Source organism: Helianthus annuus, chromosome 9 (genome assembly GCF_002127325.2).
Source record: "Helianthus annuus cultivar XRQ/B chromosome 9, HanXRQr2.0-SUNRISE, whole genome shotgun sequence".
NCBI lineage: Eukaryota > Viridiplantae > Streptophyta > Magnoliopsida > Asterales > Asteraceae > Helianthus > Helianthus annuus.
Window position 1 is genome coordinate 176,172,094 of NC_035441.2, and position 72,089 is coordinate 176,244,182.

Below are 72,089 nucleotides of genomic sequence, written 5' to 3' on the forward strand. Positions count from 1 at the left end.
AGGGGTAACAAATATAAAATGGAAAATAAAATAAAAAAGTGCACTACTTCATAAAAATTAAAGGGTTACCGGTGAAACCCGTGCTAATATAATATGTCCGCCACTACGCATACACAATCTTGTAAATCACCGTTATGGCATTATATTAGAAAATTTTATCAACCTTACACTAGTTGTGAAAAGCCATTCACAATTGGGAAATACTTTTGCAAAGGAGTTTGTAAGCAGAAAACAAGTCCTGGTTTGTTTACTTTTGTGTGATTGTGGTTTGTGTCATAATTAGTATGTTGTTTCAACAGTTTGTTTGTTTCTGTTAAAAAATTAGTACATTTATATTAATTGTTAGTGCGGCCTGCGCGCATCGCCTAGATATATATGTGCTAACTAAGTAAATAAACTACAATATAATGAAATAGATTATAACACTGATTTTTAATAAGTGTATAACAAAATTTACAATCAATGATGAAAACATCTAATACATCTAACACTATTAGTTTTTATCCTCATTGGCTTTATGTAACGCGCATAAAGCGCGTTTATTTCAAGTTGAAGCTCAACTTGTTTTTCATGTATTTGAGTCACTCTTTTAGTTTAGCAGTTTTCGGTGGTCGGACTCAGACACATCTTTAGGTATACAACAAAGTTGTTTGAAAACGTTGATTTCTTCATTTGAGTTTGACATTTTAAGCCTGTAAATTTATGTCTGAACTAGAATCGATTTAAAATTCAAGCAGAAATATAAAAATAATACAAATTGATTTCATATATAGAACAAAAAGGCTCTTGCACATCGCTTTAGCCATACGCTTTTACAATGTTATTTGCCATTGCGCACAAAGTTGAAGAGCTATTACATAGTCGTAATTTCGATATTGTAGGCTTGAAATTTTGGGTCTTACCGTTGCTTCTCGTAAGCTATCATAATGAAAAAAACCCAAAACTTAAACATCATTGCTCGTTTACAAGTTTAGAAATATACATATTTTATATATTAGCAACTAATTAGATAGGCACCAAAACCGTTAATGCTTAGTGGCACGACACATTTGCAATAAATATTGTCATGCCAAATGACGAGCACCATCATACCTATCATAGATTATAACCAAATATAAACAATGTACAACAACTATATACACAACAAATGAATAATCATAAGGTACATACAACAAATGCCTTATAATGTTGTTAATTGATCATATATGAATGGCAAAGGACATGCATAATAGTCTAAGGCAACCAACGGTTGCAAACTAATCATATACAAATCAACCTGCATATCGTCACTGCCATAATCAAGCATATAACAACAATAAAACAAAGCTCAAAAGCCCCCTATGGTTGCATTCAACAATGCCATGCCAAACCCAAATTATCGTCATCGCATTACCCTCATATTTAATGGAAAACATCATCATCAAGTTAAAAAGTGAAGATTTACCAACAAAATAAAGATAACTTTAACAAAAAAAAAAAAACACAAGTAAGATTTGTTCGAGCAAAGGATTCTCTAATGAACACTAAGTGTCATCTTCATCGATCATTAATTACAAAACAAGCTCATAATAAGCCAAAGGTTCTAAAACAGAACCTGTACGTGACCTCAAGAAAAGTACAAAATCTCAAAACCCAAACAACAACAAACAAACAAACAAAGACATCAAGAGTCTCACAACATAACACCAATCCTTCAACAAAACCCACATGCAACCACAACGGTTTCAAAGCCACACGATAACAACCCAAAAAAAAAAACAGGTACAATACCATCAAAGTGCAGCAACAAACAAACCCATCAAAGGGTCGAAAAACACATATTCAAACCAACCACCAAAACCCTAGAATCTAGGGATAAACGAGCCCTAAATATAACAACCCTCCTAAAATATTTAGAACACCCCTATACGTCCTAAAATACACCCCGTATACGAAAAGTGGGCCCGAAATACTTTAAAATTAACAAAAATCAAATAAAAACAACATTTTAAGTCTGTCGCGGGGCGCGACAGACTGCCCTTAGTTCGTCGCGCGGCGCGACAGCCTGGACACCAGGGCACCCCTGAGCCGCCACGTGGCATGTGCGTGTCAAGCCTAGCCGTCGATTCAGCCAAGCTAGGGCCTACCCTAGCCTAGCTCGCGGGCCGCGAAAGCCGCCCTTGACTCCGTCGCGGGGCGCGAGAAAGTGCTGGATCAACACCATAAATAGGATCGATCAGATTTAGTTGGAATTTGTTCATTTTCGATCTTTCTCTCTCACTTTCTGATAAGCAATAATAATATCGGGTATTATACCCACTAAAATAGCGAAACTCTGCCTCGTTGTAAATATTTTAACCCCCGGTTACGTATTAGATACTTTGCCCGATTGATCTAGTGCTCCATAACGCATGTCGAGGCTCTGCCTGACTCAGTCGTTGGAGTTCTGTCTCGGAGAGGGTATAACTAATGTAAATTTGGATTATTATACTAACGCGTGTGCATTGTTTAATTTATTAGATTATAACCAGGAAGTCATAAGAGAAATACCTAAAATAGCAATGTGAGTTAATCCTTCTTTTTATAAATTGTTTTTACAAAACCTCAATTATTTTAATTTATATTTAACAGTGATTGAGTATTTGTATTCTACAATTATCGTCGGTATGTTGGGGTTTTGTATAAAAAAATTTTTAATACACTATGAGTAGTAACATTACCACAAATCAAGATTGACAGTACCGTGTGTGGTAATTAAAGTAGAGATAAACAAATGTAATTGTTGGATTGCCCTCAATATTGTAAAATGATAAAACCTGTTTTGATTATACTGGGATTCACTCGCCAGTATTTCTTGCTGATGAAATGTTTTTAAACGCGTTTCAGGTAACAAAATGTGAAAGCCAAATAGAAGCCGACTGGACAGCACTGAATGCTTGGAAAAGTGGCTATAAAAGTTACCTAAAATAAAGAAGAAGTTTTATTTCAATAAATTAGGGGTTTATCCCTATAAGCCCTTGTGTAATGGGGCGCTTTGGCCAAGCATGGCGCCCAAAAAACGCCCGGAACACCACCCCCCTAGGCGCCATGTTTCAGAAATTTGGGGGAGGCGCTAATATTATCGCGGCGTGAGGGAGGAAGGTTATTAAGCTTGGACCAATCAAAAAAAGGTTAATGTTTTTATAATTATTTAATAAAAACGAAAATTAATAATTAGGTATTGATGGGTAGGGGCTTTATGACTACGGGCTTAAATGCATAACGCCCCATAACGCCCACCCGTACACGTGGCGCGCCACATGTCGCATAACGCCCCCAAAAGGGCTTTATGACTACACATGGCCTAAATATGTTTGTAATGGAAACTTGGGTTATCCCAATATATTTATTATTACAAAAATGTGGTGTTTTACTCTGATAAAATATTTTCTAACTACGGTCCTGATGAAATTTCCCCTGCCAGATTAATGATAAAACACCAATACCATCATCTCTGAGACGGCCGCCCGCCTCCCGGGGCAGGGGTCAGGGGTTGCGACACTAAATTAACCCAAACAACAAAGTTCCGTGCTTGCGATGTAGATGTGGTGGTGTTAAAGAGGGGGGAGAGCGGCGATGCAAGCAGAGGAGTGGCGATGGAGCGGGTGGTGGGGGAAGGGGAAGAACGGGTGTGTTAGTTGTAGAGAGAGAAAGTAGTGTCTTCACAATGAGGCCACGCAACAAAGAAACAACCATTATATACACAAATAGGTTTCAAATAAATAAGCCTGATGTACAAGAACTATAGACCCGACAAACCAATTAAGCACAAGCTTCAATGAATATAAGATTTGTAATGTTGCTAATTGATAATATATAAATATAAGTATAAGAATTTTAAGCATTGAAAACTTGTGGTGTATCTTTTACTTATTTAATTATTTATACGTATATTTTTGTTTTCTCAACCCTTTCATTTTTCAAATTTTCTAGTTCCTTTTATGAAAATTTGTAAAGAAAATAAATTAGAACAAACAAGTTTTCTAATCCACTCGCCTCTATCTAGTTAATCAAAATCTATATCTAGTTAATCAAAATATGAGTATGTCAACTCGTGAATCAACTATTATCAAAATGCAAGGGAACGAAGTAGAGGAGGTTCTTGCACATGTTTTCTAAATAACATATACAAAACCCAACATTAAACAATGGGGTGTTTTGTAACCACACCTAATTTAACCTATGGCTTTTACTAACACAAAAGTATATGTTTTAGATAAGAGAATGTGATACACCCCACGTAAAAAAGCATCAACCTACCTGCCCATAATATTGTCCTCCATGATACTATACAATTGTGACCGTCAAGCTCTCATTCTTGGAATCACGTGAGAATTTTTTTAAGAGGCTCGTGACACCCATCTTAATAGTACTCCCACCCAAAACACAATTTACTAAGAAGTTTTAATGAGGTTTGAGTTTATGGCCCTAAGATGTGTTGTGTCCGGTAAAGCCAAGACTCATAAACCCACAAGACATCCCTAATGCGTCAACGATGCATGGATAGGTCTTATCTATGGCAAACACATATTTCTCACCCTCTCAAATAATGTCAACATCAAGTGGTTCCACATACCCGAACAATCCTCAAGCTTTGCTCGGATACCATTTGTATACCTCTCCCACACCAACCATGCTATTTTTCGATTACACTCAAAACATTTCGAGTTGTAAGTCATCCGGTGTACTTGTGACCCTAAAATACATCGTTTCATGTATAGTAGGATACAACATAAGCACGGATATGATCATATACCTACACTATCGCATTGTACATCTTGTGTGTTCATAGGTTGAATCCATCATATTTCTAATTAAACCCTAACACGTCAAAAGAAATCATTATAGTTGTTTCATTAGTTTTCTCATATTTGGGTTCATCTAAATGTTATTGTGGTGGATGGTGATGGTTTTAAGTGGTTAAAAAGGATTGGTGTTAATTGTTTAAGGTTACACGCCAGAAACAAATTAACACCAAAAACTAATTGAACAAGAACAAAAACAAAGCATATGATGATATTTAACGGCATTGTTAGTGAAACACGCAAGCCATGATAATAATTTAATTTAATATCGTAGTGAAGCAACAAAAATGAAAAGTGCAAGCAATTACTACCAATAAGGACTTGTAGTGTAATTAATAATAAAGTTAAAGCACTAAATTAGTGATTTCTTGAGGTTCTGGACCAAGAATGTAATTATTTATTTAAAATAATATATACCTCAGTAGTCACCAAAAAAATATGCTGCAAAGACGTCCGCTTACTTAACCACAAGGAATCCCTCTATTTGGGCTTATATATTAACTTCTTCAAACCCTTTGTTTATCTTTCAATACTTCTTTACACAAAAGATATACACAACAATCTCTCTCTCTCTCTCTCTATCTCTCTCTCTCTCTCTCTATACACACACACACGAATCTGCTGCTGTTCACCTTTCTGAGATCGGAGGCTGACTTCCGACGGGGAGTTTTGTTATGATGGGTGTGTCCAACAGGTGTTCGCATACTTCCCACATCACCGAGATCATCATCACCAGCTTCTTCCGCCACAAGATCATTTAAACAAACTCATCTCTTAAACAATAACAAGATTCAGTTTTTCTTGTTCACAGCATCACGTTTATACATAAAATAATGACAGCTCGTTGAGTAATAATAATATACCCAAGCAGTTCTGGTGGGTACTATATATTATAGTGGTAGCCATGGCAGCTCGGAGCTATCTCTACGGTGGTGATTCTGGTAGTGATGCCGTCGGTGGTGGTGGTGGCTCAGGTTTTAGTTCTGTTATGCTAACAAACAAAAGGGTGTCTTCTTCTTCTTCTAAGCCTCTTGATTCCTTCTTTGTCTCTGGATCCTCTCATTCTTTCGTAGGTAATCACTTACGTTTTTTGACATTTTTAGATCATATACTGTTTAATTGATTATATTCAAACCTTTGACTTTAGACCCTGTATTGTCTACTTATAAATTTATTTGGGATGTTGAAAAAACAATCAAAGTGGTGTGTTTTTTGGTCTTTGAAACAATCTTTTTGATGAAAACAAGAAGCTTTATGTTCCCTCATAATCATCAAGAAAACACATGGGCTAAAATCTTTATGGTTGACTTTTGTAATCATCATCAGGGTCCAGATCAATGGTTAGTTTTGAGGACAAAAGAAACGGGTCAAGTGGCTCGTTTTTTCGAACATTTGATCAAGAAGACAATGGGGATGATGAATATGATGATTACTTTCACCATCCGGAGAAAAAAAGACGACTCAAAGCCGATCAAGTTCAGTTTTTGGAGAAAAGTTTTGAGACCGAAAACAAACTCGAGCCCGAACGAAAGATTCAGCTAGCGAAAGAGCTTGGATTGCAGCCGAGACAGATTGCGATCTGGTTTCAGAACCGCCGTGCACGGTGGAAAACCAAACAGCTAGAGAAAGACTATGATGTTCTCCAAGAAAGTTACAACCAACTCAAGGCTAATTATGAGAATCTACTTCAAGAAAAGGAGAAACTAAAATCTGAGGTAGTTATTATATCCTTAAAACTTATGAAATCTATGGTTAAAAAAATGTTTAAATACTTTTGTAAGCGAAACTTCTATATAAATATAGAAACCGGCCAACAAAAAGCTACAGAAACTTATAAGATTACATCACGAAATATAATATCACACGAAAGATGAAATTTGTACCTACTTCTCACCCACAAGAACGAATCTCGTCTTTAGTTACAAACGTAATTTCTTGTTTTAGGTTCTTGATTTAAGTGACAAGTTACTTCTGCAAGAAACTGAAAAGGGAACCTCGGATTCATCAAGTACTAAAAGCCCATTTGAGCCACTACAACAAGAGCATGTTGCAGATTGTGTGAATGATGAAGATGTAACAAAGACCTCAAATGATGGGATCCAATCTTTATTGGAGCGGGGTGATTCGTCTTATTTGTTTGAACAAGATCAAAGTGATGAATCTTTAGATGAAGAAGATAACTTTGGGAAGATGTTTGTAACTCCTGTTAGTGGCTACATGCTGCCAAAGATTGAAAATGGTGAGTACCCAGAACTGGATGCTGTGAATTCTTGTTACCTTGGGTTCAATGGTCATGATCAAGATGGCAGTGAAGACCAGTCCTTTGGTTTTTGGCCTTACTGAGTTAACTCAGAGACCTATGTTAAGTTATTATGTAAGTTTTATTGTTGTTATATATTCTTCGTGAAATTTCTCAAGAATGATGTAGAAAGGAATAAAGTCCCAACTTGTTACACCCTCAATCCATGAGTGGTGATGTTGGTTTCTTGTATTTTTTTCTTTTTTTGTATTTTCATTTTGATAGCAAGTAATAAAGTCATGTAAACAACTATAACGTCAATCTTGTCTTTATCTATTAAGTTTTTCAAATATTACTTACACCATGTGTAGTGGTAACAATTTATAATGCCCCTACCATGGGGCATTATCCGACATGTGGCATCCTAGTCACATTTGTGCATTATAGAAAAAGTGGTGTAGTGGGCATAAGACCATGTGTAGTGGTAGAACACTATAATGCCCCCACCATGGGGCGTTTTGCGCCATGTGGCGTCCTAGTCAGCAAGGGGGCATTATAGCAAAAGTGGTGTAGTGGGTATAATGCCCCATAATGCCCTTCCAATCATTTAAAAGGATTTAAAAAAAAAAAAAAAGAAGCCTACACATGTAAAGCCCCCATTGGCCAGTCAAAGTCCACATTCTCAACCTAATATGCATGTGGGCGTTTTTAAAATAACGCTGGGGACAAAATTTTTCAAAAAATTTTAAATATAACGCCCCATGTAATGGGGGTGGCGGCGTTATGGGGCGTTATTTTGCAATTTTTTTTAAAAATCACGCCCCACTACGGATGGTCTAATGCCCTATAATGCCCCTACCAATCATTAAACAAAAAAAAAACATAGTATTTTCTCATTGGCTAGTCAAACCCATTCAAACCTTCCATAATTGATTTTAGGTGTTTTCATTAAAACGCCAAACCATTTTTTTTGCCGTATAATGCCCTATAATGCCCTATGTAATGGTGAAGGGGGCGTTTTTTTTGCCCTATAATGCCTCATAATACCCCACTACACATGGTTAGTGATCTTCTTCAATGGTTAGTTTAGTAAACAATTCATTTACACCAATACATGTGCTTCACATGCGTCATGACCCACATCTAATTGGGATAGGGTCGTCTCTCAACAACTCATTTTGCACCCATGTATGCAATTTCGAATGCATAATTGTTTTACATGACCTGGCAAATGCATAATTGCTTTACATAACCCGGGTCTATTTAGATGGTTGTGTTACTTTATTATTTGATACTTGCACTCATACGCAATATTGTAAAACAAGGTTTACTAGGGCGAGTAATCACTACAATGTAGGTTGTCGAGACAATTTTTTTCAACTCCGCCTAATAACTTGGAATTGATCAAAAGCGATCAACCTCGATCAGAATCGAATCTAGTTGGTCAACTCGAGCCAAGTTTGACTTAGAAAAAAGGGAATATTGCACTTTTCGTCCTTTATGTTTTAACTATAAGGTTTCATCAGGCGGTGTTATAACAACCCTCGGTAAAACCGACACCTATCATAATAATTCCGACACCCTAATATATTTTTAAATATATCAATATGTCATTATATGTACCCCGTATGTGAAAACCGGGCCCCGAAAATAGATTATACTATATAAAATAAATAAAAACAAAAAAATTGTTAAGCTGAGGCGGGCCGCGTAGGGCCTCACCTCAAGCTCATGCGGGCCGCGCGAATGTGAAACCAGACTTCGCCAAAACCATAAGTTTAGGCGGGCCGCGTACAAGTTTGGTTAAGTCCATGCGGGCCGCGAGCCTCCTGAATTGTGGCATGACCCGGAGCCGACACGTGCCATCATCGTGTCGAAGCTAGTAGGTGATCCGGACAAGCTACGCTTTGACCGCCTGTTGACGCGGGCCGCGTAAGGCCTAGCCTTACTTCACGCGGGCCGCGAGGATGTCCGATTTCACAACTATAAATAGGAGGCAACGGGAGTTCAGTCTGCTCGTTCAATTTTCGATTCTCAAATCACACTTTCTGTAGGGAGTTATTATAGCCGGGTATTATACCCCCTAAAATAGCGAGGTTCTGCTACGATGTAAGTATTATAACCCCTGGTGACGTATTAGGTACTCTGCCCGATTGATCTAGGGTTCCGTAACGGCTGTCGTGGTTCTGCCCGACGTAGTCGTTGGAATGCCGTCTCGGGGAGGGTATTACTAATGTTAAAATGGGTTATTATACTAACACACGTGCATTTGTGTAAATTATAGATATTCACCAGGAAATCATAAAGGAAAACCCTAGAATAGCAATGTGAGTAATCTCCTTTTTATTAACAGTTTTTACAAAACCTTAACCTTTTTACAATGCAATTTAGCAGTGATTGAGTCTTTGTAATTCTACAATTACTGCCGGTATGTTGGGGTTTTGTATACAAAATTGGAGTAACATTACCATTGGACGACGAGTTAGCCAATGTGTAATATGACCCTCAGTCAGACGTGACACTACTGAATGAGTAATTGGGTAGATGGAAACATTGTAATCGCCCTCAATACTGTTTAAATTAAATTATCAATACTTGATTAAACTGAGATTCATTCACCAGTATTTTCCACTGACAAAACCTTTTTAAAAACGCGTTTCAGGTAACAAAATGTGAAAGCCAAATAGAAGCCAGCTGGAGAGCACTGAAGGCTTGGAAAAGTGGCTATAAAAGTTACCTAAATAAAAGAAAGCGTTTATTTCAATAAAGTGGGATTTATCCCTGTAATTCAGTTTGTAATAAAAACTTGGGTTTTACCCATTTGTTTAATATTATAAAACGAGGTGGTTTACTCTGATTTAAATATTTCCTAACTACGGTCCTGATGAAAATTCCGCTGCCAAATAAATTAATAACGTGATACCACCGCAACTGGCTCACGGACGCCCGTTCCCGGGCAATAGGGATCGGGGGTTGTGACAGGAGGTGGTATCAGAGCTATGCCACTGATTCAGCCACAGAAGTGTTCTGCTGACATCAAAATTCAAAGTGTTAGGAAATAAACTATGGAAATACGTGCATAATTGTATTTACTTGTTATGTGTTATCTGACTATTTGTTAGTTTACAGTATGAGTGACCAAGGACCTTCTGACGCCTATCGTCAACTGTCTGGTTCGCCTAGGAGAGAAGGCACCTCCTCTTCTCAGCCTGCCCTCTCAGGGTATTCTGCTGACACAGAAGAAGGGATCTTTGTGTTTAAGGCTCAGTCTGAAGAGCCATTTCCTCAGAAAAAGAGGGGATGGTTCAGTAGGGGAGCGCACGAGCGTAGGAAAAGAATGAAAAAGTTGCAGGAACAGCGAGTGTTAGCCGCAGCAAAAAGAGAAACTGATGCTTATAATCAGGATATGCTCAATAGGGGTATTGCTAATATCCATATTTTAGCAACCACTGCTGCCGACCCAAACCTGGAACAAATGCTAGCACCACAACCACAAAATCCTGACCAACCCATGGAAGTAGAAGACCAGATAGAAATGCCTGATTTCAACCCGGAGGAGATACCTAGGATACCTGCACCTGATCCTCTAGACCCAAACAATTACGACCCCTGGTGGGACGATGTTAGGGACTACGTGCAACAAAACCCAATACAGGAAAATGTGCCAATGCCCAACTTAGAAGCTTACCCAGGGTTAGATCCTCAAGATCCCTACAACATTAGTGATGCATATGTTAGGGAAATTTTAGAGAATCCATACCCGTATCAGGCCCCTATGCCTCCATATCAGGAACCCGTACCTCAGTTTCCAAACCCAGTCCTAGAACCTGCACCCCCAATGAGTGCAGAAAATGTCCAGGAACTTAGGACTTTTGGGGAGGAAATTTTAGAAAGCAGTGATCGAATGCGACAAGTGGGAGAGCGTCTCGTCTGGAAGTACGACGAACGCAATATGGATTTCTGGATGAATCCATATAAGTGAACGTGATGAAAGGACGGTAGTAGTAATAATAATATAATAATATATGTGTGTATGTGTTAGGAAAAAAAAACTACGGATGCATACTATTAGTATTGTAGCTTTATATTTCAGTCGGTACTGTAAATTTTTATTTCTGTACTGGTGTGTATTGATGCATACTATATAAAAAAGAGTAAAAGTCGCAATGCTCGACGCTTTTGGTTAAAAAGTGCGTGTCATGTGATTAGCTATATTCAAATATTATTTGTGATATTAATATTTGGTAAATGTCAAAAATTCAGATGGCCGACGAGGGAAATCAAGATAATCTGAATAACGATAACCAGAGTAACAATAACGTGGTTAATGAGAATCCGGACAACAATAACAATGGAAACCAAATGGATAATAGTGCCGTTCAGCATATTGTGGCACAGGGAATTATAGATGCAATGCCATTTATTATTCAAACAGTTCAAGAAGCGAATAATAAAAGTAAGCATAGCAGTAAGCGACCAACTGAACCAGAAAACAGCGTGAACAATGGACTTATACTTCAAGCGCCCGTTCCCAAAAGAAGAAGAACCATGCCACCTGGTTGTTCTTACAAAGAATTCTGGTCCTGCAAACCAATAGAATTCTCGGGCAATGAAGGACCCATTGCAGCTTTACGCTGGATAGAGAAAACTGAAGCAGTTCTGAAAATAAGCAAGTGTACTGAAGAAGATAAAATAATGTTTGCTTCAAATCTGTTTAAAAATGCAGCCTTGGAATGGTGGAACACTATCCTCCAATCCAGAGGAAGTGATAGGGTTTATAATATGGAATGGGAAGAATTCAAGAACATGGTAGAAAGGAAATTCTGCCCTCCCAATGAAAAAGAACAGATAGCAAATAAGTTCCTAAATCTTAGAATGACCGGGGTAGACAGTAAAGGTTACACTACCACATTCTTTGAATATGCTAGGATGGTACCAACCCTTGCATCACCCGAACCAGTGTTAATCTCCCGTTACATCTGGGGATTAATTGGAGAAATTAGGCATGTAGTCAAGGCAGCTAGACCTCAAACCATAGAAGAAGCCGTAGAACTAGCCAATACCTTGACAGACGAACTAATCCGTACTAGGGAAGAAGATCAGAGGAAAAACTTATCCCAAAGGCTTACCCAAGAACTCCGTTCTAAGAATTTCAACCGTAGGAATGTAGGTTCTACATCTGCACCTTATTGCAAGTATTGCAAAAGGAAGCATTCTGGAAAATGCTCCATATATTGCAATTTTTGCAAAATCTCAGGTCACAAGGAAGAAGATTGCAGGAAGAAAGCTAATAGCAGGGTATGCTTCAACTGTGGGGAACCAGGTCATATCAAGACAAACTGCCCAAAATTGACCCCAGCTGCAAATAACAAGAACCCTAGAAATGCTAGAGCATTTGTTTTGACTACAGACGAAGCTAAGATGATCCCAGACGTCATTGCTGGTACGTTTTTAGTTAATGATATTTTTGCTAAAATATTATTTGACTCTGGTGCAAACCAAAGTTTTATTAATACTTCATTTTGCAAACTCCTAAATAAATCATTAACTAAACTACCACAAGAATGTCTAGTAGAAACCGCAAATGGAGAAACTGTTAGGATTTCTGAAATCTTGCAGGGAGCAGGAATAGAAATTTTTAATCAAAAGTTTATTGCAAACCTTTACCCAATGAATCTGGATGGATTTGATGTCGTGTTAGGAATGGATTGGTTAATAGCCAATAAAGCCAGTATTTTATGTGATCAAAAGACAATTCAATTAAAATCACCAAGAGGTGAAAAGATCTCAATTAAAGGAGATAAACCTTTTAGATCCACTAAATTCATCTCTGTAATGAAAACTGCAAGTTGTATAAGAAAAGGATCTATAGTGTATTTGATTTCAATAATCACTAACACTAAAGGAAAAGAATTAAAAGATATCCCAGTAGTATCCCAATTTTCAGATATTTTCCCAGAAGAATTGCCAGGATTACCACCAGACAGGGAAGTCAAATTCAGAATCCATCTGCTACCAGGAACAGCACCAATTGCCAAAGCACCTTACCGTTTGGCACCCGCTGAAATGCAAGAACTGAAGAAACAATTAGATGAATTGTTGGAAAAAGGATTCATACAGCCAAGTTCATCGCCATGGGGAGCACCGATATTGTTTGTCAAAAAGAAGGACGGATCAATGCGTATGTGCATTGACTACCGGGAATTGAACAAAGTCACGATTAAGAATCGGTACCCATTACCGAGGATCGATGATTTGTTTGATCAACTTCAAGGAGCTCGATTTTTCTCTAAAATCGATTTAAGATCAGGATATCATCAATTAAAGGTACAGGAAGAGGATATTCCTAAAACCGCATTCAGAACGAGGTATGGTCATTATGAATTTACTGTCATGCCATTTGGTTTAACCAATGCCCCAGCCGCATTTATGGACATGATGAACCGAATATGTAAGCCATATTTGGATAAATTCATAATTGTATTCATAGATGATATTCTAATTTACTCTAAAAGTAAAGAAGAGCATGCAAAGCACTTGCACTTACTTTTAAGTTTATTAAGAAAAGAAAAGCTTTATGCTAAGTTTTCAAAGTGTGAGTTTTGGTTAGAACATGTACAATTTCTCGGACGTTTAGTGAATCATGAAGGAATTCATGTAGATCCAACAAAGATCGAGGCAATTACTAAATGGAAAACCCCTGAGTCACCAACCGAGGTTAGAAGTTTCTTAGGATTGGCTGGTTATTATAGAAGATTTATTCGAGATTTTTCTAGGATAGCCATTCCTTTGACTAAGTTAACCTGTAAATCTGTTAAGTTTGAATGGGGACCAAAACAAGAAGAAGCTTTTAGGATCCTTAAGCAAAGATTAACCCATGCACCTATATTAGCATTACCAGAAGGAAATGAAGATTTTGTAATTTACTGTGATGCTTCTAAGTTAGGTTATGGATGCGTATTGATGCAACGTCAAAAGGTTATAGCTTACGCCTCTAGACAGCTTAAGAGTCACGAAGAAAATTATTCAACCCATGATTTGGAATTAGGAGCTATAATTTTTTCCCTTAAGATTTGGAGACATTATCTTTATGGTAGTAAGTTTACCATATTCACAGATCATAAAAGTTTAAGATATGTCTTCGGGCAAAAAGAGTTGAATATGCGACAAAGACGCTGGATGGAATTGCTTAGTGATTTTGACTGTGATATCCAGTATCATGCAGGAAAAGCCAATGTGGTGGCTGACGCCTTAAGTCGAAAATATTATGAAAAGCCAAAAAGGGTACGTTCTCTTAAATTGAATCTGCAAGTAGATTTAAATGAACAGATTAGAGAAACACAAGAATCAGTAATCAAGGAAGATACTGAAAAATTAAAAGGAATGATTAAGGAATTAGAACAAGGAACGGATGGAATTTGGAGATTCCATAAAAAGAGAACCTGGATACCTAAATTAGGAAATTTACGTCACCGTATATTAGAAGAAGCTCATAAATCTAAATATACGATGCATCCAGGAAGTGATAAAATGTACTAGGATTTAAGGAAGAATTTCTGGTGGATAGGAATGAAAAAGGACATAGCAGCTTATGTTTCTAAATGTTTAACTTGCTCACAAGTTAAAGCTGAACACCAGAAACCCTCAGGTTTGTTACAGCAATTAGAAATGCCGGTATGGAAATGGGAATTGATAACAATGGATTTTGTTACCAAACTACCTAAGACAAGAAAAGGTAATGATACAATCTGGGTGATTGTAGATAGGCTAACCAAATCAGCTCATTTCTTACCAATGAAGGAAACCTTTAGCATGGAACAATTAGCCAAATTGTATGTAAACGAAATCGTTTCTTTACATGGCATTCCTTTATCAATTGTTTCGGATAGAGATAGCCGTTTTACTTCTCATTTTTGGTCAAGTTTTCAAAGAGCAATGGGAACTAAGCTAAACCTAAGCACCGCTTACCATCCTCAAACAGACGGACAAAGCGAAAGAACAATTCAGACGATGGAGGACATGCTTAGAGCTTGTGTAATTGATTTTGGAGGTAATTGGGACGAACACTTACCTTTGATAGAATTTTCTTATAATAACAGTTATCACACAAGTATCAATGCTGCACCATTCGAAGCACTTTATGGACGAAAGTGCAGAACCCCAGTCTGTTGGGCAGAAATTGGGGAAAAACAATTATCTGGACCCAAGATAGTACAAGAAACAACCGATAAAATTTTTCAAGTCAAGGAAGACTGAAAGCAGCACGTGATCGACAGAAGAGTTATGCTAATAACAGACGTAAACCCTTAGAATTTCAAGAAGGAGATAAAGTATTATTGAAAGTTTCACCCTGGAAAGGAGTGGTAAGATTCATCAAAAGAGGAAAGCTAAGTCCCAGGTATATTGGACCTTTTGAAATTATCAGAAGAATAGGACCTGTAGCTTATCAGCTACGACTGCCAGAGGAAATGGCAGGAATACATAATGTGTTTCATATATCCAATCTTAAAAAGTGTTTAGCTGACGAATCACTCATAGTACCTCTCAAAGATATAGAGATAAATGAACAACTCAAGTTTGTGGAGAAGCCTCTGCAAATTGAAGATAGGAAAATTAAGAATCTCAAACATAAAAGACTAGTTTTGGTCAAAGTGAAATGGGACTCCAAAAGAGGACCCGAGTACACATGGGAGCTTGAATCAGAAATGAAAAAGAAATATCCACACTTGTTCCAGTAGATCTCGAGGACGAGCTCTAAAACAAGGTGGGGAGGATATAACAACCCTCGGTAAAACCGACACCTATCATAATAATTCCGATACCCTAATATATTTTTAAATATATCAATATGTCATTATATGTACCCCGTATGTGAAAACCGGGCCCCGAAAATAGATTATACTATATAAAATAAATAAAAACAAAAAAATTGTTAAGCTGAGGCGGGCCGCGTAGGGCCTCACCTCAAGCTCATGCGGGCCGCGCGAATGTGAAACCAGACTTCGCCAAAACCATAAGTTTAGGCGGGCCGCGTACAAGTTTGGTTAAGTCCATGCGGGCCGCGAGCCTCCTGAATTGTGGCATGACCCGGAGCCGACACGTGTCATCATCGTGTCGAAGCTAGTAGGTGATCCGGACAAGCTACGCTTTGACCGCCTGTTGACGCGGGCCGCGTAAGGCCTAGCCTTACTTCACGCGGGCCGCGAGGATGTCCGATTTCACAACTATAAATAGGAGGCAACGGGAGTTCAGTCTGCTCGTTCAATTTTCGATTCTCAAATCACACTTTCTGTAGGGAGTTATTATAGCCGGGTATTATACCCCCTAAAATAGCGAGGTTCTGCTACGATGTAAGTATTATAACCCCTGGTGACGTATTAGGTACTCTGCCCGATTGATCTAGGGTTCCGTAACGGCTGTCGTGGTTCTGCCCGACGTAGTCGTTGGAATGCCGTCTCGGGGAGGGTATTACTAATGTTAAAATGGGTTATTATACTAACACACGTGCATTTGTGTAAATTATAGATATTCACCAGGAAATCATAAAGGAAAACCCTAGAATAGCAATGTGAGTAATCTCCTTTTTATTAACAGTTTTTACAAAACCTTAACCTTTTTACAATGCAATTTAGCAGTGATTGAGTCTTTGTAATTCTACAATTACTGCCGGTATGTTGGGGTTTTGTATACAAAATTGGAGTAACATTACCATTGGACGACGAGTTAGCCAATGTGTAATATGACCCTCAGTCAGACGTGACACTACTGAATGAGTAATTGGGTAGATGGAAACATTGTAATCGCCCTCAATACTGTTTAAATTAAATTATCAATACTTGATTAAACTGAGATTCATTCACCAGTATTTTCCACTGACAAAACCTTTTTAAAAACGCGTTTCAGGTAACAAAATGTGAAAGCCAAATAGAAGCCAGCTGGAGAGCACTGAAGGCTTGGAAAAGTGGCTATAAAAGTTACCTAAATAAAAGAAAGCGTTTATTTCAATAAAGTGGGATTTATCCCTGTAATTCAGTTTGTAATAAAAACTTGGGTTTTACCCATTTGTTTAATATTATAAAACGAGGTGGTTTACTATGATTTAAATATTTCTTAACTACGGTCCTGATGAAAATTCCGCTGCCAAATAAAATAATAACGTGATACCACCGCAACTGGCTCACGGCCGCCCGTTCCCGGGCAATAGGGATCGGGGGTTGTGACAGGTGTCATTTAACTATAAAAATTACAGTGGTTGTCCTTTACGTTTGCACATGATAACAGACGATGTCCTTTCCAACAAACCCAATTAAGATTTCTCGTTAACTCCATACATGTGCCTCTCACATGAGGGCATAATGGTCATTTAACATCCCTTTTAAAAAAAATGTTTAAAAAGTAAATATTAAACACTGACCACAATCACCGATTTTGTAGTCCTCAATTCCCCAAACATAAACAACTAATTTGCAATTAACCAATAAAAAACCCAACCTTGTTATGATCTTACAACACTCATCATCCATGGCTATCGTGAACACTCATGTCTTCTACATCTACAAACTTTCTCTAATAAGAAATCCGTCAATAGCTGGAAAAATTCATCATCAGCCACTAATAAGAAGACAATTTGAAAAGAAGAAGACGATTTAAAGGACACGTTGTAATTTCCAGCTAACTCACAAACCTGCAACATAGATTTGTACTTTGTAATTTTCGGCTAAAACCAAACAGAAAGCACACAACTCTAATTCAAATCAAGTCATAACATTATCAGATGACGGAATCTCCAAACAACAAGGTGAGCTCGTCAAAAAACAAGGCTCAAGCTCGTTACCTTATCAGATGACGCAACAACGTAACTGAATTCGAAGACTGCCTAGAATTTCAAAGGCTTAAGCAGGTCGTGAGACCTCAACGACGACGTTCATGTCTAGAATTTCATTAGTTGCTTTCTTTGTCGATACAATGCCCTTGTGAGTTTGGGTTGGGTTGGGTTGTAGTTGGATTGAGTCCAGTCGGCAATGTGGCTAAGCTTGTCAGAGCAGGAGAAGGGGGCGAAGGGGAAGTTAACAGGGTGGTTGGGGAGGATTGGTATGGAGGAGACGGCTGATTCTAGTGGACCCAATCGTCGGGTTGAAGGGTACATCGACGATTTCAAAGCCTACAATGGTTGTTTTCCGATCACACCAGCAAACCATCGTGTTCGGTTTGGTCTTTAGCAAGCCTGGTTTTTTTTATTTTATTTTTTTTTTTTTTACTTTAAAACCCTACTTTGATACTAGGGAAGATGATGGATAAAGGGATTGGGTATTAATGTGTTATAATGAGGTATGTTAAAGCAATATGGTGTGAACTACCGGTATGCCCCTACTTTAATTGAAGTTAACCGAATTATTTAACTGGGTTTGATTTAAAGGACACGATATGTTATAAAACCCAAGATTTTGGACATAATCCGTAATTATTTTTTTAAAAGGACACGTTTCATAATTTTGATAAACTTACTCTTATAATGTCTGAATACTTTCCGAGTACTCTCCGCCTAGGCCGAATACTTATAACTCCCTAGTCGATTGACTTAGAAACGCCTAGCGACTTCTGCAACCATTCTCATGCGTGTATAATTCAATTTTAATTCCTCAACAAGGTCCTTACACCCACTTTCCAAACAATATTGTTTAGTTTCTATGTATCATTTGGAGTTAAGTGTCATTTTAGTCCCTATGGTTTGGGTTATTTTGCCAGTTTAGTCCAAAGGTTTCATTTTTAACATGTGGGTACAAAAAGGTTTCATCGCTGCCATTTTAGTCCACTGGGTTAACTTCATCCATTTTTTTTTTTTGTTAACGAGAAGGGCAATTTGGTAATTTTATATGGCCGAATTACCCTTCTAGTTAATATAATTACATATAAAATGACTGATTTGCCCTTCTCGTGAACAGAAAAAATTAAAGAAGTTAATCTAATGGACTAAAATGGCAACGGTGAAACATTTTTGAACTCACGGGTGAAAAATTAAATCTTTGGACTAAACTGACAAAATGACCCAAACTACAAGGAATAAAATCGCATTTAACTCTATCATTTGAAAGAAAGTTTATTAGTGAACTCTTTAGTTCTTTTAAATTTTTCTCTAAAGTTTGAATTTTCTTCAAACTTGCACTCTCTTATTTTCTTTGATTCCCCTATAATTTAATAATACCGACTCAAATCTATTTCAAGTTTTTTTAGCAAACATTATTTTTACTATGATTATTTTCAATTATTATTTTTGTTGTTAATTTAAATATTTTATTTACCTGGTATAGTAATAAACCGGTTAATATAATTATTCTTTTACCCTGTATAGAAACCAACGGATATCAACATCGATCGAATTTTCATCACGCTCTGCGTCAATGCGCGGGATAATTATGCTAGTTCCTATTATTTCAATTACTTGCTTCCCAACATGCAAGTGATTTTGAAAGCAATTAAATTTCGCTAGTGATATCAAGTATGGCTTGTTACGTAAGTACCAACTTGCACAATTAACTTTTTGAGCTAATTGCTAAGGAATTGAATATCTAATTAATCTCAATGGTCATACTTATACATTTGCCTTTTACGCATTAAGCTACATAAAAGTTGGTTTCCACTTTCCAGTCATATTTCAATATCATATGTCAAGAATCACATTTGTTGATTAATGCATTCTACAAAATCTTTGTACTCACTTTTACTTTCGTAACACATTATATTTCATGTCACTAAACTTATACAAATGTGTTGCTTAATTTTATATATGTCCTACATATGTTAAGAAGGAAGCTATGGGTCAAACACGTATTTAACCCTAACGCGCTCTCTCCTTTCCTTAAAATCTTCACACGTCCTTATTTATTCACTTACCTTCTTCGTAATTACCCCCCCCCCCCCCATGTTCAATACCATGTGTTTGGCTACCAACACACAATGACTTAAGAATGTGAGACAAGTGAAGGGTCGAACCATAAACTTATGTAACTAACGATGACCCGACCCTAGACGCCGTTCATCATCTTCTCTAATTTCTGAAGACTAATTGTTTATTTTGGTGAAAGACAAACATGTACAGAGTAAAAGTGACCAGGGTTTATTCAATGTAAAACATTAGAGAAAATTAGAAACAAATGAAAGGGAAATACAAATTATATAGTAGGGTAAACTAGCTAATGAGCCAAGCCCATACTAGCATCTTTATTATGCAAACATATTTTTCTTCGGAATATGAGGCGAAACCCACCATTAGTAGTCGAATCCATAATTTACTTTCACAATTTCACCACCATCCGGGTTTGTTTACCACGAGACAAATAAGTGAGCCTCCAACTTTTCTATCTATCGGTCCATGCTCCTACATATTGTCGACTACAAGAACAGAAACTTTATTCTTTGAGTTGGTCATTCTCTTCTCCATCAAGTGAAAAAACTTTATTCTTTGAGTTGGTCATTCTCTTCTCCATCAAGTGAAACCCCCTATGTTTGGTCGGCATTTAGCCACTTGAATGAAGACAAGACAACATTCATTTGAACATATGCCTCTTTGTTCTTTTAGAAATTATTGGAATTACGAGTTTGTATTTAGTTGCATATGTACATACTTGTATATATATAATGTTTGCTTGTTAGGTTTAATTGAACAAATAATAAAATTCACATTATAAGTACATCACACATACACATACACATACATATACATATACACCAAATGTGTATACCAATCCTTGCGTGTTTGATTCATGACTGATGATCAATACGAGTGATGAGGTCTGAAAATGATGTAACCTCTTTTTTAATAAATATTTAGCCATTTGGGTCATTGAAGACCAATCAATTTTGAACTCCTTGTTATATATAAACTAAAATTAACACATAGATCGAATAAACAATTGTGATGTGCCCAGCACACTGTCTAATCTAATATCAAATTACATGTATTCTACTTCATTATTTTTTAATTTCTTTTTGGAATACTTTTTCATAAAAAAACCTAAAAGAAACAATTATAAAAATTGATTATTATTTAATAACTTTAATTCTCACAATTGTTTTCTACTTCTTATAGGCTCATTTGGGTACGTAGTAAAGCTTATGTGATCTTGTTAAATAATCACTTAAAAAAATATCACGTTGTTTTCTGTCAATAAAAATTTAAGAAATCATATAATACGTTAAAACTTTATAGAAAAGATATCATTCAATGCATTTATCTTGTTTTCATTTTTGGTGCATGTGAAAGGTCTCCCACAAAAGTAAAGGAGGCAACGAGAAATATAAAAACATATGGTTGTTCACTTTGTTTGCTCCGAAATAATATTGTTATTATTGTAATTTATAAAGAAAAGGGGCCCACGAAATGGCAAGGTGTCAATTATAATATACGAGAAGCTTTCTTTTTCTCCAACCGTTCACTCCTGTAATATCAGCCGTAGGATGAAGTTCACAGTCGACAGATGATCGACACTTTGGCGTCGTCTATTGCACGTCAAACGTGGCAGATCGCTTTCGAGGCACCCAAACCGGACCGAGTCCCAAGTTGTAAAAGAGTGAGTTGGGCTTTTGTGGTCGACACTGTCTGTGCTGGGGCCCACTTCAAGTTTTAAAAGAATAGTGGGGCCCACTTGATGGTACGTGTCACCTAGTGCCCACCCCCTCACTTTTGTTTTTGGACAAGGTATCCCCCTCGTGTAAGTTTTTGTTTCATTTATGGACCTTTTTCTTTTGGATTTTTTATTTTTAAGAACGGATTTTGGTTTCCTTGTTGATCATAAGAGAGATTTTAAAGACTTGATTTAAATTCGATTATCAATGTTTGAATTCGAGTTTAAGGCCAGTAATCAAATATAAATTTTTGATTTTCCATTCGATTAGATTTGAACGTCAGATTCATATTATACATTTTTAAAATTTTATTTTTGTATATACATAAATATCTAGTATCTACACACAAAAATGGGAAGAAAAAAACCTTCTAGTTTTGAACCAAAATCTAGAGTAAACTGCCATTTTGGTCCCTGTGGTTTTGCCAGTTTTGCCACTTTAGCCCAAATCTCAAACTTATTACATCTGGGTCCCTGTGGTTTGGTTTTTGTTGCCATTTTGGTCCAAAATCCAAAAACCCTCCTTTTTGAATGTTAAAAGCTGTCTATTTTGTCCTTTAGTGCAGGGGCATTTTGGTCATTTTGCTTTTCATTTATAAATCATCATCACATTTATCTTCCCCAAATCATCATCATCTTCCCCAGATCAACTCACTCTCTCTACTCTCTCTCTCTATAGCACCACCACCATCGCCACCTCCTCCCTCTCTCTCTCTTCTCTCTCTCTAGCACCACCACCACCACCACCACCGCCACCTCCTCCCCCTTCTCACCACCATCACAAAACCAGCATCAGCTTCGCCGTTCTCCATCACCAAACACATCGTCCAAAATCACCATCACGTCCGTTCTCCATCACGCCGTTCTCCACCACCATCACGTCTGTTCAGGAGATCAGAGAGAGAGAGGAGAGAGAAAGGAACTCCGATGACGGATCTGAGATTTGGGGAAGAAAGATGTTGCTATTCAAACCTAAATCATCAATCATCATCGTCCAAAATCACCTTCACCGTCAAACCCACCGTCGTTGTTGCTGTTCGGACCTCCACCAGAACCATCACTAAGGCCGCCGTGAGTGGCGGCGCCGTCTCCCGCCGTCACTGTTGCTGTTCGGACCTCCACCAGAACCATCCTCTCCGCTGTTGCTGTTCGGACCTCCACCAGAACCATCCTCTCCGCTTCGAATTCTTTCTCTCTTTGGTCGATCTAAGACACGGGTGGGGGTGTGGAAGGAGTGTTATGGGTTTTATTTGTGTGTATGAAGATGATCTTGTGTTGCAGGTAGAAATCGAGAGAGTGGAGGGTGGATTATGGGGTTAATGTATAGTTGAGTGTGAGATTGGAGTTGGAGATTCTGTATTTTTGTTAGATGATTTGATGATTTGTGTTGCAGACCATTGGGGGTGTTGCAGACAATTGGTGGTGGTTAATATTTATATTTGAAGATGAACGATTTTCGAGGATGAAAGATTTCTGTTAGATGATTTGATGATTAGTATTTTTGTTAGATGATTTGATGATTTCTGCATCTGGGTCGAGGATGAAAGAGAGAGAGAGAGAGAGAGAGAGGAGAGAGACAAATCACATTATTTATGTTTGAAGATGAACGATTTTCTGGGTTTTGATGATGAACGATGTCTGCCAGTTTTGATGATGTTCTTGATCTAGGTTTTATTGCAAAAAAAAAATGAAATTTAAAAAATGACCAAAATACCCCTACATTAAAGGAAAAAATAAGCAGCTTTCAACAGTCAAAATAGGGGTTTTTTGAAATTTGGACTAAAATGGCAACAAAATGCAAACCACAGGGACCCAGATGTAATAAGTTTGAGATTTGGACTAAAGTGGCAAAACTGGCCAAACCACAGAGACCAAAATGGCAGTTTACTCCAAAATCTAAATTATATCGATAAGTTCATTATGATATCATCACCAAGGTCAATAGTGAATAGCCCGTAAGTTCATTATTCACGAGTTCACGATAAGGGTTTAATTCCATGAAAAGGGTTTAATTCACATATTGTTTCACGAAAAGAGAATTTCCACATTCAATTTTATAGTTCCATGTCCGATTTTTAGTTCATAAATTTTATGGTCTCATATTTGATTTTATGCTTCCATATTCGATCTTGTTCACGGATTGAACACTAGTTTGGGTTAATCTGAATTCATTCGAATTCGAGTTTCAAATAAACATGAAATCGAATTTGAATTGGCGTGAATTTTGAATTCCAAATCGGATTGAATCTTATTAGAATACCAATTAAATTCAAATCCTTGTAAAAGAAATATTTGAATAATTCGTTATTCAATTTGTTGAAAACCCTATTTGATGATAATTATGACTTCATCACGATGTATGTTTTAGGTCGTAAATGAAATTTGTATGGTTAGTCTTAAATATTGTTTTGTTTGACAAATTTTTAAGCCTAGTAATTGTTATTTTGGACCTCCCTTGAAACACTATGCAAAAAGCTAAAGCCGATAATAATATGATTTTAGACCCTTTAGTAAACTTCAAATTTCATCGTTCATCCAGGTTTGATTGCTTTAGTTCAAAATTAAGGAAGTCTTTTTTTTTTTTTTTTGAATACTGATAACTATATAAAAAACTTGAAGTACTAGAAAGAAAATCAGTGATTATATTAAAAGTTATGACATGTACTATAGATACAAAAGTTGACTATTTTTTTGGTTTCTATATGATGATTGATAAGGAGTTTGGGTTATTAATTTAAATTATATATGCGTAAATTACTCGAGAATGTTCTTTCAAACTAATAGCCAAGGTGATTTGTTGCGTACTGCTTGTAGTTTAGCCAAAATCAAAGATTCACGACTTTTGTATGTTTGATATAAGTGGTTGCATTTATGGATGAAAATGATCCAAAAATTTAGGACGGGTTTTAAAAACGATTAAAAAACGCTAATTACACATTCACACTATTTATTTAGATTAAGTGTTACTGGTCACGCCCCTATCCATATGGATGCTTATTGCTTAAGACTATGGGGTATGGGGCGTGGATTGGGTACAAACGCCCAAGTCACCATCTCGGGTGGGTTTGGGTTTCGGCGTGACCCCTTGGGCGGGGGATTCAGCCCGGGCGTTGGGCGGGGCTATCAAAGTGATATGGCGGGATCTGATTGGCCAGGACATCTAGCCGTTGGCCAATGGTTATGTGTAAAAAAAATTGATTTTTTAACTATAAAAACTCACATTTCTATTCATTTTTTTATCACAACTACTCCACCTCTTCTATAATCATCTCTATCTTATTTTTAAAAAAAAATTCTCATCCAACCACAATACGAAAAATGAATCCTCATAATCGTGGTTTTGACCGAACAACCCGTGGGCATTACAAGAAAATCCTAGCCCACCACCCAATCATTCAATTGCTCCCTTTTTAATACACTCCACTATGCCCGATATGGCGGGTTACGCATCGTTTCTCTCGAATCGTGTGTATACTAACTTCCCTCACACCGACGATTCTATACCTAGCCCGATTCCACAAACGCCCATCAACCTTTCACAAACGTCCATCAACCTTTCCCAAACCGAAACCGTCCCCGAAACTCAACCCACCATCGATGGTCCTTCCGCATCCAAACCCATCAAGAAGAGAAGTCACAAGCCCAATCGGATGCACGAGATCAAGAGTTGGAGGACTTTGTGGATGATTCGCCAAACCGGCCAGAAAACGGAAGAGATGCCGCAAAAAGGCGCGCTCAAAAATCAAGATCGGGTACGCCATCGCCTTCAGTTGGGAGTTCGGGCTCGCATAGGGGAGTATACAGCGATCAGTTGGAAGACATTGCATGCAAGTTAGATACATTCAACGTATTCTAACAACACAGGGCCGGAATTCGGAAGAAAAAAGAAGCTAGGGATGCCCTGAAACAAAGACGAGATGATATGAAATTTCTAGCACAGCCCATCGATCACCTATTAGGTGAAGAGTTGGAACTAATGTTGGAGACGAGAGAAGAGATAAAGAAAAAATATTACAAGCACTAGGAATTTTTTTATGTAATTTTCTTTATTTAAAAAACATTATTAAAAAAATTTAAACTTGTTTTAAAAATATAAATATGCAGTTTGGGCTGACCACGCCCCAAACCCCCGTCCTATCATACCGTCTTTAATGTGAGTCAGTCCAGCAAAACCCACCAAAGCTACGTGTAAACCCATACTTCAAACCCCCACCTCACCATACCTCACGGTATAAACACCTCTCCGGGCTTTATCTAATGTTAAAAAGGGGTGTTGAGATTTTCGGCGTTTGCAAAATCACATTTGCAACACAAAAAAGGTGCGTGAGGATGTGGAAATTTATTTCACAAGCCAATGAAGAAATTTCATGTTTCACTTTTCTTTTTTAACTTAATTGTTTATATATAATATTTTAATAGATGATGTTGATAAAAAATCATTACACGTAAACGTTAAAATAGGTTAATGAAAGCTCATATATATGTGACAATTATGTGGGAAAAAAAAACATAACACATGATGGGATGAAAATGAATAGGAATAATCAAACTTAAAACTTTTGAGACATCCTATTTTTTAGAGTAAATTACAAGTTTTGTCCTTTATGTATGTCCTAAATTGCAGGCGCTGTCCTTTAAACCAAAACTTGACAGGCGGTGTCCTTTGTGTTTTCAAAATCTTGCACGTTTTGTCCTTTAGGCCAAACTTAGTTAGATTTTTTAGTTAAATCTGGTATCAAGGGGCTATTTTGTAAAAAAAAATTATTCAGGGACTAAATTGTAAAAAATTAATATTATTATTATTATTAATATTATTATTATTATTATTATTATTATTATTATTATTATTATTATTATTATTATTATTATTATTATTGAGTAAATTACTAACCACCATCACCACCACCCTTCATCACCATCACCACCACCCTCCACCGCCACCACCGCCACCGCCACCACCACCGCCACCCCCACCACCACCGCCATCAAACACACCTTAAACGGAATCATATAACAAATCACCCCTTCACCACCATCACCAAACATCGATTCACCACCATCACCAAACATATCCGGCATCGATTCTCCGACCACCCACCTGCCACCCACTGACCAAAAATCAAAACCCCCCAAAAATCCCTAAAATCAAACAAAACAAAAACCCACAAAAATCCCCAAAAACAAAAATATCAAAAACCCTAAAAAAAACAATTCCGGTATCGATTCTCCGACCACCACCACCTGCAATCGCCTATAACATCACCTCCACCGCCGAACCTACCCCACCACCACAAACCACCCCTTCACCACCGAATCTCCTCTCACTCATTTCTTTAGATCAAGCATCACCATTATTAAAATAGCAGACTTCTTCAACCAAATTCAACTAAAACCTATCTATCACTTTCAGCATGTAAAATATACACTTTCATTTCGTTAATCAAAACCCCCCAAAGAGTATTTACACAACTGTTGACAGGTATAAACTGACCGAGAGATTTGAGGAGGATCGAGAGGGTGTGTACGTTTGACTAATCGAGATCTGAACCGTGACTCCCGAACAGGGGCTGACCGTTTGACTAATCGCTGACCCGAGTTGACTCGGTTTGACCGAGATAAGACTTGACCCGAACCGATCCGTCACGCAGCTGATGTCTATAATGCCCGAATCGTTGCCGCCGTCGGCCAGCTCCAACTCATCATCTTCATCACCAAACGGCCGGAGCTAACCACTGCCGCCGTCCGTCGTTCTCTGGTTCACCATTGTCGACGGAAAACAAACAGACCATCTAATATTGTTGTTAGAGAGAGAGAAGAGAGTGAGAGGAGAGAGAAGTTTGATTACTGAATGAGAAAAAGGAAGTTTATATATTTTTTATTTTAAGTTTTGTACAATTTAGTCCCTGAATAATTTTTTTTTTCAAAATAGCCCCTTGATACCAGATTTAACTAAAAAAATCTAACTAAGTTTGGCCTAAAGGACAAAACGTGCAAGATTTTGAAAACACAAAGGACACCGTCTGTCAAATTTTGGTTTAAAGGACAACGTCTGCAATTTGGGACATACATAAAGGACAAAACTTGTAATTTACTCTTTTTTTTTTAAATAAACTTCTAAAAAAAAGTTAGTGAAAGTTCATGTCTATATACCAGTAATGTAAAATAATAAAATTAAAAGAAAAAAAAAACAATAACATAGATGGGATGAAAATGAACAGGAATCATCAAACTTAAACCTTTCGAGACATCGTACTTTTTTTAAAATAAACTTTTAATAATATTCTTTAAGCCTGATTTACCAAAATATAATATTTTACGGAATGAATAAAATAGGCTAATTATAGAAAGAAATTTCATATTAGTCAACGAAGCTATGAAACCTAAGTGAATGGATTTTCTTTTGCCACGTGTTACACTTTTTGCAGACGTATTACGTGTAACCCCAGAGACTGTCATGTGCTACGTGTAACAGCTTTTGCAGACTTTCAATTGTTTCTGAAAAAAAAAAACAAAAAGTGTAAAATGACCAATCTCAACCCTTGAATTTTTTAAATGGATGATAGAGATGAGGTTTCTAGAGTTTTTGTAACTCACATTGGTTTTATTTCTATCTCTTCCGGTATAGAATTGTTTCAAACATAAACAGTATAAAAGCTTGAACATCATAAGTTGAAAAGCAAGTGTAAAGCAATTCATTGGTCCCGAAGAACAAAGTTGAAAGGGACTAAACCCCGCTAAGTAAAGTAAAGGTGTGGTTACATCGTGCAAACCAACCTTCTATGATAAATGAAGACAAGTCCGTTGCATCACCCAAATAAATACCTCCTATCCACGAGATCAAACCTTATTTTTTTTTTAATTATTATTTTTTTTTTTTTTTTGAATAGCAATGACCCATAACACTTGACATCAGCTTTACAAATGGATCACACTTCCATCTGTAAAACAGAATGTTGTGACCTGGCCCACCCATCAAGGAGGAAACCCACAACTAGGAAAAACCTATGGCTTAACCCAGAGCAAATTGCTCCAGGCAAAACTCCAACCCACAAACTGTCAGTACGGATGAACTCGGAACCGAAAATACCAACCCCAAATTTCGCCAAATGTGGGTACCAATACCGGTATCAAAAAATGCTCGGTATGGTATCGTATTTGAAGGTAAAATATCAATACCATAACAAATCGATGCCAAACCAAAAGTACATTACGATACCGAATAGGCGAATACGATACCAATATTTTTCAGTACCGATACCGAAATGCTCATATTCCTAGGCTACCGCTGGACCAGATGGCCTTAGTTTATTAACCTTAAATTAAAACAACACTTCACAAATAAATGACCATTCGATAATTTTGAAAACAATGACTGCACCTACAAATTTTACAAACCCGAAAGATGATTTTATAATTAACTCTAAAATAATAATAAATAAAATCTTCAATACTTTATTAGTGAGCCTTTTTTCCTCATGCCTTTTTCCCCGTCCCTTTTGAAACCACCTTTTTTATACATAAATCATGAAATATAAAAATCTAACTCACTTCCAGTTTGCTAGAGCGAGGAGGACCACTTAAACGCTAGCGCAATCCAGGTCCCCAAAACCAGGCACTAACAATATGTGTCTACATCATAATTTAAATATCTCTTACTTTATACACATGTTAAAATAAAAAAGTTACAAAAAATATTCTCGGCTGCAAACACCACCCAAAAGGCATTATGTTAGCAATGTTCCACACAACTTGCCTAAGACTGAAGGGGGGGAGCGAACTGAAACCGGACAGGTTACGTACAGTCTGTTCTCGTCCTGATCCGGTTCAAACCATTTATAAATTTAAACCAAAGGTTCAGTTCACTCATGCATTCATTTTTTTGGGTAGAAGTGAATGGACATTGAACAGAATCTTTTGGTCCCAAAACATTGCTATACATACAAGTCCCAGCCAAGGGGAACAAAATCGGAAACTTAATTTAGAAATTTTTATCAAGAAATCCTCCACAAACTAATGTCATTGAATCAAGCATAATCTGAATGGGAGTCATAGAAGTCACTTGGGCAGGGTGACATCACCTCCTGTTCGAGAAACTGCAACACCTGTTGCATCGACGGTCTGTGATCCGGGTTCGCATCGGTGCACCGCCCTGCTATCTCTAGAACTGCTTCTACAGTTGAAGCATCTGCATCGGTGCACCTCTTGTCCACCACGTCTTCCAACTGGTTCTCTTTCCTCAACGTGTTCAACTGTTGGGCAAAAAAAAATGTTTAGATTTGACTTTTTAAACCATCATATTTGACTTTATTTATAAAAAATGTAAGGGTGTGAATTTCTGGCACGACCCGAAAACATGACACAAACCTAACACGAAATTCGCGGATTTGGGTTTAGTCTAAACAGGTTCGGGTCAGTTTCAAGTTGAACCCGAGGACCCATATAGCCAAATGTCGGGTTCATGGCCGGCCCTGAGGGTGAGCGGGGAGGACTACAGGCCATGGCCCGATATTTCGAAGGGCACATTATTTAAAAAAATTTCCAATATGTATATGTAAAAAAAATAAATTAATAGGGTATACCCATACGAACACCAACATAGACCCACTTACAAAGCTATTTTTATGGTTTAAATTAGTTATTAGCCCATTCGCATTAGGTTTAGACCTTTAGTGAGCCCAATACCCAATTTCGTTAAGGCCTAAAGGCACGTTTTTTCGAGCTCGATCAGGGTACACGAATTCTCAGGGCCGGCCCTGGTCAGGTTTGTGACGTCACCGTCAGGTTGAGCTGGTTAACCCATTTATGTAATATTATTATTTTTTCAAAACGTGTTTTTATGTCATAATTATATTAAAAGAGAAATTGACATAAGGTTTTATAATTAAAATGTAACTACTTAATATACATTTGTATTTTTGGCAGTTAAAAGAGAAATTAACATAAGGTTTTATAATTAAAATGTAACTACTTAATATACATTTGTATTTTTGGCAGTAATTTTTTTTTATTTTAAAAGTATTAACGTGTGAAAAAAAAAATCGGGTTAGATGGGTCGTGTTTGGGTCAACCCGCGAATATTCGGGCCGTGTTCCGGTTCATGTGTTTGAGACAATTTTCAGGTTCAGATCGAATTCGGGTTCGTGTAGAATTTTCAGGTTCGGTCGGGTTGGACCCGACAACCCGCGAACATGACCCGTTTAGCGCCCCTAAAAAATAGGCTCACAAATACATACCCAACCAACAACGTTTAGGCCTTGTTTCACGAAAGCCGGATCTGTCGGTCTCTTTCCTGTTATAAGCTCTAGTAACAAAACCCCAAAGCTATAAACATCGGACTTCACAGTGGCTCGCCCGCTTTGCAGATACTCTGTTTCACAAAACCCGTTAATGAACGTTACGTGTTCCAAACGCAGTATGTGAAGAAAGTGACAAACCTGGTGCGAGATAGCCAAAAGTGCCGGCAACGACAGTGGTTACATGAGCTTCCTCATCTACCAAAAGCTTAGCGAGACCAAAATCGGAAACACAAGGCTCGAGATATTCATCGAGAAGAATATTACTAGATTTTATATCTCGGTGAATTATTTTAGGACTACAATCATGGTGCAAATAAGCCAATCCCCGAGCTGAACCGTAAGCTACTTTCAAACGAGCTTTCCAACTTAATGTTTGACCTCCATCCCGACGTTCTAAGAACGAAAAAAATAAAGAAGACGTTAGCGAATATATAAAATTATCTACTCTTCGTTTTATAGTCAGAGTATAAGAGTATAAGACTTACCATGTAAGAAACTTTCAAGGCTACCATTGGCCACATAATCGTAGATAAGAAGCTTCGAGTCAGAAAACCGACAATATCCTCGTAGATTCACAAGATTCATATGTTTAACGCTACCCAATACTTCCAGTTCACGTTCAAATGCTTGATCTTGACCTTTTTGGGTTTGATCAATCCTTTTAACCGCAAACGTGCCGCAATCGTTCATCACCATTCTGTACACGATCCCGAACCCACCAGACCCGACCACATGTTCATCATCAAGTGACTCGAGCTTCTCTATAATTTCACTTGAAGGGTAAGGAAGATCACCGTGGAATGTTATAAGTTGTGTGCCTACAAATAAACAAAAAAAAGCCGTTAAGAAATTCAAAAAGTTAACTGAAAACGTAGACAAAAAAAGAGTTTTTATTTTTTTTACTTGTTTCTTGATGAACTTGTTTCTTGACAACCACGTATTTTTTTGCAGCCCTTTCTTTCTTTGTAAGCATCCAGACTAATAGGAATACAAAGAACACAACGGCTAGTGCCAAAGCGGTAACAACACCGATCAGTGCTCCTTTCAGAGAACGAGATGAACGTTTAGGCACTGCAACAGTCAAAATACATCATAGACGGTTGAGAATAACGATACCCACACAGTAAAATTCTCAACTCTTAGTGTTTATAGTTGCAAACGGACTAGAGAATGGTTGCTTGCCTGCTGCTTCATCACTTTCTGCATGCGGTAAGACCGCAGGGAATCCCAACGACGTTTTACACGGTTTGTGTATTTGCTGCCCGCACAGGTCTAAATTACCAATAAACCTACACATAGTGAAGCATGTTTTCAGAATAGTCACTTTGAAAAAAAGGGAATAAACTATGAAGAAAACAAGAAATTCAAATACTAGAATATCAATGAACAGGGTTGGTAATAACTTAATATTGTCATTTACGGTTGTATAAACTATAAAGTGGAACTTACGAATTGTTTCCAAACTTGGTTAGTGCTCCAAAATTTGGAATTTCACCAGAAAAAAAGTTTGTCGATAAGTTCCTGTAAGTAAATGAAGGGATACTTCAATATCTAGAGCAATGTGATTGTCTAAATTTTCTATAAATTAAATAAAAATGCCGTAATATACTAGTGAACGAACTCACAAGTACTGGAGACGAATGAGATGACCAAGGGATGAAGGTATCGCTCCCTTTAAAGTATTGCTTGACAAATCCCTAGAGGATGAGAACGAAATTACGATTAAATATAATACAAGAAACAAATTTTAATAAGTCAATTCATGAGATTGATATATACAGATTGTGATTTTTTTTTGTTTTCGTGTGAGTGCTAATAGGATTGGGTCAAATTGCCGCTAAACCGACTATTTGACTTTCTTAAAAGTTAAAGTTGACCAAAAGTACTAGGTACTAGGCAAACCACATCCACTTATATAACAAGTTAATGTTTCAATCAGTATACTATAACATTAAAAACAAAAAACAAGTTAAATCTAAATAAATATATAAAAATAAACTTACAGTATACTAAGAAGGGAAAGATTTCCTATATTTGGTGGAATGCCACCCTGAAGATAATTAGCCCTCAAGTACCTAAACAAAATGTCAACATTCCATTGCATTGCATTGCACATCAGTAAAATGTGCTATAATCATTGTACATTGCTAAATCTTACTCACAAAGAGATAACCAACAAAATAAACAAGATGCCAACTTCACAATTTGACTTACACAGCTCTTAGTTCAACACATTGACCAATTTCATTAGGAATTATACCATGTAATCTGTTCTGGTGAAGTGCCCTGATAATAAACATTAAACATTAAACATTAAACAACCCCACACTTCAAAAACTAATGTACCACAAAAACTGATCATTTTACAACTGATAAATATGCAAATATATACTTACAGTCTTTGTAATCTACTGAGTTTACCAATGCTTGGAGATATAAACCCTCCAATATCCATATAAGGCAAGTTTCTGCCAAAACCCCAAATTTACAACAGAGATTAAAACTTGCAGCAAAACCCAAATTAGGGTTTTTTTTTTTTTTTAATTTCTTGAAAAAAGTTGAAAACTTTGGAATAAAAAGTGAGTATTTATTACATGGCTAGAACTCTTTGGTCACTCTGATAACATGTGATACCAGTCCATTGACATGGGGTTTCATCATTATTCACCCAATCACTCAGAACATTCCTACTGTCATTCAAACTTTCTTTAAACTCCAACAAAGTTAACCCTAAAAGAAACAAGAAAACACATTAAAGATCAAAGCTTGCAGCTGAAAAAACACAATCTTTGCATTTTAAGATGAAGAAGATTGTTACCATCTTCAGTGAGAGCAAAGGAGCAGGTGCTGAACAGGGTTGTTGAGACAAAAACAGCTGAGAAAACCGAAATGAAGATCAGATTTGTTGAACTCATTTGGCAAAGTTGATGATGAGTAAGAACAAGAGTAGAGTATTCAAATGTGTGCCATAAAATGGAACATAAAAAGGATTCAAAGTTAAAGCTATAGTGATGATGTGTAGAGTACGCTGTGCTTTTACAGAGGGGGGATGGTGGGGTTTTGTGGCTGGCGTGACTTATGATGGTGTTTTGGGAAACTAAATATGCAATGTAGTGACATAGATAGTAAATGTTTTTAAAATTTAAACATGTGGTTTCTTTTATTATTTATAAACTTGATATTAAGGGTATCCGGGGCACTCTCGGGGAGAGGGTGTGGTGACCCCTAACCCCGATTAGGAACATCGCCGCCATCACCGCAGGGACCCGATTTGAGGAGGGGAATCGGCATGTTTTCACCGCGTTGAATGGCACGAGTTTTGAGGAACGGTCGAATTTTAAACGGTCAAATTTAAAAAAAAAAAATTCACTTTTTTAACAAATATAAATAACCATACCCACCACTAATTTTTTATACTCTCAAACCACACCCACTTCACTCATTTTTTATACTCTCAAACCACACCCACTTCACTAATTTTTTATACTTTCAAACCACACCCACTTCAAACCAAGCAATGGAGAACCAACCCCGCGAAGCCAAGAAAAAAACTAAGGGACGGGGCTCGCAACCGTCTCGTGGTGGTTCGAGCGGTGCAAGTGCACAACCACAACCCCCTTTCGGATATACTTCACAACCCCCGTTTTTTTTCCAACAACCTTCACACCCCTCCTTTTACAACACCCAACCACCCAACCTTCAACCTAATTTCGGCTATTTTCAAAATTTGTTATTAATGGATGCTCCTCCTCAATCCCCCGCCTTCGACCCATATGGTTTTCGTTCCCCACAAGTTCCATCTACACGAGGAAATGTTGAACGTCCTCTACCTATTTACGACGACGAGGACGATGAGGTAGTGCCCGAAACTCAAAATTTGGGCGACGAGGACGAGGACGATGAATATAATGTGGATGAAGACGCGGGCAACGAAGAAGATGACGCTCGGGATAAAAAGGGAAAATGGCGAGCGAAAAATGGACAAAGGTCCAAGAAGAGGCGTTGGCGAAGGCGTGGGTACATTGCTCTACCAACAAAAAGAAGGGCAATCAACAAAACCGCGATAGTTTTTGGCGTAAGATTTTAGATCATTTTAACGTCATCTTCGGTGGAAGTAACCGGACCGTGCATCAAGTACGGTCTAAATGGGGCCCGATGATGACGAAAATAAACTTTTTCAACGGCCTATACCAACAAGCGGTAAAAATTATATTTTTTAACATTGTATATTTTTTAATTTTCTTTACTAAGTTCATATTTTTTAACACTTATTATTTTATAATATGTAGGATCGCACACGAGGAAGCGGGTGTAAGGATCTCGACGTAATGAAAATTGCTTTAAAGGAATTTAAAGAGAGATTTCCAAACGGTTTTCAACATGTCGAGGCGTGGGAGTTCGTTCGAAAACACGAAAAATGGGCCCAAGTCCCATTGTTGGGTGAGGAAGGGGAAGGTTCGGCACAAAAAAGAAAGCCCGTTGACGTGGACCCTTCCATGCCTGATATGAACGAAGACCCCTCGCCACAAAGAACACAACGGCGAGACAAGCGTCAAGCGACATCGTCCGAGGGAAGCTCGGCCGAGTTGGCGGCACAATTCAAAGAGTACACCGCCATAAAAGAAGCGAAGCACGCGATGGAATTGGAGGCGATTGAATTGAGGAAGAAAAGAGAGTCGGAGGCTCGCGAGCTTATATCGGAACAACTCGAGACGATGAAAAACTACAATTACGATCGAGAGATATGAAAACATTCCTCAAGCCGCACGACGATGCTCCGCCAAATATGTTGCCGTTCATCCTCGTCCGAAAGCACGACATCGCTAACAAGTACGGGTGGCCGTGCGATTTCTAAAATTTTTATTTTCTACTTTTAATGTAATTTTTATTTTCTAGTTTGAATGTAATTTTAATTTTCTAGTTTGAATTTAATTTTTATTTTCTACTTTGAAATGTCTTTTGTTAAATTTTATTTAATTTTTATTAATATTTTTTTTATAAACATGCATAATTACAACAAATAAAAAAACAAAAAAAACAAAAATAAAAAACCAAGTCCTCTAAGAGGGGAGTGCCGCCACGTGGCACATGAGGATGGGTTATGCGTTAGGGGAGTGCCCCTCTCACCCTAAGTTTTTAAATTTTAGTTCTTCGTTGCTTACTTGTTAAAATAGTTATTTTGTTTTTAAAGTTTGCACTTAACTGCTTGATATTTGGGTAATAAAATGGATAAGAGAATGGAATGAAAAGGTTAATGAATAGACAAAGTTTGCACTCTGATGATTTTCGAAGTAGCTTCCAAGAATTTAGCATGGTAAACCCGACATCATACATGACTTTTAATTGTTTATGGGTCTCCATCATGATGTCTTAGGTGCTGTTTGTTTACCTCTTAACGAGGCTTTTAATGGTTCAGACATCTTACTGGTTCAGCACTTAATGGTTCAGACTGTTTGTTTCACGAGCAGATGTCTGAGTGGTTCAGACATTTGCCTCTGAATGGTTAAGACTTACACAGAGTCTGAATGGTTAAGACCTCTAATCTGAATTGGTCAGACACTTACCTCTGAACGGTTAAGCATTATACAGGCTCTTAATGGTTCAGACCTCTTACTGGTTCAGCACTTAATGGTTCAAACCTCTTACTGGTTCAGAACTTAACCATTCAGATGTTGCTAAACAGCCCCTTAATCGCTTGCTCTATTGCGATTGTTAGTAAGGCGGTTGAAATATTGTTGAAATTACTTATTTTAGTTCACATTGTTGTCCATTTTCCTGAAAATGAAACGGGGGTACGGTGTTCACCGTGGTTCATAGAGGCAAAAAAATTTTCACTAATACACATCCAAAACACGGTTGCCTCTTGGTTAGTACCTTTTCAAAAAAGGTAATTTTAGTTGATATAAATTATTATACGTTTAAAAATAAAGGTGATTATAGTTGACTTAGGATGAGTGGATTAGACATGATTTACTAAAGCTGCACCTCTCTAAGGACATGATCCATAATAGGAGTTCGTGGAGACATAGGATTATGGTTAAGAACTTTTAAATGATGGTACAAATGTATTTTAGATAGGTGGTAGGATTTTTATTTATTTATTTATTTATTTGTTTATTTATTTTTTGCATTCATGTTAGGTAGATTTTACATGTGATTGTCTTCTATCTATGTTTAGTTTCTGATGATATATCTGTATACATACATACCTCATTGAAAAAAAAATTACAATAACATGATCTTTGAAAACATCAAGCTACACTTGTGACAATGCAAACTCTTCCATGGGTGTCCACCTCTTGACGGTCTTTGGAGTAGATGCCTCATCCTCTTGCTTTTTTGGTGTTTGCGTTTGGATCTAGTCGGTTGGATTTCGTGTACGGATTGCGACATTTGTGCTGAAGAGAAGCACAAATCAGGTGACGGTTGTGACATTGTGGGGTTTGTGACATTTGGGGGAATTGTGGCATTAATGGTTGATACTCGAGCTCGTTACCAGTTTTGATTGACATAAAAAGGTAGTTTTGATTGACATAAAAAGGTTGTTTTGATCGACTGGTTGACAGTTTGCATAATACGGATGGTTTGGATCAAACGCGTTTATGTTGCTTGGGAACATGGTGAGTGCAAGAAAATATAAAAAAAATAATTACAGTTTAGACAAGAGGATGTTGTATGATTTGATAAAATGTGATAAGATGTGTATATACCATATACATTGTTTTTAAACTTTAAAATATATTTTTAAATTTTTATCATTGTTCAATCGTCAATAGGGATTAGCCCCGCATTTTCTCCTTGTTTGGCGCTTGTATTCACAAAACAAGGGGCAACGCCTCATAATGATGGGCCCGCCGGTTTCATCAGTGTTAAAGCGTCGAGGTGACAGGTGTGACCTAGCCTTATTTCACTATGGCAAATCAGTGATCACGCAATTACATATCATAGTTAAAAATTTTAATAAACAATATTGATTTAATAGTCGAATATAGAAACTAACAAACTAATATTTAACTTATTTAATATAGAATTTAAAGTTAAATAACAAAAAACATGGAGCAAAATCTGCAAATATAACAAAATTAAGTGGGGAATTGTGCTCAGGAAGAGAGAAACGGACCGTTACTAAATGCAAAATTCAAAAAATAGAAGGATTGTCTCACTCTCACCACCATAGAATGTGATCTTCACGCTCTTGAATTAGATGACGTGGCAAATTTTAATTAGATGTTCAACAGAGAGTGAAATGTGTGGGACGTTGTAAAGTGGGAAGAAGGAGATTTAAAGACATTGATGCAAAGGTCTTAACGGGACGCTGACCAATTCTGATCCTTCACGTATATCCAAAATCTACGATCTTTTTTTTAAGACTATGGGATGTGAGGTGTGGGTTGGGGTGACAGATTGAATTTAATGCTAGCTACTACACGGGCTAAGTGTTGGGTATGGCGTCACCCCTTTGGCATAGGGCCAGGGGGGACATGGCGGACCATGGTAGGCTAGTATTTGATGACTGTTTGGCTAACAGTTGGCCAACGGCTATTTAAAAAAAAAAACTTTTAATTATTTCCTATATAAACGTTTCAGTTTTTACTAATTTTTACCATCCAAAAATTGAAAAACCACTATCAAACTCCAAAAAAATATATAAAATGAATTCTTCAAGTTCAAGCGATTCGTACGATAAATTTGTTTTGTCATTCTCATCCAAAGATGGGGCGTAATTATTATTATCAACAGTGTCGATGGTGTTGAAAGCTATTATTGAAGATGCAGATGAAGGGACTAATTCCCAACCCCAACCCAAACGTAGGAAATATATTGTTTGTGAACGCGAAACCGCAAACAATTTGCTGGTAAGCGATTATTTCTAACCCGAACCAACGCATGATGAAAGAATGTTTAGGCGGCGTTTTCGTATGATTAAAAATTTATTTTTAAGAATATCAAAGGATTTAGAGGATAATTATGTTTTTTTTCTGACAAAGAGATGTGCGTGGTGATTCATGATTTACCACGTGGCAAAAGGTTACGGTCGCCCTAAAACAATTGACTTACGGCAATAGTTCCAACAAAAGGTTACTGCCACCATGTGCTACAGGTTACCATGCATGCTACAATTGAGTTCATATATTTTTATTTTTATAATGGTTTGTATGTAAATATTTTGGTAACTTGATAAATATATAATTCATGCTCAATCTATATGATGAAACACGTTAATACTTTGAAACGAACACCCCCTATTGATAGTTGGTTGTCTACGTAGACCATCTCCAATCGAGGTTTGTGAGCTTTGTTGTTGGCAAATGTGTTATGGTGGAGGAAAGAAGGAACAGACATGGAAGAGAGAGGTGATGATAACGTATGTGTGAACGTTCGATTAGTGGAAAAGAAGTGAGCACTATATAAGAGAGGGAGAAGAGAGAGAAAATAAAGACAAATTTATCAGAGGAGAAAAAAAGAGTAAGGGGTTATTTGTAGAGCAGGGGTTAGACAAAAGTGATCATGGTTTCGTCCATGAAAACACAAAGTGTAGATGCTCTAACACTATGTGTAGTGGTAACACCTTATAATGCCCCCATCATGGGGCATTATCCGACACATGACGTCCTAGTCAGCCAGGAGGTATTATAGCAAAAATGGCGTAGTGGGGCATTATGCCAATAACCCTCATTCAATCATTTCACAATCATTTCACAATTATTTTTTTTAATTTAAAACATAAAAAAACTTCATTAATTTAAAAATAAAATTACATTACTTGAAATAAAAATAAAAAAAACTGAAAAAAAAAAACTGAAAATAAAAAAAAAACTGAAAAAAAAAACTGAAAAACAGAAAAAAAAACAGAAAAATAAAAAAAAACAGAAAAAATAAACTTAAAAAAAAAATAACATGATCTAGAGTCCATATTTTTCTCTAATTTTTTGGCGACGCATTTGCGCAAGGATCAACGCATCGCCTTGTAGGTGGTCGATAGGTTTGGACAAAAACTCAATGTCCTTTTCCATTTGCCTCGCCTCTTGCATCTCGTTAAATTTTTTGGTTTCGGCCACTCGTTCCTTCATAATCTCATAACGTTGGTGGCCGAGGTCGCGAATGTCTTGGAGACGACGGTTCATCTCCTCGAAATCTTCCTTTAACTCGAGATCGGAAGACGACTCGACCGTTTTTTTCCCGGTTCCCTTTCTTCTACCGGTGGGTCGGACCAACTCTTCTTGAATTCCCTCGTCAACGTCCACCGCCTCATTTAAATCAACATTGCGGGCATCCGATGTCGGAGTTGACGGGTCAACGGAGGATGATGTTTTTGACCTTTTAGCCCGACGTCTACTACTAGACGTCATTGGATTAACTACCGCCCACTTTGGACTTTTTCGTAGTAGCTCCCAACACTTGTAGTACGTGAAAGGGCATTTTGTCCTCTCGAACTCCTCCAAAGTCTTCGTTAAAACCCCCACGTCACCTTCACCGCTCGGCCGATTATCGTAGTTACGTTGGAAGACTTCTTGGAACGCATGACACTTGTTGTTGATGTCGGTCCATTTGCTAGAAATTGAATCTTTGTCCCGATGTTCGCCTTGACCCCACGTGCTAAAGAAGAGTGCACGAACCCTATCCCAAAAAACCGGGCCCGTTTGAAAGTTTGCTACAAAAAAAAATATATATATATAAGTTGTATGTTAAAAATTAAAGTAACAAAATAAGTAAAATAATATTTATATAAAATAGTTACCGGTCTCTTCGTCCTCCGAAATGTCGAGAAACGCCCAAGTCAACGTGAATTCCTCTTCTTTCGTCCATTTAATGATATTTTTTGTACGCCGCGGTGCGTCTTTTTTCCTTCTTCTTATGCGACCTTTTGCCGCGTTTCGATGTTTCTTGCACCGGTTCGGGTTGCGTCTCCGGTACGATTTCCACATCGAGTTCGGCTTCGGGTTGTGACGGTTGAGACCCGCCGGCTTGACCATAGCCGAAAGTGGGAGGAACAAACGGAGGGGCGCCACTTAAGTAAGCCGCGTAAGTTAAAAAGCTCGGGTCCATGTCTTGAAGGTTGTACGGGGTTTGCGGTTGGGTTGTGTTAGGGTTCGTGGGTCTTGCGGGGACACCAAAAGGGGGGCGGTATGGATGCATGATTGTATAAAAATTAGAAGAAAGTGGGTTTTTTTTTATAAAATTAGAAGAAAGTGGGAGAGAAAGTAGGAGAGAAAGTGGGTTTTTTTATAAAAAAAGGTGTGAATGTGGGGTATATATTTATAGTGGGAATATTTTAAATTAAAAAAATAAAAATAAATAAAGAATGTTACCGTTGTCAACGGTCAAGAAATGGGACCCCCTCTCTTTTTAAGCGTTATAAACAAAACGCCGGGCGAAATGTTTTTGAAAAATAACGCCCTATAACGCCGTGTGTAATGGCATTAGGGGCGTTATAGGGCGTTTTAAATGAAATTTTTTTTTAAAAAAAACGTCCCATTACACACGGTCTAACTGACTTAAACACCACCATCACCACTTACACCACAATGGCTCTTCTTGATTTCGGTGTTAATTTGTGAGCCCAAAGAAACACTAGCCTTGGTGAGTTAGCGCATAGCTTCCACACGTGTTCTGACACGTGGCACACTTGTGTGTCGGTCAAGTAATGGCTGTCGCGCCCCGCGAAGCACCAAAGAGGTCTCTGTCGCAGCCCGCGAGAGACCGCCAAACTTGGTTTTTGTTGTTTTTTCTAAGTATAGGATTGTTTCCGGTCCGTTTCTTGTGTACGGGGTATATTTAGGAACATTTAGAGGTGTCCAAAATATTTTAAGGAGGGTTCTTATATATACACACATATTTAATTTTAAATATATATATGGAAAGACTTCATGAATATGAACAGTATGAAAGATAATTTTAATATCAATAGTAATTTTAATATGTTTATTATTTCAATATTATAACAAAGTTTATTATTCTATTTACTTTTAACTTTAGATATAAAAAAAATTATTTTTATAATCGCAATACCGGTACCGTAACGAATCGAACCGATATCAACCAAACAACACCCGCACCGGTATGAGTATTCGTTTTTGTGAGTTTCAATAGATGTAAACATGAGTAGATTGTTGTGCCGAATGCCGGTATCGTATGGTACTGTAATCAACTGAACAAATACTGACTTAAAGCCCGCCGCAAAGTGAATAAGAATCCAACTTGTGTATATAATTGGAAAGTGATTTTTATAGTAATATATATAGTTTTTTCCTTAATTTTATTATTTCTATATTGCAATAGATTACTATTATATTTACTTTTAACCTTAAACATATTTCTTTAATTTTAACTTTTAATGGTTTTATTTTTTCATATTATTGATACTATATGAACAACATTAGTACTGTACCATATAACATTTGTATAGTTTTTTTTATTATTAGCGTCATCATGTGCTTATTATTATGTACGATTCGATAAAAGTTCTATACGAACGAGCCATATATAGTTGATTTTTTTTATCATCACAAACCGAACATATCAACCAAACATTGGTAACGGTAGCGTATTCGTTTTTATAGTTTTCTCGACGCGGTTGTATAAAATTCATTGAACACAAAGTTATATTTGCAATAAAGTATTTTTTGGTATCGTAAGCTATATCGAGTGTTTGTACGATACCGATATCGTAACGGACCGATACCGACCCAACAACACCACTACCGGTACAAGTATTTGTTGTTACCGTTTTCAATCGATGTAAAACATATGTCGATTGACAACGATTGTTATGCCAAGTGCCAATATCGTACTGGTATTGTAATGAACCATACCGATAATGACCAAAGGCCCGCAACGAAGCGCCCAGAAATCCCACTAGTGTGTGTATATATATCAGATGGTTAAAAGGCTAGAGATTTTTGGAAGAGGGTTCGTGCGAAGTTCCACGAAGTTATGAAACGAGAAGAGTACCATGAAGCGAACAAAATATCGAGAAAATGGACATCGATGAAACAAAGAGTCAATCACTATAACGCAATCAACAACCGGCTTGTTAATAGCCGTAACTGAGGAAGTGGAAGAAATTATGTGGACGTTATGGTGGAGGCTAATGACCAATTTAGAGCTCAATACCATGCCCCCTTTTGGATGGAAAAGATATGGAATTTCGTAGAAAATCCTCAAAGTAGCATTTCATAGCAAAGATAACACCACCCAAACCAATGTCCAAACGGTAAAAAAACTACATCATCAAACGAGCCGAATTCCTCCTAAGCCACATCGGATGCTCGTTCCCATATAAATCTCAACGAGTAAGACTTGGACGATGAAACCGTTCCGGAACCACTAATCAGTCCAATGAAGAGAGACAAAAGCAAAACAATACGCAATAAATCTCGAGCATCATCCTCCAAAAGTACTACATCTAAACGTGATAAAGTTGTCGTTATCAAAAGTTTGGATGAAAAAATTGACTGGCTAATTGGGTTTAGAGAAGGCAAACGCATCATGGCCGACCTTGCTTTCCTCCAAAAGGACTACTCGGGTTTACCAAAGCAAGATCAAGTTTTTTTTTCAAGCAAAAGAAACAAAACATTCGTGAATGCCACCGCAAAACGACTTTCGATTAATCTTTAGTTAAATTCGTTTGTAGTGGTTTTTTTTTAAGTTTATTTTATTTAAAGTCTTTTTTAATTTTAATCCAACTTTTATCTTTTATTTTAAGTCTCTTTTAATTTTAGTGTACGTAGTTATTTCATAACGCCTAATTATCGAACAATTTAGTTATTGGCACTCTGCTGAGTTGACGTTGAGGTGACATCACTATTTGCTAGCTATTGGAATCAATTGTTAACCGTAACACCAACTTTTAATGCTAAAGAACGTATGCATATAGACATAAAAATATAAGTACGCATTAATGCTCATATTACTAAAATGACAATGTGTCAAATGCCTATAAAACTATAGAAAATTTTCTTCACAAGATCTTAAATTTCAAATAAAAATCAGTAAAAGTAAAATGATTTTTAGTATATATACAATAAGGAAGTCATGGCTGTTGGACTTTCCCTGCCGAAAATTAGGATCCAAAACAAACCTCCTGCAATTCTTAACCACACATTATAGTTCACCAAAACGCACGTGTATGCGATCTTCCTAATTACTATTTTAACGCATAATTAGTTAATTATGACTCCACAATATTCCTATACACAACCCCATTTTCCATACAAGTAATGGAAAGCAGCCGCCATTCTTCTGCCTCCATGGAGAAACAAATGGCTGCGCCGCCAAAAAGTAAAGGGGGCTGGAAATCCATCAAATACATGATTGGTAACACTATTTTACAACGTTAGTATTTGCTTATGATGATGGTTTTGTTGTTTGACGATTTTTTTTTGGTGAAACAGGAAATGAGTCATTTGAAAAATTGGCGTCCATGAGTTTGGTTATGAACATGACGGTTTATTTACGTTCGAACTACAACATGAGTGGCATTTTTCTTGTCAATGTGGTTACCATTTGGATTGGAACTTCCAACATTTCGTCACTAGCTGGTGCTTACGTATCGGACGCCTATGTGGGCAAATATCGCACTCTTCTTTATGGTTCCATTGCGTCTCTTATGGTACGTACCGAGCACAACCTTTAGTCGTATCGTATTCATGATGCGAACTAGTATTTATTTGTGAAAACAAAAGGTTTGGATGTCTGTTTCTAGTTGAACTAGTATCCGCCTGTAATAGCTAAAACGTTATTCTTACCTCTTACGTTCAAAAATAGCGCCACTTATATGGTTAGGAGTTAGCCGGCATGGAAAGTCATGTAAACCACATCGAAGACCACAAGCCAATCAGTCAAGGCGCAAAACGTGTAAAAGTGAAGGCTAAGCCTTAGCTGACAGCTAAAAGTGGGTGCTATGCTACATGTTAGCCGACCTTTAAAAAATCAGCCGCCTTAAGACGTGTATTGATTTTATAGTGTTTTTTTTTTCGGATGGACTCATAGTATAGTTTTATGTGACAACTAAGGCTTAGCCTCATTAGCGGCTTATTTGATGTTGCTTGATTAAATGACTATTTTTTTAAAGAAAGAAAAAATGGTCAACATGTGTTTTGAATGTTTATTCTTGGTTTTAGATTTTTTTTAACGGTAAATTTGGATCACTAACGGATCATTATTATATAAACAGGGTATGGGCATGATGACGTTTACTGCGGGTGTACCGCATTTTAGACCACCCAAATGCACCGACCTGCCTAACTGTATCCAGCCGGAAAACTGGCAACTAGCCCTACTTTTTGCTGGTCTCGGCCTCCTAGCCATAGGAGCCGGCGGTTTACGGCCGTGCGGTATCGCCTTTGGCGCGGACCAGTTCGACACAAGCACGGCGAAAGGACGGAAACAACTGGAAAGCTTCTTCAACTTGTGGTATTTATCATTCACTCTAGCTCTAATTGTAGCTCTAACCGGAGTTGTCTACATCCAAACAAACATCAGCTGGGTCATCGGGTTCGCAATCCCGACAAGCTGTTTGTTGTTTTCCGTCGTCATTTTCTTAATCGGGCGGCATACTTACATCATGAAGAAGCCTGAAGGAAGTGTTTTCTCAGATATTGTGAAAGTGATAGTTGCTTCAATACGAAAACGTAAAGTAGCATACGATGATGAATCAAAATGCTCATTTTATAACCCTCATGATTCTCATGTAATTCAAACACAAAGGTTCAAATGCTTAGACAAAGCAGCCATGATTGTTGACTCAAATGAGCTCAATTCTAAAGGTCTTCCAGAGAATAAGTGGAGGTTGTGCAGCTTACAACAAGTCGAAAACTTGAAATGTGTTGTGGGAATCTTGCCGGTTTGGGTGTCGGGTGTTGGGTGCATGCTTGTGATCGATCAACAAAGCACATTTGGTGTCCTTCAAGCCATACAAATGACTCGAACAATCGGGTCTGAATTCGCCATACCTCCAGGTTGGATGACTGGGATCGCGATGGTCACATTGTCAGTATGGATATTCATTTACGAAGGGATTTACGTCTCTAAACTTAGGAAGCTTTTAAAAAGGAATCCAAGGTTAACAATGGTCATGAGAGTTAGAATTGGCATAATTATGTCAATCTTATGCATGGTTACAGCTGGGATTATCGAAAGAAAACGTCGCGATTCAGCGTTAAACAACAGCGCTTACATCGCGCCAATGCACGTATTTTGGCTGATTCCTCAGTTCATGCTTTCGGGTTTGACAGAAGCATTTGATAGTGTAGCAATCATGGAGTTTTTCACCACACAGATGCCAGAAAGCATGAAAACTGTTGCCAGTGCCATCTTTTTCATCACATTATCGATCTCCAGCTACTTGAGCTCGCTAATTATTAATATAATTCACAAATTAACCGAACCAAATCCGTGGTTAGGTGGTCATGATCTTAACAATAACAGGCTGGATTATTACTACTACATTATCGCGGGTTTTGGGTTTTTGAATTTGATTTATTTCACATTTATTGGTTCCAAATTTGTGGCTCCGGCGAAGATTATGGTGGTGGAGGAGGAGGAGGAGTTGCAGCAGGTTGAAGAAGGTGGCGATGGAAGAAAATTTTCAGGGGCATACCATGAGTTATGAGAAAGGAGGAGGGTGGTGTAAATTTGTTATTTATGATACTTCTTTAATATAATTTACTTAAATTGTGAACATTTTTTGTAATTTTACCTTTTGGTTATGAATTCGATTGTTCACTAATCATCAAGAATTATAGTATAGCACTGTAGCCTATCCAAATGTCGGGTTTGATGTAAGGGAGAGAGAGTGTCGTCAAAAATGGGAGAAGCGGCATAGCTGGTAGGGCTGCAAACGAACCGAATAAACATGAACAAAACTTTGTTCGTGTTTATTTGTTAAAAAATATATGTGTTTATGAACACTTACCGAACGAGATTTTATGTTCGTGTTCGTTTGTTAAGGAGATGAACTTGTTCGTGTTTGTTTGTTATTTTAGGCAACGAACGTTTATGAACACAAATGGAAACAAACGAACACAAACAAACGTTCATGAACAAAATATATAATACACTGACACTTATTAGATATTTTATTTGTCAGAATTTTAAAGTATTTAAATAAAATATAAATACTAAAAACACTGATGAACTATCGAACACAAACGAACACATTAACGAACGTTCACGAATATAAATGAACGAACACGGCCTCTGTTCTTACTCGTGTTCGTTTGTTTAGTAAACGAAAGAACACACACGGAATTTCGGCCGTACGGTACCGGTAAAATACCGAATTTTACCTTCAAATACCGGTATCGTACCGGTCTTATACCAGTACCGGTACCGTACCGAATATTTCGGTACCGGTTTGGTACGGTACTAGGGTTGTTCACGAGCCGAACCGAACTGATCAGACCTTTGCTCGTGCTTGGTTCGTTTATAAACCGAATCGAACCGACCATTTCTTCAACCGAGCCAAAGTCGAGCGAGTGTCTTTCGATCTGAGCAATTTTTGAACGAGCGTCGCTGAACAAAAAAGAAAAGTGACAACGGGGTGCTAGTTATCAGAATAAAGTGAAGTTTTTGTCCAATTAGAACACAAGTAAAAAAATTTAACAAATAAAAAGGAATACGAAAACACTCAACTAGTTCTATCGAGATTAAATGATCGGGAAGATAAATCGTCGACCGCTTAAAGCATACCCTTGTTCTATCGGAAATTTGAAATTGAATGAACCGATTGAAGTAGAAACCCTGGCGAGTTGGCGTCTTGACAAGTGGTAATGGAGAAATCGAATAATAATGGCCAATGGGGGGTTTCGATTCGGATCTTGTACATCTGAATCGAATGGCGGGTTGAGACTTGGGTATTGATCAGCGCTTCACATTTCAGTATTTGAAATTTTGATTCAATAACTCAAATGGACATTTAGGTATTGGACAATCGACTATTGGTATTGAACTTCAATTCTGATTACTTAAATGAGCTCTATTTGGATCTTGGATCAAATATTGATAATGTGAACCTCTAGTCATTTCATAAGTTAATGTGAGCCTCTAGTCATTTCATAAAAATGACACACACACACACATATACATATTAAAAAATAAAGCGAGCTAACCGATCCAAACTGAACTGAACGGACCTTTGCTCGTGCTCGGTTCGTTTACAAAACGAACCGATCTGAACCGACCGTTTTTTCAATCTAGCTGAATCGAACAAGCAAATTCCGAGCATTTTTCAAACGAGCATCGAACGAGCACCGGGCAATATGAATTGCCCTATACGGTACCGGTACCACGCTCATCCCTACCGGGGAAACGAGGGAAGAAGTCAATATGCCACGTGACAGCTTTGGAGATGGTCAAAATTAATCCATAATAATATTTTTGTATACGGGGCTAAGTCAACATTTGGGCCTGCGTATTGTGTTCTTCTCAGCTCAGCAACACGGATATTGTGTTTCTGTTGGGTTCGTTTTACACAGCCCACTTGCATTAGCCCACTTTTGTTTCTTCTCCAGCAATATCAAAGGTTTTCTCAGTGAGTAATGCTATAAAATATGCTTCAACTTATATAATTTAATGTTTGTATCGTTATATATACGTTATATACAATCTACAAGAATGATGCATTTTTAATTATCAAGAAAATAAACTAAAGATTGTACATTTCATGACGCAGGAACTAATATAGAAAAAAAGGGAAGTTAAATACATAGATGATTCGGCAAACTGAACTAGGTTTATGTCTATACATTTATCAAAATTTAAACGTCACTATTAAAAAATACTTATCTTTAGAAAGATAATACCTTTACAATACATAACAATTTTTAGATCTTTGGGTAAGAGCACCCGCATGTGGGTGGTGTGGCCATGGCATAGAGGAGGTGGCGTAGAGGCTTCACGCTCGTTGTTAGACATTTAAAATAAATTCTGAAATTTTAAAAATAAGACCCTTGAATGGTTAAATTTTTTTACCCAACTTTCATATGTATACACACACTCCATGAAAACCCATACTACATTAAATCAAATTCAAATAGAAATGTCATAAAGGACACCACCAATTCGTAATTAAGCCATAAACCTCTCATTGCCAAAGAACCTTATAGATTACTACAACAAAAAAATATATGTAGACATTGTAATCACTCAGGTTATACTAATGTAATGAATCATGTTATATAAATCTAGTAATAATGTGTTTTGCTAATTACACATGTTATAATTATGTAATGAAGCATGTTATATTTATGTAATTAAGCATGTTATATTTATGTAGCGAAGCATGTTATATTTATGTAACGAAGCATGTTATATATATCTAATAATAATGTGTTTTGCTAATCACGCATGTTATAGTTATGTAATGAAGCATGTTATACAAATCTAATAATAATGTGTTTTGCTAATCACGTATATTATATAAATAATAATCACGCATGTTGGAAAACGCAAAAACATGTAAATACGCATGTTGGACGGATCCTCCGTTTCGACATTGTTTGAATTCAGATTTCGAACTTGTTCAATCGTATCATGCTTGTTTTCCATTTCAACGTCTTCGATTTCAACATCTTCTGTATTTCGTCCGATGGTGGTCTGCGAATCCATTGAAATCGAAATTAATTGAAACCCCAATCACAGAGCTTTAACCACAATGGTATTATAGTGAGTGAGAGAGAGATGGAAAGAGAGAGAGAGAGAGAAAGAGATAAAGAGGAAGATTAACGTAAAATAGCTCCTTAACGTGCGATCAGTACGTGACTTAATTACGCTTGTTCATTTGTAAATTACGCACGTTGTAAATTTCAAACCCTATCACACATAGGTTAAAACAAAAATCACGCATGGACAATAACACACATCACGCATGATCAATTTTAAACCCTAATTACACATGGTCAAACACAAAATCACACATAGGTTAAACACAAATCACGCATGGACAAAAACACAAATTACGCATGATCAAAACCCTAATTGCGCATGTTGTACGTTAATTACACACTTTATTTAGTTGGCCGCATACCGTCGCAGCCTTTTGTATTTTAAACTCTCTCTCTCTCTCACTATATATATATATATATATATATATAGTGTAGGGGTGGCAATCGTGTCGGGTTGATGGGTTGGCAGGTTGACGGGTTACGGGTTGGCGGGTTGGTGGGTTGAAATGTTCAACCCGAACCCGACCCATATTATTATTCGGGTCAAAGATTTCAACCCTAACCCGACCCATATTAATTCGGGTCAACCCGAACCCGACCCGTTTAACCCATATTTTTAAATGAGTGATATAAGTTGACGATTTATAAACGAGTTGTTCGGTTTTAAGCAGGTTATCGATAACATGTTTAATGATAAGTATGAGTGTGATAAATAAATAATATAATGTGTAAAAATTAACATTATTATAACTAACCATGTAAAATAGAAACCGAAAAAACAAAAACAAAAATATAAAATATTTTTTATCTAAATAGTTAAACGGGTTAATGGGTCAACCCGTTTTTATACGGGTCAACCCGAACCCGACCCGTTTTTAATACGGGTCAACCCGAACCCGACCCATTTTTTTAAACGGGTCGTGTTAGTCAACCCAAACCTGTTTTTTTCGTGTCTGGTTCAGGTCGGGTTAACGGGTCATGTCAAAAATTGCCGCCCCTAATTTAGTGTTATTAAAATATATCCAACATTGAGTTAAACTAGTTGAGCTCAAATCATGTGTGTTTTAAATAACACAATATTTATGAATATTTTCAAGCTATCTGAGCATTGAAATCGAGTTTTAATAATTTTCTCTCGTGTTAAATTCTATATCAAGAATATTCCTTTCAACCATCTACCGTTAAAATCTATATCAAGACTAATGCTTATCAAGTGTCAAGCTTGACTTAAACGCACCTAGACTCCTAATGTATTAATCTTGTTTTAGCTTGAATTTTATATTTTCAAAGTAGCTAAAAATACTAGGAGAGCTTCACGAATTATTAGTTAACTATTACGATAAGTCATTTTAGTACTTAGATTTTACTTTGTTTATTGCTATAACGTTAATTGTCGTTCAAAAAAATATCAGTTTATGTAATTCTTTAGGGACTAAAAACTTTTTTACGGCTCGTACATGACACTTAAATAATCAGAACTGTCTCTGTATATTAAATGACTAAGTGACCATTAATTATAATGGTAAATATATATGAGTTAATCATTAAGAATGATTGTAAATAACAATAAAAGAATTACTTTCAAAGCGTGGCCCTCTTTTCTTTTTTTAATTATTTCGTGGAAATCTAGCTATCTTATCTTGATGCATGCAGTATGAGTGGTTGAGACTTGAGCACCAATAATGAAGACTCCCGATTTCAAAATATCAATTTCGTGATGAAAGGAACACATTTTGGATTTCTCTTTCTATCTCATATGTATAATACGCGTTTGTTTATATTGTTTTTGTATGTATATGGCGTGCAAGCACTTGAGCTTGCCTATATGTGATTTGAGCATGGGCTAATTTTCAGTTTGTCATATATAATATCAATTTTCCCAATAATATTATATACTATAGATTATAGAAGAAAGGAGGTGACTTCTACGCAACAAATATACTTCTTATAAAACAACTAACCAATATAAGCATTAAACATAACTATATACAAAATAGTGTGTTGTGTAGGAAAATAAATTCACTGTGTACGAATCATTTTCCACTAAATAACTTCTATTAAAAGGGTGATTAAGATAACTAGGTTTATCACCCTAGCCGCGTTGCAGCGAACTTTTCTTCTTATTTAGTCTGTGTTTACATGTGTTTTGAAATCACTAAGAGCGCATTGTACGCGGAACCACTAACAAGAATAAAAAGAAAATGTAAAAAACAGTAAAAAATAATCGAAAGAAAATCAACCAAAAAAGTTGTATGTTAATGATATTGTTCGTATGAAACTCATGGTCAGAAATGAGCAAATAATACTGGGCACCGGTACCGAATTTCTCAAACCGAAGGATCCTAAGTACCAATTCGGTACCGACTTTTAGCGTTCCTAGTACCGGTTCGCTACCGATTTTTATCTTCATATGCCAGTACCGTAACCGGTATTTTCGGTATCGATTGTCACCGTGCTCATCCCTACCCCTGAAACTAAAAAAAGAAATCATTAAAAGTTAAAAAAAATCAACAAGAAAAAGTTGAACGATACCGTTGTTGTTTGTACGACACCCGTGATCAGGGATGAGCAAATGGTACCGTGTAGCAGTACCGAATTTCCGAACTAAAAGATTTTCAAACTCAATCCGGTACCGACTTTTGGCGTTTTCTGTATCAGGCTGGTGCCGATATTTACCTTCATGTACCGATAATGAACCGGACCGTACCTGTATTTTCGATACCAATATTGGTTAACACCAATCTTATCCAACTAAAAAGTAAAGAAAATAATAATAGTTATTATCATTATAATATAATTAAATTACTTTTCATTTCATTGTATTATTAATATTTAATATATAGTAATATATAGTAATAATTTTCACTTTTGCTACAAATTCTATTGAATGGAACGTGGCATCAGGTTGTAACGTATTTATTAGCTTTCTAGTGCTTGGACCGGATCGAGTTATGACATTTAAAGAAATTTGCAAGAAGATGTATCGAGACTATAAGCCCCGAGAACGTCTTTTGACGGCCAAGTTAACAAGGGCGTCTCTAAGAATTCATTTACCCTGTTCGAGCTCGAAAAAATGTGCTCTTATGCCTTAACGAAATATAATAATATATAATGTAAACTAGTATTAAGCACACTAAACCTAATGCTAATGAGCTAACTTCTAAACCATAAAAAAATATTTGTAAATGGGTTTATATTGGAATTGGTAAAATTATACTATTTAAAAAAAACTAACATATATATATATCTGATTTAAAAAAATACGTGTCCCTCGAAATCACAAGCCCTGACCGGTGGTCCTCCCCGCACACCATAAAGGCTGCCCCTGTAAGTTAATATCGTGGGTGGGCCTGGGACAATATGGTTTCAGTAATAATGGCCAAGTGATTGGAACCGATTTAATACCCGTTTATCTTATCGGTGTTGAAACCAAAAATATTAATATAGTATATGATCATAAAAATAGAGTGAATAATATTCAACTTAAAATTATTAGAAACTTAAAGTTATTAAAAACTTTAAAATTTGAATTATTAAAAGTGTAATTGATCAGTATATGATAAATCAAACATATATGTTTTTTTATGTGAATTTGATATCATATTTTAAGTAATGAGAATTTCAAGTTGTAACCATGTAAGATTTTAAACGAGCATATTCGAAATTCAAAGAACATGATGACGCTGAATATAAGATGAAGTGTAGGTTTAAGATCATGATAAGAGTATTAAACTTAGATTATCAGTCCTTGTTACGTACAATTCGTTGCATATAGGCAACCACGTGAAATGCAGTCTCCTTTTGAGGTTTGGCCCCATAACATTCATGACAAAGAAACAAAACATAAGAGATATTTTAATTGTATGCATTTACTAAGTTAAAGACAAAGAAACAAAAATAAGATATATTTTAATTGTATGCAATTATTAAGTTAAAAACTAAAATCCTAATTTACTCATCCTCATTAATTAAAAGTTAATAATGCATATAGAATATTTTTAATTTAATATTTTTATTATAAATCTTCTGAAAAAATAAATTATATTTAGTTAAATATACTACAAAACAAGAATGCCACAGGAGGGTTTTGTAGCTCGGTGAAGATTTATTTAAAAGTGGGGATGTAAAAAAACCTTATAGGGACAATATAATTTAAAAAAGGATAACGGAACTGAAAATACGTCAAAATTTTCCAAAATTTACACTATCATCGGAGCGTTAAGGGGCAACGGGGTTTACCCATTGTCACAAGGTAGGTCCGCCCATAAAAGATAGGGGGTGTTAATGGAAATTATTAAAAGATTTAGTCGACTTCAACCACAGTTCCACACAGTGAGCCGGCCTTCTATATATACGCCGCTCACTTTCCTGTTATATGTAAAAGTTATGGTGTGAACAAAACTCCAAGCACACACTTTTACACACATGTGATATGATCTAAAGATCGAGTGGAGGGTGGAATAATGGCTTTGAAGATGGAAGGCATGGGGATTAATGGAGATGCGAAAGTGGAAGAACTCAAACAGCCCAACTACAGAGGAGTCAAAGCCATGCCTTTTGTTATAGGTAACACACTATCCGTGTTTGAAAACTGTTTTATTAACGGATCGACTGGTTCAACTAGTCAAGAACAAGTCGATTCGTCAAAGCTACTAGTTTAACTTAGGGTGCTATTTCGAAATCATTTATACGCAGCGCTAATTAACATACATGTGAACATATTAATGTACTTTTATTAATTAGTTTATATCGAATGCATGAAGTACACCTATTGGCAGGTGAAGGTTTTCAGGGTTCTAATGAATTGTCTGCCTTGTTTTAAGTTTAATTTTACCGAAGATGATCAAATGTTAATTTCTGGATATTTAACCTCTTTTATAAAAACTGTTAAAGATTGTTATTCATTGGGGTATTCCTAAAGGATCCAAGTTGAATAAAAAACAAACTAAACAAGATATGATTAATACAATTGTGAAAATAGTAGGAAGAAATATGGTTGGTGGTTATATAACAAATCTATGTCTTTTTAATTAAAAAAAATACAACTACTTGTACATTTTTACCGTTCTCTATGTATCCTTGAACACAAATACTGAATAATGAATGATTCATGATTTTTGTGCATATTTATTTAAAAAAGTCGAACACCACAAAAAAACCCAAAAAATAAAGAATTTTTGTTTGTATTCTAATCAATTTATATGTGTAGGAAATGAGACGTTTGAGAAGCTGGGAACGATTGGAACATCGACAAATCTGCTAGTGTACCTAACCACAATATTTAATATGAAGTCGATTACTGCTACTAATCTAATCAACGTGTTTCACGGTACATGCAACTTCGGTACTCTTGCTGGAGCATTTCTCTCCGACACTTATTTCGGCCGATATAAAGTTTTAGGAGCTGCTTCCATTTCATCTTTCTTGGTAACAACAGTCTCAAGCCCATTGTCTTAATTACTTCAGTTTTTTAATTAATATATGTGCAGGCAGATTTTTTCTAATTAAAATATTTGTATGATAAATAATTTTGGAAACTTGTATTATTTCAGGGGAAGTCACTAAAATAGCTAGTTTACCAAAAGGTTCATTTAGTTGTAAAATGACATGACGAAAAGTCAAGTTCTACGCCATGTTAACGTAGGACTAGATGATTTCTTGTGCCAATTGATAAAGAAAGAATAGAACAATTTAACCTTAGTTTTATTTCAAAACATTTTAAAATTAATAACTATTAAAATTAACTGTTTAAAAATATTTAAAAACTTAAAATAAATAAAAAAGTTAAAAAAAAATCAATATTAATTTTAAAAAAAAATTCTTAAACTTAAATGTAACAAAAATTTAATTTTAAAAATCCTTATTACTTATTTTTTAATAAAATAATTAGAAAACCTAATAGGTATTGAAAGTTAAATTTTTAAAAATATTTATAAGTTAAAACCTTGTTAAGAAAAAATTGCCATATGACTCATGAATACGCCATTTTTGCGCAATGTACGCGCAAGCTCATTAGAATCCATAGCTAGTTTGCTAATAGAGAAGAAAGTCAATGATTAATTTCATATTTATCGTAATGTAGTTATAATTTTCTAAACTATTTTAATACATGGTATGCTTGTAATAACCTTAACAACAATACTAAATATTAGTTTTATATTTGATGTTTTTTTAAGTGTTTTTAATAATTACAAAAATAAAAATTGATTTATAAAAATTTTCTAAAACTTAAAAATAATCAAACTTAAATTATAAAGATACTTAAAAACTTATTTTTTTCAAATATATAAAAAAAACTTAAAGTTGTTGAAAGTTAATTTTTTAAAAATATTTATAATTATTTTTTTTAAAATACTTAAAAACTTAAAATACCCATGCAAGGACAAAAAAATGCCACATGGCGTACGAGTACGTCAATCTTACGCCATGTAGGCGCAAGCTCCCTGGAGTCTATAGCTAGTCTAGTAAAATTGAATAAAGTCAATAATTAATTTTATTTTTATTATAGTGGCATTTTAATGTTTTTTTTACTATTTAAACACAGGGTATGCTTGTGCTAACATTAACAGCAACACTCAAAACACTTCATCCTCCTCAATGTGTAGACACATTTTGTGTTGGACCAACACCATGGCAAATGGCTTTCTTGCTCTCCGGTTTTGTGTTCTTAATCATCGGAGCAAGCGGAATCCGACCATGTAACTTAGCTTTTGGCGCGGACCAATTCAACCCAAACACGGAATCTGGCCAACGGGGGATCGCTAGTTTCTTCAATTGGTACTACTTTACGTTCACGTTTGCCATGATGGTGTCATTGACCATCATTGTATACGTGCAAGCGAATATCAATTGGGCCATTGGCTTAGCAATCCCGACATTCCTTATGTTCTTGTCGTGTGCCGTATTCTTTGTGGGTACGAGAATTTATGTGATAGTGCAGCCTGATGGCAGCCCTTTGACTAGCATTTTTCAAGTTCTGGTGGCCACTATCAAGAAGAGGAAGCTGACAATTCCTGAGGAACCATCACTTTCCCTGTTCAATCATGTTTCTACCAAATCTATCAACGCCAAACTACCCTACAACAATCAACTCAAGTACCTAGCTAAACCATAAACCCTAAATAATCTTGTAAAAACATGTTATGTTTAATGCCATTTTACAATCTTATAACAGGTTTTTGAACAAAGCAGCAATCATAACAACAAAAGACAATATTAACCTGGATGGATCGTCGGGAGATCGATGGACGTTATGTAGCATACAACAAATAGAAGAAGTGAAATGTGTAGTTAAAACAATACCGATTTGGTTCGCTTGCATAATCTACAATGTTTCACTTACCAATATGCAAACCTACACTGTCTTTCAAGCCTTACAATCTGACCGCCGACTCAACCATAGCTCATTTAAGGTTCCAGCTGCATCATACACTGTCTTCCAAATGCTAGCCCTTACCATATGGATCCCAGTTTATGACCGATTGATAGTTCCATGTCTGCGGAAAATAACAAACGAAAGGCAAGGGATTTCACTTCTCCAAAGGATTGGAGTTGGGATGGGAATCGCCATTTTCACGATGCTTGTTGCAGCTATAATTGAAACGAAAAGAAAAGACATGGCACATTCAAAGCCAACACTCGGCATTGAAAGGGGAAAAGGTGCAATTTCATCAATGTCGGGCTTTTGGCTTGTATGTCAAATGGTGGTAGCCGGGCTCTCGGAAGGGTTTGCTATAATCGGGTTTGTTGAGTTTTTTTACAAGCAATTTCCTGAAAACATGAAGAGTTTTGCTGGTTCTTTCTTGTTTTGTGGGTTCGCGATGTCGAGTTATCTGAGCAGCTTCTTGATATCGATCGTGCATAGAACGACTCGTGAAGGTGAAGGTGGGTCAAGAAATTGGTTAGCCCAAGATCTAAACGATGCAAAGTTAGATTACTTTTATTATTTATGTGCAGGGTTGGAAGTGTTGAATTTTATATATTATTTGATAGTAGCAAAATGGTATAAATACAAAGGAAGTGAAGACTTAGCAGATGACGTCCCGTTAAAGGATATACCAGCTACCCACAAACATATCATTTGAAGAATTGGTATGATCTACAAGAATCAAGTCGGGTGAAGGTCCTAATGTGGCTTAATGTAGCAAAATGGTATAAATACAAACATATCATATGCCTTAATGTGGGTTCTGATGTGGCTTTAAAGGTACCCATATACCTAGACTCTCACAGCATTGTAACATTGTAATTTCAAATACTGAATATTTCATCATCATCATACTTTGTAAATTTCACCAATAGCAAAGCTAACGTAGGATATGAGGAGGGTAAGATGTAGATAACCTTACCTCTACCTCACAAGATAAGAATAAACAGGCTGCCTCCAGTAAGACCACCGACTTGATAAATACAGAATATTTGATTAACTTAAATCAAATTATATAGTTGGCCAACTTAACACTGCAATGGAGTAAAGTACAATGTCATGTTATCGTTTACTAATTCCATGCAACAATAAACCATTTATATTTACAAATAAAAAAAAAAGAATATTTTCACTTGGTGCAACTTTAAGAAAAAAAAAAGTAATATTTTATAACGTTCACTCTAAGGCTCAAGGGTGAGGTTATAATCCTCGTGACCACCATTCCGTCACATTAGTGCTATGTCACCCACCTCTTATCTATCATCCGAAACCACTACCATAAAGGTGTGATCATGATCCAAACCACTATTCCTTTATTTATTTTAATATATTTTTGTCTAGAGAAAAAGGGAAAAGGAAACATTGGAAAAAGAGAAAGCTAGTCCGTGGTAAACGTGGTTCAATTCACGCAAACCACGCACCATGCTCCAAAGGAGCGGTGTAGCATTCCATTGATGGTCATAAGTGACAATTGATGACCCAATATACACCTCCCAGACTCCCACACCCTTCATCCTAATAATATGATCATCTAATCTACAACTAAAACTCACATTTTAGCATGTGAAATTCGATACTTCGAGCACTTTTGTATGTTATCGATAGTACGATGGAAGACTATGTATTACTAAGCACAGTGGCGGATTCAGGAATTTTTGTCAAGGGGTTCACTTTTTTAAGTATTCCAAAATCATATGTCCGAACATAAAAAAATACCGGTCGGTTCGACGGTTCGGGTCGGGTAAGGTTCATCACATAATAAAAATACGATACAATAATGAAAAAAAACATCGTCATGATAATTTTAAAAAACACGTAACATAAATAAGATGGTCTTTACGGATTAAAAAAAAAACCTACAATTGTTCCCTTCAAGGTTTCATCTTTTGAAAATGTTGCATTACAATGATCGAAACTCGTTGTAAGAACTCTCTTTCAATATAGCAAATGCATCAAATTAAATTTCATTATAAACTTACATCAAATTAAACTTCATTACAAACTACATCAAACTTGATGTTTTAATTAATCAATCACAATAATTATTAATTATATAAGGTACAACAGATTAAGTGGTTAAACCCTAGATCTAATTTGTTTTTTGAATTAAAAAAAAAACTGTATAAAATCATGGGAAACAGAGTAGAGCATACTCGAACTCATGACCTCAGGTTTAGCAAGCGCATAAACTTACCAATGGACAAGCTAAATCATTTGGATATAAGGTTCCCCTATAAAATATATATTAAGGGGTTCCTTCAGAATTTTGTTTGTTACTTAACACTATAAATTACGAATCGAACGGGTTCCTGGGAACCCCCTAACTGATAGTAGATCCGCCCCTGACTAAGCATAAGGGTATGAGATGTGGATTAACAAGATACAAAAGAAAGTTAGAATTAAAGAAATTGTAAAATGCATTTAGATATTAAAAACTAGTTCTGATACTAAGGCGATTATTTTATTTGACTCGAGTTACGATCGGTTTGATTATTCCTAAGTTGAACCGTTTGTATTGTGTCCTGACGTCCACTCCATCTATTGGGTTTGGTTAAATGAAAACTTATATAGGTTAGAATAAAATTATACGAATTAGTATGAATTTAGAAAACTCACCTTTATGAAAGGTTTTTTTCAATAAAAGATTTACCAAAAATTCTAAAAGAAATCAACTTTTCTAAAAAAAAAAGTTTTTTTTTTCATTTACGACAGCCAAAGTGATGTCATACTTATGTCATCAGCTTTTTACAGCCGTTGTAAGGGGCCGAAAGCCACCACTTCGATTTTTTTTTTAATTTTTTACGGCAGTCTTTCTAAACATTTTAATCTAGAGGTGTGAAAAAGTGGGGGCAAAACTCGCACGGGAATGCCGAGTTTTCTAAGTTCTCACAACTCGAAGTGGTTTTCCCTTAATCTTGATCCTATAGATATATACATATATATATATATATATAGGGTAGGGCTAGATAGAAAACCCTATATATATAAAAAACCCGAGAAAACCCAAGCTCCCGACATTTTTTTTTTTTTGAAAAAAATAACACATGTAATATACATGTTTTTAAGACTTTTGGGCCAAAAAAATCAAAAAAGCGCCGAAGGGATATTTTTTTTAAAAAAAAACAAGTTTCAGCAATTTTCAGCGAAATTCTGTCTTTTTTGCTTAACACGTGTTAGGAGCTGAAATTTGTTTATTTTTTTTAAAAAAATCCCTTCGGCGCTTTTTTGTTTTTTTGGCCCAAAACACTCTAAAACATGTATATTACATGTGTAATTTTTTTCAAAAAAAAAAAATATCGGGAGGTTGGGTAAAAATGGCTTCCCATTTGGGTTTCCAGAGTTTTCTAAGAATTTTAGGGTTTTTTATCTAGCATTATCCTATATATATATATGGTAGGGCTATGGTAAAAAGTGTCTAAAATGTGAGAATGGTAAGAAGTGTTTTAAACCATTGGATATTTGATCTAATGGTTGAGATCAATAGGGTATAAAATGTAAATTGTGTTTTAATTAGAAGGACCTTATGTAAAATTAAAGGGCAATAGTGACTTTTCCAACGTTTCAAATATGGTAACCGTTTCAAAATCCCCATCAATCTCCTATAAATCAGCGAATTTATGGTGACTGTTTCAAAACCCCCATCAATCTCCTAAAAAAACAGCGAATTTCTGGTACTTAAATAAATTCTTCGACTTCCTTCACAACAACTTTTTATAACACTATAAAGAATAGTATATTACATGATAAAACACTATAGGAAGATATAACACTATCTGTTTACTGTAAGACACCATACATAAATAAAACACTGTTGATGGGGGATAAAACACTATGAAAAGGAACAGTATATTACATGATAAAACACTATATATCTGTTTACTGTAAGACACTATACAGAATAAAACACTATTGATGAGGATAAAACACTATGAAAAGGAACAGTATATTACATGATAAAACACTATAGAAAGATATAACACTATCTGTTTACTGTAAGACACTATACAGAATAAAACACTATTGATGGGGATAAAACACTATGAAAAGAAGATTAAAGATACCTGTACATAATATAACACTATTGACTGGGGAATATAACACTACAACAAGAACTTACCATAAACAATTAAATGTATAGAACAAATCGAATTCGAATCACATCTCTAATATATCGCCTGATATTTTTGGCAGTTATCTTTGGAAATCAATTAATTGATAAGAATGGACAATTACTAATATACCCTTTTGAATTAATTAAGATAAGGGACACTTGTCATAACCAAATTATTTCTCACACTTCTCACAAAAGTTGGAATTTTTACAGGATCCTCTACTTATATATATATATATATATATATATATATATATATATATATATATATATAGGCTAATTATAATGAGAAAACTCAGTCCAGTTGACTAAACCCTGAAAACTCTAATATGTGGCTAGGATTGATCCACGTTTAAACTGTTATTTGAAGAATGAGGGGCATGATAGTAATTTTGCATGTCTCACTTTTGACATGTATAGATGGCGATGGTGATGTCTGCACACGCAGACTTCTTTCATTTGTATCATACCCACCTTTTCATCTTGTCATGCTTTTAATAAATGCATGTACTTGGAGGAGACTTTCTTCTTCTCTATTTTCTTAATATCACAACTTTCTTCTTCTCTCTTTTCTTCTCATCAGTTTCTTTCTCTTCATTTACTCACCATTTACTCACCATTGATGAGAACTTACATTTAACATGGCTGATTTGAACAACCAACAACATCTAACTGTTGCCGGCGGTACGGAGGTAGCCAACCTCAATGATGATCCCGGTTCACCATTAAATGTTGTCCCACATAATCTTTCACTTCATTTTGCATTTAATGAAGATGAAGATGCTTTGGTTGAGGGTAGAGTTTCTCCAGATCCTGAACCTATTTCTTCAGCGATTACACGTGAGTGATTTTTTTTTCTGTTTCATTAGATGTACAGCTTTAAATGCTTGTGTAGATATTCGTTCGATTCATGTTGGTTCCTTTTTTTTTCTGTTGTGTAAAATAAGGATTTATTTGTTTAGTTGTACATTGGATTCTTGTTGCTTAACTTTTTTTTTATGTGTAGCCTCAACTCTGAATCAAAATGGACTAGATGATGATGAAGATGGTGTTCAAGATTGTACTTTTACTCAGTTGTTATCAACAGGTCATTGTTTTTATCTATAGTTTAATTGTTGTTTGTAGTTTATTATTATTATTATTATTATTGTTATTATTATTATTATTATTAAGCAGATGATGTTTTGGGTAGTTTGGTTGAAAATGTGGTATTTTTTTTTCCAAGGCAAAAAACAAGTGTAACCATTTTTTTTAAGAAACAAGCTTTTAGAAAACATGTCGTTAGACTTGTATTAAGTTTTTATATGTTTTTGGAAACCAAGGTATTGAACTTGGTACTATGGTTAGGTTATATATGATAGTATGTATTGAAAAGGTGACACTATGGCATACCATAATAATAATTTAGCAAGTATACGTTAACAAAGTATGACATATGGTCACCATTAAAAAAATGCAATAGCATCTACACTTTTTGGCGTCATCAATAAAATGTACTTCCACGTTTTATTTGAATTTTTTTTTGGAAAAGGTTTTAATGTTGTATTTTTGGAAACTATAGTATCAGTTTGTTATGTTTTCATGTTACAAGTAAATTTGTGTTTTAACCTATACGTGCTATGATTTATTTAATCAATACACTTTTTCTAGGTGTTCATGCGGACGAGGAATTTTATGTTCACCACACACCCAATGGGACTAGAATGTGGTGTCCTAATGTTCCTATTGTTTTAAAGCCTGTTGTTGGTTCTGTTTATGAAACGTGGAAGGATGTGTTCAGTATGTACAAGGATTATGCTGTGTATTCTGGGTTTTCTATTCGTAAGGGGCAAACCAAGAGATGGAAGGGGGTTGTCACTCACCAGTACATAAGGTGTACTAAATATTCAAAACCACAGATTAAGCGTAAAACTGATACTTTGGAGCATTCAAGCTTGACTATTAGGCAAAGTAATTTCACAGTGACAGATTGCAAGGCTAGTATACTGGTTAAGTTTTGTGAGGGCAGCTCTACGTGCACAGTGGTAGGGTTCAATGAGCACCATAATCATCCGTTTGTTGAGCGTTTCAATCGTGACCTAAGTAGGACTTCAAGGAAACTACCATTTGCATCCAAACAGTTTATCCATAACATGAGTTTGAACAGAATTGGTCCGATTGTTTCTCACAGAGTTTTAGTGTCCCTGATGGGTGGACATCACAATGTACGTGGCACGCCAACTGATTTTAAGAACTGGAGCCAGTCGGTTAGGCTTTATATTGGCGATCGTGATGCGCAACTTGTTATAGATCGTCTCAAAGAAAGATCCGAGAGCTTACCAGACTTTTACTATGAGTTTGTTGTTGAGAAAGGGCAATTGAGATCGATTTTTTGGGCAGACGAAATTTCCAAGATAAACTACGAGGTGTTTGGGGATGTGTTAGCTTTTGATGCGACTTATCACACTAACAAGTAAGGTTTTTTATAGTTGCACTTTTTTTCCCTTTAACATACTATTTAACTTTTGTTTTTTTTTTCTTTGCCGCACAGGTACAACATGATTTTTGTTCCTTTCACAGGCGTTGATAATCATAAACAATGTGTGACATTCGGTGCTGGCTTGTTATTCAACGAAACCACTGAGTCTTACAAGTGGTTACTTGAATCATTTCTCAAGGCACACAAGAAGCAACCAAAGCTAGTTCTGACGGACCAGGATCCTTCAATGAAAGCTGCCATTTCAGAGGTTTTCACAGACTCTCGGCACCGCCTTTGCATGTGGCATATTATGAAGAAACTTCCCACCAAGGTTTTTATTAATTTATGAATCTATTTTTGAGAAGTTTGTTTTTGTTTCAATTATTTTAACAGTTTTTGTGTTTTCATTTGTATAGATTGCTGGAGACTTGTTACAAAACTCTGAGCTAAGAGCATTGATGCATCGTTTGGTGTGGAGTATTCACATGAAGCCATCTACATTTGAGACGCGGTGGCAACTTTTGATGGAGGAATATGGGTTACAAGATCACGACTGGTTGAAGGACATGTACTCAATTAGGGACCAATGGGTACCTGCCTACTTCCGTGACATCCCAATGTGTTGTTTGATGAAGACTACATCAAGATGTGAAAGCTCTAACTCAAGCTTCAAGGTCAACTCTTCTAGTGCTAACACACTAGTTCAGTTCATGCTATGTTACGAGACTAGGATAGACAATCAGCGTTACAGGCAACGCGTTGCAGAGTTTAAAACTTCATCTAGTGTATTCATGGACAGTACTGACCTAGCTATTGAGAAGCATGCCTTTGAGTTGTATACACATGCAATTTCTACGGAAGTAAGAAAAGAGATATACAAGGGGAAGCTGTTTTGTTACATTGTAAACACGGAGGATTGTGAGGAAGGTTGTGTTTACTATGTGAATCAATTGGACAAACGTAACAATGCAACCAACACATTTACGGTAATTTTGATGTATCTTTATAGTTGCATTTTTTGTTTTAAGTTATTCATTATGCTTTTTTTCATAGAAGCTTAATTATGTGTTTTGGTGTGTTTATAGGTTATACTTGAGTTGAGTAACCAGTCGGTTTCCTGTTCATGCAACAACTTCATCCGTATTGGATATTTGTGTAGGCACATTTTTTGTGTTTACCGGGTAAACAATATTGAAAGAATCCCGGCCCAGTATGTTGTTAAGCGTTGGTCTAGGGACGTGCTTCCTAAAAGTTTATTTTCTATTGAGAGTCGATATGGCGTTGACACTCGTCCACAAGCTGCTGCTAGAAGTCAGATCCTTGAGATCGTAACTGAATGTGTGGACGCATTAAGAAGCGATGTTGGAGGACTTTCCTCGTTCGCTGAGCAGATAAAGGAACTGAAATGCAAGTTACTAAATGGAGGACCAGTCGATGACGGAGCCAACAATGATAACTATGCTGCTGTTGAAGAATTGCTTGGTGTTTCTTTAGATGGGGACGTAACTCTCGACAACCCAGACGGGATCAGGAACAAAGGACGCGGCAAACGCCGGCGATTGTCTAGAGCACCTCAGGATGGAACGAGCAACTCTGCTGTCAAACCTCCCAAAACACCCAGGCTTTGCCGAACCTGTATGAAGTACGTGACTGGGCATGATTCAAGAAATTGCAAGAAAAAGAAGAAGAAGAATAAATCGGGTAACGAGGACGAGGACGAAGACTCAAGCTCTGCGAGCCAGGAGTCCACTTGATTTGGTATTTTTATGTTGATGTGTGTGATGTGCGTGTTTTGAAAACTTTTATGACGCCAGCTTTTTGGTCTCCATTTTAGTGGAGCGCAAGTAAACTTTGATCAACCCTTTTGGACATGCACATGTTTGCATGTGTAGATTATATGAAAGTCGATGCACATGCATATGTTTGCATGTTAGGATGTATGTGGTTTTGGTATGTCGTATGGTTTTAAGTTTAATGACTATGTTTTAACTGATCAGTTGCATTATGAAATGATATCCCTAATGTTTTGTGTTAGAAGTAAACGTTGCATTGTTTGTTGAGATTAAGAAATGGGTGGTACTTAGCTGGATTTATCTTTTGTTAGTATGCTAATGATATTTTCGTTAGTATGTACCTGTTAATGCTATGTATTTTTTAGGTTTTTTTTTTAATGTGTTACATTTTTTTCACCATTAGTATTTTTGTAGATTCTTTGCTGTGTTTGAATCTGAGATTTTTCAATCTTATGGATTTTTTGTTTTTTTTATACCATGTTACATATTTTTGTCGTTACATCCATTTTATGTATATAATTAGCTAGAAAAGGTCCCTTTTCGTTACAAAAGCCGTTAACAAAAAAAAAATAAAAAGAGTTAATTACACAAATGGGTCCTGTGGTCTATACATAATTTCGTCTTTGGGTACTAACTTATTTTTTTAACAGGTTTAGGTTCTATGGTTTCAATTTTGTAACACCTTTGGGTACTAACACCAAAATTAGTTAATTAATGACTAAAATACCCTTGTATTTTTTTAAGTTTATCAATGTAACACATTTGGGTACTAACACCTAGTTTTATTTAAGTTTAAATCAATTTTACAAAATCTATTTATTTTTTTTATTTTCATTATTTTATTATATCTCTTAATTAACATAAACTCTATTTATTTTTTTTATTTTCATATTTTTATTAAATTTCTTATTTAACATAAAATCTACTTGTTACACCAGTATTTTATTAAATAGATTTTTTAAATAAAATCTACTAGCTATATAGTTTTATGTAAATAAAATTTTAATTTTCAGTTTTGGATTGAAATGATTGATAATAATAAATATCTTTCATGTAAAAAAAATTAAGCCATTTTTAACTCGTTTTTTGTTCATTTACATTTTACTATTTTAGAAAATATTTAATTTACATAAAATCTACTAGTTACACCAGTAAAATCTACTAGCTATATAGTTTTATGTAAATTAAAAATCTACTTTACAAAAAAAAACGAGTTAAAAAAAGGCTTAATTTTTTTAGTTTTATCTAAAATACATAGCTATATAGTTTTATCTAAAATACATAGCTATATAGTTTTATCTAAAATACCTAGCTATATAGTTTTATGTAAATTAAATATCTTTCTAAAATAGTAAAATGTAAATGTACAAAAAAAACGAGTTAAAAAAGGCTTAATTTTTTTTACATGAAAGATATTTATTATTATCAATCATTTCAATCCAAAATTGAAAATGAAAATTTAATTTACATAAAACTATATAGCTAGTAGATTTTATTTAAAAAAATCTATTTAAAAAAATACTGGTGTAACAAGTAGATTTTATGTTAAATAAGAAATTTAATAAAAATATGAAAATAAAAAAATAAATAGAGTTTATGTTAATTAAGAGATATAATAAAATAATGAAAATAAAAAAATAAATAGATTTTTTAAAATTGATTTAAACTTAAATAAAATTAGGTGTTAGTACCCAAATGTGTTACATTGATAAACTTAAAAAAATGCAAGGGTATTTTAGTCATTAATTAACTAATTTTGGTGTTAGTACCCAAAGGTGTTACAAAATTGAAACCATAGAACCTAAACCTGTTAAAAAAATAAGTTAGTACCCTAAGGCGAAATTATGTATAAACCACAGGACCCATTTGTGTAATTAACTCAAAAAAAAATTTATTAGCACATATAGTAGTTTGTGTTTTTTTTTTCTGTTTGCATTTTTTGTACAAAACACTAGCCGTAGATACATTTTTCCATAATACATAGAACAAGATGTATCTTTTTGTTACTTTTCCCCTTATTTTCCTGGTGATGCATTTAATTTGTCATTTACTCTCATATCTAATCACCACCATCCTTTTTCATTATAAATAAGTTTCAGCACCCCCCAATGTGTATATCCCCAAAGCATTGTTACCTACTTATCACACACAAAGCATAACAATGCACAAGAGGCCATGTTTGTTTTCCAAAGTTCTGGATGTTGAGGCGATCGATCTCAAGCCTGAAAAAAATGAGTTCGTTAATGTTGGCAAGAGACTTCGAAAGTTTGCATCGACTCCAGTCGGCGTTGGCGATATTCCTGAAACAACCCCTCTACCCGCTATGCCCATACGCAAGCTTAGGGAGATTTTTACCAGTGATGGGCACCCCCGCGGGAAGAGAACTAGTTTTCCGACCCCCAAGGTTGAACCCGATGTGAAGCCTACAGCGCGAGCAATACCGAAGAACGAGCCTACTGTTAACGCTACAGTCAAGATGGAGCCAAGAGTAGTGCCCAAGGGTGAGCCTACAACATACCCAAAAAAAAGAGATGTTGAAGATCCCACAACCAGCGATTGGGTTGATGATGTCTCATGGATGAGTGAAATTGAGTGGGATTCATATTTCCCAATAAACATATCAGTTTCCCCTGTGCCAGCAAACCCTTGCAAGTGCAAAAAATGGTTCACATGAACAAGCTCAAGTAGAAATTAGGTGTTGTTGGTGTGTTTTTTTAATTATGTCGTTTTTTAAGATGTATGTATGTTTTTAGGTTAATTAGAAATTAGGTATAGTATCAGGTTATCAACATTATGTAAGGAGTAATTTATGTGTCTAATGTTTTTGTAATCTTTTTGTGGTGTAATATGTAATGGAAAAAAAAACTATCTACTTTGTGTGTTTTACTTTATTTCTTTGGATGTATTATGTTTTTGGTTTATTTTAAAAAAAAGTAATGAAAAGTTAAAAAAGTAGGAAGTAGGTGGACGTGGGTAATGACAAAAGGATATATTTACCATGGGACCCACAAATGGTTGGTTCATATCTTTATATTAGATCCATCATTTCAACTACAAGCTTCCAACTATCTCCATCTCCAACTACCCAAACTATATTCATCTATCTCTCAAAAAAGATGAAAAGGTGTTCATGTGGGAGGATTGCTGTTATTCGGACATCATGGACCGACGATAACCCAGGAAGAAGGTTCTATTCATGTCCATTTAAGGTAAAAGATTCAAACCCTGGTTTTATTAAGTAAACGTGTTTTCTAATCATGTTTTTTGCCCTTTTTTTTAATGTAGCCTAGCAACTGCCCTTTCATTGGTTGGGTCGACCCACCGATGTGCTTACGGTCAACTAGGATCATACCAGGTCTTTTGAGGAACATCAACAACCTGCAAGCTGAACTGTTTACCCGCGAACAAGAAATTCGGAAGAAGAATAGGGTTATATGCTTACTGATATTAGCGTTAGTGTTTGGCACCTTACTTGTTAGGATTGTTTGTTATGATTAAGAATTAGATAGTACTTAGTTGGATTATGCTTATTAGTATGTTTAATGACTTTTTCTAGTATGTACTTGGTGATGTTTGGTTGAATCTGAGATTTTTCTATGTTATGGGGTTTTGGGTTTTGTTTTTTCCATATTACATTTTTTTCCCACTAAGATTTTATGTAGAGTTTTGATGTTTTGAATCTGAATTTTTTATGTTATGTTTTTTTGGTTCTTGTCTTTACCATGTTACATTTTTCTTTTGCCCATGATTTTTGTAAATTTTTGGTGTATCCGAGATACATTTTTTTCAGCGAGTTTTTTTTGTACATTTTTTTTATATGTGTGTTTGATCATGTGCCTTTGAACCTTCCTTGAGTATTTTTTTTCCCCAACAACATTGTATGTTTTTTTAGATTTGATCACGTGACTCTTTTTTATTTTTTTTATTTTTTTCCCTAAGGTGTGTAACCTATGTATGTCCTTTTTTTTAAGATATCAATTTTTTTTAAAATCATATAATAATGACACGAATTATTGAATAAGATACACTGGGAAAAACATAGATTTATCTCAATAGTTGAGTACATAATAACTTTAACACTAGATATGGTAAACAACATAGGATAAGTAAAGTAGCCCCTATATTGCATGAGAGAGGGAAAATTGGGGCACATTTTTTTTCACACCGATAATAGCAACATGATGTAAACACCACTATTTAGTCAAGAAACGATCTTGGTGTGCCATACTCAATTTCAGTGCTAAGTGGTTCTGGGCTAAGCTCACTCTCCCAGGGGTTGTGGTTGGCCCACGAGATAAGGGTGTTTTCAGAGTAACAGGAGTAATCATCATCTATAGGATCATCTTCAGGATCATCGATAGTTTTTTGATCAACTGCCGGGGAGGTCTCCTGGGTGCCGGTGACTGGTTTTGCTTGGTCTTCGAGCACTACAGATGAAGTTTTTTTGACGGGGGTAACTTGTGTGGTGAAGTAAAATGATCCCCAGTCAACATCCAAAAGTTCATCATCTAGCGACATCTCATCATGTGTTGTTGCTTCAGCTTTAGTGTTAGTAAGGAGATCACTTATAAGCTTAGCATCGATATCCAGATTTTCTTCAACAGTGGGCGGCATTGACGGAATGCAAGGGGTTTTTGTGATTTGAGAACACTCTGGGTTGCAATCCGATTTTGGAGTTTGGAGTTCGAATGAAAGAGTTCTCCGTAATCGTTTGGTAACCCGTTTTGAGTTCGCCGGTGATGATGGACTAGACATAGTAAGGTGTTTTTTTTAGTTCTTTTTTATGGTGCACAAGTGATGAAACTAAATTTTACATTTCACCTTATTTTTATAGACAATCAAATGATGTTAGGTGGAAAAATTAATTATATTGTTTACATCAGTTGAGCCTACATCAGTTTACATCAACATTAAATGTACTACTCTGACCAACATAGGAGATAATTATTTTTTTGATTTAATGAGTTTCAATTTTCTTTAAAGGTTCCGTTTTCTTTAAAGTTTTGGACTTTTGATTTTTGCGACAGGTGTATATATATATTTTATATTTTTATTACTACATGCAAAGAGTCAATTTGGAATTTATCAGATGTGTGTACTGTAGTTACGAAATCATGACAGAGATACATTAACAATGAATATACTTAGAGATAGAGTACACATATTTTTTCCTTTTTATTATTTATGCCTTTTTATTGGTCTAAACATTAATAAGTGACAAGTTTCCTTTTTGTCCAATTTAGATTCCCCATATTGGGGCAATTAATGAGACTGTACTTTTATATATTTCTTGGATATAGTGTTCGATATGCATGTACTTATGCAGTCACTTCCAAGTTGGCACAACTACTTTGTAAGACTTCACCTTTTTTTTATTTATAAAAATACTATAATAGTATATCAATTGAGTTAACATATAATATCAACGTTTCCCACAAGTACAATCTGAGAACTATGATGGCTTTTTGTCCATCTTAGATTCCCCATAACAACTACTTTATATATATTATTATAAATATTTCTTGGATATGGTTTGGGGTACATGCGTGTACTTTTTTTTTTGCAGATTTGACAATTCAAAGCTGGCATTTATGAAAATATATTATAATGAGTAGTTAGGTTTTGCATAGTAGGTAACTCGCCCCTCAATTTAATATATATTGTTACATTTTTTTTGGTACTGTTTGTTTGTACAAAGAAAGGTATTTTTTTTGTAACAAAGCAATTCTGTAATGATAGTTATGGCCGTTTGACTAACGCTAATTATTATAGCAAAGAACACACATATTGATAGTTATGGTCGCTTGTCAAACTTTCCAGTAGTTTACTTATGCTTCACCAAAATGTTTAAGATGTCCGGATCAACGACAGACATTAATAGTTAGATACATATAGGCAACTAACAAAGTACGAGTTTAAATTGTTTAAGTTGTACACCATAGTCCCATCCACAAAAAAACATAACATTACCATACGGATCAGCAACTTACACTGATAATGCAGCATCACGAACCTTTGCCTTCACCACATTCACATCACAGAGTAGTATGCGTGTAGCGAATTTTTTTCGGAGGGTAAGAATCTGTTTTTGCTTTTGTTTCCAGTTGCTACTAAAACCACATTCAAAGTGTTTACCAACGCCGTTAAAATTTTGCATGTGGTGCATAAGGAACACTGCACTATCCATTGGATGTGCACTTGTCGCCCAATGGATATCACACCTTTTAATCTTGGCTGGTGCAATTTTATCCTTTAACGGATGTTTGCAATGCTCCAAATAATTGTCCAGCATATGCTTCTGTTAAAAAAAAACGATAAACTAATCAGTTTTTGTATGAGTTCTTGTTTTTCATCCTAATGTTTTTATGGGAAAAGAAAATGACTAACCACTTTGTATGGTGTATCTTTTTTGTAGTAGTCTTGATGATCCCTAATGCCAGCTAAGGGTGTGCGATCAGGCTTGTGGTCTATGACGGTTATTTCACCGTTTTCCAGATCGAAAACAAGCATGTAATATTCATCATTCTCGAGGATTGGAAAGAAACCCATTTTGATCCCAATGAAATCATATGCGCCGCCTATGACCATCCTTTCGCCGAACGTTTGCATACGTTCATCATCATCACAAGTAGAATCCGTCAAAAGCCAGCTGTCCTG

The 72,089-nt window shown here is 36.0% G+C and overlaps 6 protein-coding genes and 1 long non-coding RNA gene across 7 annotated transcripts; 4 read left to right on the forward strand and 3 right to left on the reverse strand.

Annotated features, from left to right (window-relative positions):
* The first annotated feature begins 5,261 nt into the window (after positions 1–5,261).
* On the forward strand, positions 5,262–7,412 carry LOC110879728 (homeobox-leucine zipper protein HAT5). The gene is made up of 3 exons (XM_022128250.2): positions 5,262–5,896; positions 6,150–6,538; positions 6,768–7,412. Exons 1-3 carry the CDS (start codon positions 5,728–5,730, stop codon positions 7,164–7,166), a joined length of 957 nt encoding a protein of 318 aa, XP_021983942.1. The 5' UTR covers positions 5,262–5,727; the 3' UTR covers positions 7,167–7,412.
* Positions 7,413–24,877: 17,465 nt separating this feature from the next.
* Positions 24,878–27,510, reverse strand: LOC118482247. The gene is made up of 2 exons (XR_004867982.1): positions 27,175–27,510; positions 24,878–25,584 (listed from the first exon to the last, which is right to left on the reverse strand). It is a non-coding gene; the product is annotated as an uncharacterized LOC118482247 (long non-coding RNA).
* Positions 27,511–29,320: 1,810 nt separating this feature from the next.
* LOC110879729 (LRR receptor-like serine/threonine-protein kinase FEI 2) lies at positions 29,321–34,055 on the reverse strand. The gene is made up of 13 exons (XM_022128251.2): positions 33,798–34,055; positions 33,574–33,709; positions 33,376–33,447; positions 33,194–33,265; positions 32,983–33,054; positions 32,605–32,676; positions 32,429–32,500; positions 32,162–32,268; positions 31,883–32,050; positions 31,465–31,797; positions 31,118–31,372; positions 30,917–31,050; positions 29,321–29,932 (listed from the first exon to the last, which is right to left on the reverse strand). Exons 1-13 carry the CDS (start codon positions 33,892–33,894, stop codon positions 29,708–29,710), a joined length of 1,815 nt encoding a protein of 604 aa, XP_021983943.1. The 5' UTR covers positions 33,895–34,055; the 3' UTR covers positions 29,321–29,707.
* Positions 34,056–44,199: 10,144 nt separating this feature from the next.
* Positions 44,200–46,654, forward strand: LOC110876817 (protein NRT1/ PTR FAMILY 2.8). The gene is made up of 3 exons (XM_022124977.2): positions 44,200–44,296; positions 44,374–44,591; positions 45,156–46,654. Exons 1-3 carry the CDS (start codon positions 44,200–44,202, stop codon positions 46,590–46,592), a joined length of 1,752 nt encoding a protein of 583 aa, XP_021980669.1. The 3' UTR covers positions 46,593–46,654.
* A 7,127-nt stretch (positions 46,655–53,781) lies between these two features.
* Positions 53,782–57,933, forward strand: LOC110879730 (protein NRT1/ PTR FAMILY 2.10). Its single transcript, XM_022128252.2, has 4 exons — positions 53,782–54,210; positions 54,854–55,071; positions 56,189–56,739; positions 56,819–57,933. The coding sequence occupies exons 1-4, from the start codon at positions 54,108–54,110 to the stop codon at positions 57,726–57,728; spliced, it is 1,782 nt and encodes a 593-aa protein (XP_021983944.1). The 5' UTR covers positions 53,782–54,107; the 3' UTR covers positions 57,729–57,933.
* A 3,889-nt stretch (positions 57,934–61,822) lies between these two features.
* Positions 61,823–65,393, forward strand: LOC110879731 (protein FAR1-RELATED SEQUENCE 5-like). The gene is made up of 6 exons (XM_022128253.2): positions 61,823–62,021; positions 62,188–62,268; positions 62,832–63,633; positions 63,712–63,970; positions 64,056–64,625; positions 64,725–65,393. The coding sequence occupies exons 1-6, from the start codon at positions 61,823–61,825 to the stop codon at positions 65,391–65,393; spliced, it is 2,580 nt and encodes an 859-aa protein (XP_021983945.2).
* A 5,843-nt stretch (positions 65,394–71,236) lies between these two features.
* LOC110875000 lies at positions 71,237–72,065 on the reverse strand. The gene is made up of 2 exons (XM_022123286.2): positions 71,820–72,065; positions 71,237–71,730 (listed from the first exon to the last, which is right to left on the reverse strand). Exons 1-2 carry the CDS (start codon positions 72,039–72,041, stop codon positions 71,419–71,421), a joined length of 534 nt encoding a protein of 177 aa, XP_021978978.2. The 5' UTR covers positions 72,042–72,065; the 3' UTR covers positions 71,237–71,418.
* Between the last annotated feature and the right edge of the window lie 24 nt (positions 72,066–72,089).

Coding starts and splice junctions, on each gene's coding strand:
- LOC110879730 (XM_022128252.2), top strand. CDS start 54,108: ATGGCTTTGAAGATGGAAGGCATGGGGATTAATGGAGATGCGAAAGTG. Junction 55,072..56,188: donor CTTCCATTTCATCTTTCTTG/GTAACAACAGTC, acceptor ATTTAAACACAG/GGTATGCTTGTGCTAACATT. Junction 56,740..56,818: donor CCCTACAACAATCAACTCAA/GTACCTAGCTAA, acceptor ATCTTATAACAG/GTTTTTGAACAAAGCAGCAA.
- LOC110879728 (XM_022128250.2), top strand. CDS start 5,728: ATGGCAGCTCGGAGCTATCTCTACGGTGGTGATTCTGGTAGTGATGCC. Junction 5,897..6,149: donor ATCCTCTCATTCTTTCGTAG/GTAATCACTTAC, acceptor AATCATCATCAG/GGTCCAGATCAATGGTTAGT. Junction 6,539..6,767: donor AGGAGAAACTAAAATCTGAG/GTAGTTATTATA, acceptor TTCTTGTTTTAG/GTTCTTGATTTAAGTGACAA.
- LOC110879729 (XM_022128251.2), bottom strand. CDS start 33,894: ATGAGTTCAACAAATCTGATCTTCATTTCGGTTTTCTCAGCTGTTTTT. Junction 33,710..33,797: donor CTTTGCTCTCACTGAAGATG/GTAACAATCTTC, acceptor TGTTTCTTTTAG/GGTTAACTTTGTTGGAGTTT. Junction 33,055..33,193: donor TGTGTTGAACTAAGAGCTGT/GTAAGTCAAATT, acceptor CATTTTGTTTAG/GTACTTGAGGGCTAATTATC.
- LOC110879731 (XM_022128253.2), top strand. CDS start 61,823: ATGGCTGATTTGAACAACCAACAACATCTAACTGTTGCCGGCGGTACG. Junction 62,269..62,831: donor TACTCAGTTGTTATCAACAG/GTCATTGTTTTT, acceptor CACTTTTTCTAG/GTGTTCATGCGGACGAGGAA. Junction 63,634..63,711: donor GCGACTTATCACACTAACAA/GTAAGGTTTTTT, acceptor TTTGCCGCACAG/GTACAACATGATTTTTGTTC.
- LOC110876817 (XM_022124977.2), top strand. CDS start 44,200: ATGGAAAGCAGCCGCCATTCTTCTGCCTCCATGGAGAAACAAATGGCT. Junction 44,297..44,373: donor ATCCATCAAATACATGATTG/GTAACACTATTT, acceptor TTGGTGAAACAG/GAAATGAGTCATTTGAAAAA. Junction 44,592..45,155: donor GTTCCATTGCGTCTCTTATG/GTACGTACCGAG, acceptor TTATATAAACAG/GGTATGGGCATGATGACGTT.
- LOC110875000 (XM_022123286.2), bottom strand. CDS start 72,041: ATGCAAACGTTCGGCGAAAGGATGGTCATAGGCGGCGCATATGATTTC. Junction 71,731..71,819: donor AAGATACACCATACAAAGTG/GTTAGTCATTTT, acceptor TTTTTTTAACAG/AAGCATATGCTGGACAATTA.